At 44.9% G+C, this 71,813-nt stretch overlaps 2 protein-coding genes across 2 annotated transcripts; both read left to right on the top strand.

Annotated features, from left to right (window-relative positions):
• The first annotated feature begins 18,800 nt into the window (after window positions 1–18,800).
• On the top strand, window positions 18,801–35,710 carry RBM34 (RNA binding motif protein 34). Its single transcript, XM_080936659.1, has 11 exons — window positions 18,801–18,934; window positions 19,013–19,184; window positions 19,830–19,963; window positions 23,891–24,125; window positions 25,994–26,053; window positions 27,307–27,350; window positions 31,606–31,689; window positions 31,793–31,856; window positions 33,548–33,587; window positions 34,063–34,181; window positions 35,296–35,710. Exons 1-11 carry the CDS (start codon window positions 18,885–18,887, stop codon window positions 35,578–35,580), a joined length of 1,287 nt encoding a protein of 428 aa, XP_080792785.1. The 5' UTR covers window positions 18,801–18,884; the 3' UTR covers window positions 35,581–35,710.
• A 2,355-nt stretch (window positions 35,711–38,065) lies between these two features.
• Window positions 38,066–47,744, top strand: LOC308436051 (mitochondrial import receptor subunit TOM20 homolog). The gene is made up of 5 exons (XM_080936835.1): window positions 38,066–38,390; window positions 41,611–41,657; window positions 42,917–42,998; window positions 45,360–45,502; window positions 47,251–47,744. Exons 1-5 carry the CDS (start codon window positions 38,270–38,272, stop codon window positions 47,293–47,295), a joined length of 438 nt encoding a protein of 145 aa, XP_080792961.1. The 5' UTR covers window positions 38,066–38,269; the 3' UTR covers window positions 47,296–47,744.
• The last annotated feature ends 24,069 nt before the right edge of the window (window positions 47,745–71,813 follow it).

The following is a 71,813-nucleotide window of genomic DNA, read 5'->3' as shown; positions in this document are numbered from 1 at the left end:
CTAGTGTGTCTGAAGACAGCTACTGTGTACACATAGAAATAAAAATTAATCTTTAAAAAAAGAACAATGCTAGAATTGCCATTCCGACCACAAAATATATTACAGAGCCATAGTAACTAAAACAATATGGCACTGGTACAAATACAGACATGCAGACTAACGAAACAAAACCAAAGAAGCAAATATGAGCACATGTGACTACAGCCATGTGCTACTTGGCAAAGGCGTCAAAAATATACACTGGAGGAAAGACAGCTGTAACTTTACTTTTTCTAAAACCTACTTCTAATGATGGTTCTTAAATGCTTTAACCTCCCTTCAAGCCTGCCACCCACCAGAGGTAGTGAAAAAGAAAGGTTATTATGATACTGGGGAAGTGGGCCTGTTTAGAAAGGTTCTTTGGAACAAATCTCATCTGCGTTGTCAGGAAATTAGCAGTTCAGTTGGCAGGTCAGCCGTGGCGGCTCAGTCCACTCAAAAACACTTCATGGATAAGTCAGCAGTCTAGTTTAGTAGTGTCGGGTTAGCCAACAGGAATCAGCAGTGGTGGCACAACCTAGCAGAGACAGCCAGGCCTCAGCCTGAGTCAGCAGAAGGGATTCAGACCAGCACTGCACCACTAGCTCTACGAGCGAGCCCCTCTCAGTCTGTTGAATCTTCTTCATACTCCCACCAAACACCACATGTCCTCCTCCTCAGCATGTGAATCTGTCTCAGCTGACATCAGTCTGCTAATCAGTTGAGTTCACAGAAGCGGCAAGAAGCCACAGCACACCACCAGAAGTTTTTGAGTACATTTCTCTCTATGGAGTCCTGATAAATGGAGCTCAACTATGCAATGTAAGGCAGACCAATACATGTGTGCTGTCAGCAAACAACCTTTATTATGAGTCCTTTCAAGTGTTTGCCTTAGCAGAATATCTTTTCACCTGTGTCTGCTTCCGCCAAACATTCCTTCACGTCTGCTTTACCAAAACATCCTTTCACTGTGTCCACTTCCGTAAAACACTCCTTTACCTGTTTGCCCCAGCAAAACACCATTCAACTCACACCTGACTTTCCAGAGAACCCTTAAATTGACACGTCAGACAGCATCTTTAACAAATGGTACAAGGGAAACTGGATGTCCACACATGGAAGAATAAAATCAGATCTGTCTTGATTACCTTGTATAAAACCTAACTCCAAATGGGCCAAAGACTTCAATGTCAAACCTAAAACTGCCAGAAGAAACCATGGACAGTACCCTACAGGATACAGGAAATGACTTTTTAAACAGGACACCATTTGTCCAAGAATTTCGGCCAGCAATGAGCTATTGGAACCTCATAAAACTACAAAATGTCTGCACAGCTGTAGGATGATGTCATTATGCAGAAAGGCAAGTCCAATATAAGGCGAAACCTATGATTGGATGAGAAGGAAGGGTGGGCAGGGAAAGTCTAGGAAGGAGGAAGTGAGGAGAAGGGGAAGGAGGAGAATCAAGATGGAGACAAACCAGGATGATCCAGATGCAGGTGGTCTAGGTCAATTTTATCTTGTCTAGGTGGCCATTTTATATCTTTATTAATTGGCTGTGAGTTTATTGTGTGGATGTATTGTAGATTAAGAATTTAATGCATAAATCTGATTGATAAATCACAAGTTTCTGGAACTTTGATTTTACCGGGCTGTGGGGAATGTGAACAGAGTCCCCGGCTGGCAGAGAGACAGCAGAAAAGGGTGGTTAGAGAGTAAAGGGGCTAGCATGGCGTGGTGCCATGATGGAGTGGCCTGTGGAAAGCATTGCATGTGCCAGGTATGGTAACAACCCACCAAGGACACAGTATGTGAAAGTGACTGGCAGAGAGACAGTGGCTCTGTGTGGATTCACAGGTAGCCGCTGATCTTTTTAATATTTACTGCAACACACACACAGCTAAGCAATCTACCAGATGAAGAAGAAGCCCAGAGAACAGGGGAGAATCTTTGCCAGCTAGAGACTGAGAATTAATCTCTAGAATATCTAAAGAATTCAAAAAACAAAAGTTATACAAACAAAAAATGGCCCACCCTCCCCCCAAAAAAATGGGCTTGGGATCTGAACAGGGTTCTCAAAAGAAGATATAAGAGTGGCTAAGAGGACTGGAGAGATGGCTCAATGGTTAAGAGCACCAACTGCTCTTCCAAAGGTCCTGAGTTCAAATCCCAGCAATCACATGGTGGCTCACAACCATCTGTAATGTGATCTGATGCTCTCTTCTGGTGTGTCTGAAGACAGCTACAGTATACTCACATAAAAATAAATAAATCTTTAAAAAAAGAAAAAAAGAGTGGCTGAGAAATCGGTTTCAACATTCGTTGTTACTAGCAACTAGGGAAACGCTGACAGAAACATCTCTGATGGTTCATCTTCCTCAGGTCAAAATGGCAAATACCAATAAAACTGTGGCAACGGTGCTGCAGAGGTTACTCTGAAAGCCAAAGCCTCATTCACCGTTAGTGGGATTGCAAAACTGTCCAGATGCTCTGGAAATCGGTGTGGAGAACCCTCAAAAGGTTTAAAATGAGTGCACCACATGACCCAGCTATACCTTCTCTAGGCTCATGCACAAAGCACTCCATCCAAATCCTTCCTGCTCAGCCATTGCACCTCACTACCGGGTTGCAGTCTACCATATCCAGACAGCTTTCCTGAGCTCAGGGGAAAATGAAGGACTCTTATTTTCTTAGTGGGTACTTCATCATCTCTGCCTGATCTGGGGAGCCTGACCCCCAACCCTCTACTTAAGGAATGCCACAAAATCTTTGGCAAAATTACAGGTCCAACTTCCTGGAAGGCCCCTCCATGCAAGTGAGCTATCCCCAGAAACCTAAACCTCAGCCAATGAAATTTGAAACTAAGAAGAACCTCTTCCCAGTCTCCAAAATTCATATATATATATATAGCCCTTGATTGACCCCAAATAAAGTCTGTGCACACATGCTGTTTTTAATATCTATCTGAGAGAGCTGTGTCGGTAAATGTCACCTACAGCAAGGGCTGTTACACTGGAATCTACAGAGGAGACCTCCCCGGGGCATTCGCTGGAGGACCAGGATTCTGCTGACCCATCCTTGCCTGCCCAGTGTACATCAGGCCTGGACATCCCAAGGGAAGAAGCAGAAGATGGAGTCACACTCAACTATGCTCATTCCTGATCTAGTCTCTGTGGTTTTGGACCCCAGCACAAGGGACTGTGGTGCATGCTTTATATATCAAAACAGACCTGGCCTCCAGGTTCTCTCAGCATCCCTCAGTCCCTCCCTAGCATACCATGTCCCCAACCTTGAATTTTGGCTGTCCTTCCCCAGAGGCTCTTCCCATTATAATCCAGACATTTTGGTCTGTTACTCTTGCTTTCTTCTTCTTCTCTCTGCGTGCACCCTATTCTCTCTTTCTCTTTTCCCCTCCCAGTCCCCTCTCTCCCCATGTTGACTTCCCTGGCCTCCTTCCTTGGGGACAGTGAACTCACCCACCCAAGAGCAGCTTCCCAATAAACATGCCTTTAATATACTCTAGTCTGGCTTGAGTTGGCTCAGTCCACCAGCGGAGAAGTAAACTGTCAGTCACAAAAGCTAAGAAATGAGAACAGCTGCAGTGTCCTTCGGTTGACAATAGCTTGTGAAAAGGTGGCTTGTGTACTTTACAAGACACTACTGACAGGGCTGCAGAGAAAAATGCAGTCACAAACTTTGCAAGTAAATGGGTGGAATTAGAAAAGACCATATCGAGGGAGGAAACCCTGACCCAGAAAACCAAGCATCTCATGTTCGCTCTTGTCTGAGCTCCGGAGGCAAGTCTGCAGGGGTGCCATATCCTGGGGTGCCTGCAGAAACCGGAAATGGGATAGGGAACCATGGCACAGAGCAGTTTAGAGGGGACTAAGAGGGTACGCATGATTTAAAGAGAGGGATGGGAAGCGTAGATGTCTAACTAAGGACGGGTGAGGGAGACAAACACGGAAGGGTCAGGGTTCAAAGTTATATAGAAGGAATCGTACTCTCAGCTCTCTGCCTAAAACAAACACCTACAACACACATAAGTCCACTTATGTATATGGCTTTTTAAAAATATTTTCTTTATTTACATTTCAAATCTTATGTTCTTTTCTGGTTTCCCCTCTGGAATCCCCCATCCCATCCTCCCTCCCCCTACCTCTATGAGGGTGCTCCCCAACTCACCTACCCACTCCCTTCCACCTCTCTGCCCTAGCATTCCCCTACACTGGGGCATCGAGCTTTCACAGGACCAAGGGCCTCTCCTCCCAGTAAGGCCATCCTCTGTTACGTATGTGGCTGGAGCCATGGGTCCATCCATGTGTACTCTTCGGTTGGTGGTTCAGTCCCTGGGAGCTCAGGGGGAAGGAGGTGTCTGGTTGGTTGATGTTGTTGTTCTTCCTATAGGGTTGCAACCCCCCTCAGCTCCTTCAGTCCTTCCTCTAATGTATATGGTTTAAATGAAATCTCCTCATCTGTGCTAACACCATGCCAAAGACAATCTAACAAAACCTAGCACCAGCTGTGAGCAGGCCTCTTTGGAGTTGTTGGTCAGAATTGACCAAGAGACTCCCCAAACAGTCTCTTGGACAACGAAGACCTATTTCTACTGCCTTTGGTTGCTCCCTGTGGTGGAGGGTAAGCTCCTACTGCTGTAGACACCAGACACTTCAGAGACAGGGCCCAGAGGCCTCTGAGCTGGAACTGGGGACTGCCTTCCATGATATCAGAAGTTACCAAGATTTCAAAGGAGAGAAGCAACCAATACTCCTACCCAGCTATGGTGCTGAGGAGCCACGGCGACCTGGATGGCATTAACTCTGAGGGTGCAGCAGTGGCGCGCAAATCTTGGTGGTAACCAACAGCTCTTTAATTGGATGTGAGACCCCCCAACGAGAGAGAAACTCTGCCCGGTACTGACACATAGGCAGCTACTCAGTGCAAATGAGTCATGGATCTTGGGGGAGAATCTACAACCACTACTTTACTAAACCAACCTCTGCCCTTGACTGACAGGATTATACTTCTCACCCATATTCCTTCACTGTCTGCCTTAATTCTGATCCCTCCTTTTCTCTCTTTATGATTTTCACTAAATTATATTAATGTATTAAGATATTTAATTATTCTTGTGCTTTTGCCCTCCTCTCTCTCTTGCTCTTCCCCCTTGCCCCTCCTCTTTTCCTTCCCCCCCCCCATGTGCTCATGGCTGGCCTCTACTCCTCGACTTCTCTACTCCTCTCTTCTCTCTCTCTCTCTCTGCCTCCACCACCCTCTTAACTCTCCCCATGACCTGAATAAACTCTATTCTGTACTAAAAAAAAAAAGATACTTAATTATTAAAAACCATCTCCTACTTTATCAATGCTTAATTATTTTAAATATTAATTCATTTATTATTGTATTAATTTATTTTATGTGTATGAGTGTTTTGGCTGCATGTTTGTCTGTACGGTTCACATGTGCCTGGTGCCTTTGGACGTCAGAAGAGAGTGTCAGATACCCTGAGAATAGAGTTACAGATGGTTGTGAGCTGCCATGTGGGTGCTGGGAATCAAATCCTGGTCCTCTGAAAGAGCAGCAAGTGCTCCTAACCATTGAGCCATCTCTCCAGCCCTCTCTATACACATTTATTTTTCACACTCCTTTTTCTTTTTCCTTAAATATTAATTTTGTTATTATAGCACTTATAAATTCGCATTGCCTCTCCCAACTTTTGATCTTGGTGGTATCATGTTTGCTGCTGATTTTAGTGAGGTTTTACTCTATTTTTCCAGTGCTGAGATTTACTGTTGTTACTGTTCCTTGACACACTCCAGCACAATACTTGACCCTGAACTACCCCCTCTGCTGGTCGGGAAAAAAAATCTGATCTTATTGAGTTTACAAGTGTAACCTGCAAAAAAAAAAAAAAAAAAAAAAAAAAATCTTGGCAAAGCCACTGTGGAGGCCGAACAAACTTCATCCAAGTGTTGGCTACACCTATCTCCAATCTGGGAGAGTGATTTTTGTGCCTTGTTTACAGTCAGCAGCTGCTGGAACAAGAGCAACAGAACCAGGAGGATGAGCCGAGGGATCAAGCTGAGTGTGCCTGTTGCAAGACACGGCTGAGCAGACTGCACAGCTGTGCAGGAAGACCTGCGCTTTCTACGGTTCTGGTCCCTATTTCTCTCAGCACGTTGTCTGCTCCACCCCGTAGCATGCTTTCATCGGGGTCCTCAGAGTGAGTAGTTCACAGGTACAGGAACCCTGGTCAGGAACAGTAGAGGGACCCCCAGTGGTACTGCTATTCCAGGCCCTCTGCTGGGTCCCAGCACACACTGGTACTACTGGCTGCCGGCCCTATTCTTGCGCTGTCAATCACCTTCATGGAAACATCTTTTGCAAAACCTCTGTCACTTTCTTCAGACACACCAGAAGAGGGCACCAGATCCCATTACAGATGGTTGTGAGCCACCATGTGGTTGCTGGGACTTGAACTCAGGACCTCTGGAAGAGCAGTCAGTGCTCTTAACCTCTGAGCCATCTCTCCAGCCTGCAACTTTTTTCTTATTGTTGATAGTGGCTTTTTCACTGTTTTGGTGGTCTTGCGTTTTCCACAAGTGTTATAATACTGTCTGCAGATAAAAATGCTTTAACTAGGAGGGGGAATGGGATAGGTGATTTTCAGAGGGAAAACCGGGAAGGGGACAACATTTGAAATGTAAATTAAAAAAAAAAACAATAAAAATTATTTACCTTTTCTATTCTTATGCCTCTATATCAGGGAGAATGAGCTAAAACCTCTAATATAACACTGTGAGAGAACAGGGCCACATGCCAACCTCTCTAATTCACGGGTAGTCACAGGGCTTAAAATTATCACCTTTCTTCATTCAGACCACAGCTCTTTGCTATGTATATAAAGATGGCCCCACTCAACAGGTGGAGAAACAGAGGTAGGGTTTCTGCGACATCTCCTGGTGAAAGGTCTTTGTGCGTGTGTCCCGAGGGAATGAAAATGTGCACAGAAGGTGTGAGTCGCCACCTTGTGGAAGGAAGAATACAGTGCAGCTCAGCTGTGTCTCCGGCCTTAGTTACCTTGGTTATTCCAAAGCTGTCAGCCAGGGTGGATGCAAACACATTTCCTCTCGCTACACCACAGTGGAAAGCATCTGGGGAAACAGGAACCCACCGTTAGTCAAGAAGAAAAGGCACACGCGCTCTGCAGCGAGAGCCATGCTCATCCCTCACCTTGGCAAAAGTTCAAGGGTCTTTTGGGCCCATGACATGGTTACAGAACCCCAGGGCACTGATGTCATTGGAGAACTTGGGCTAGTGTCTTCTGTCTGTCTTAGTTTGGGTTACCGTTCCTGCAATAGAACATCACGACCAAAAAAAAAAAAAAAAAGGAGAATAAAGGGTTCATTTGGCTTACTCTTCCTGTTCACTGTTCACGACCAAACAAAGTCAGGACAGGAGCTCAAAACAGGACAGGGACTTGGAAGCAGGAGCTGATGCAGAGGCCATGGAGGGATGTTACTGGCTTGTTTCCCCGGGCTTGCTCAGCCTGCTTTCTTATAGAACCCAGGTCCACCAGCCCAGGGATGGCTCCACCCATAGTGGTCCCTCCCTACCATCAATCACTAATTGAGAAAACGCTCTAAAGTCCTGCTCACAGCTGGATCTTCTGGAAGTGTTTCCCCAGTTGAAGTTTCCTCCTTTCAAATGACTCTAGCGGTCCTGAGCTGACATAAAACCAGCAGCGCATGGTCCACTGAAACACTGGTCTCCAAATGCCCTGCTAAAATTTCTCTCTCTAGTTCTGTCAGACATCATGGTGGAATGAACTCATCCAATTCCCATGTGTTACAATCATCTAGTAGGAACTTCTTCGTTCATTGTGATGGCACACTAAAAAGAAATGCTCTGCTTGGCAAGGTGGTGTTCACCTTTGGTCCCTGCATTCCAGGAGGAGGGCAGGGGCAGGCAGATACTTCGAGTTGGAGGCTAGCCCTGGTTTTACATAAAGAGCTCCGTCTTCAAAACAGAAACACAAACAGAAACAAACTCCCCCTATTCCAGAACATCCTTTTCAGTAAGGGAGACCACAGATGGATTTGTGGTTATAGATGCAGAGCAGACATCACAAAGAGCACTGTGTGCCGAGAGTAAGGTCAAACTTCATCACAGCAAGAGAATGCTCATGACAGATTTAGAAACCTAGCAACAGGGTACTGCAGACAGTACCAGAGAGTATCCCCAGAAGTCAGTTTTATCCTACTTTAACTGGAAGCATTAATATAAAAAGGTTAAACCCACAAAACTTGTAGTTTTAGATGCAACATTTTTGAAAGCCACATTAATATAATTTATAATTGTGTAAGTAGAAATTAACTAGTTGGTCTGGAGAGATGGCTCAGTGGTTGAGAGCACTGACTGTTCTTCCAGAGGTCCTGAGTTCAATTCCCAGCAACCACATGGTGACTCACAGTCATCTGTAGTAGGATCTAATGCCCTCTTCTGATGTGTCTGAAGATAGATACAGTGTCCTCAGATACACAGAATAATAAACAATTCCCTTTAAAAAAAAAGAAAACTGTCACTCTTTGCCTAGAAACATAACTATATACACACACCACACTATTTCTCTTTATAAAGACACCCAAATGAGTGTCATCATTTTTTCCTATTCTTTTACCTTTTTATTTATTCTTCTCAAACAATTCTAACTGTACCCTCCCCTCCTCCCAGTCCCCTCCCTGCCTTCTCTCTCTCTGAGATCTATTTTCCTTCAGAAATGAGCAGGAGTTGTTATCTTTTAAATACTCGGATTCAAGGATGGGGGGGAGGACCGGGAAAAAGGATAGCATTTATTTATTTGTTTATATTTAATTATTTATTTTTTATTTGATACACACACATATCTCACAGAACTATACTGAGCACAGCACAGCTCTGTGCCACACATAAAGAAGGTCCCTGTCCTTTAGTCAAAAAATTAAAACATGCACACAAATTCAGTCTTACACAATACAGTCTTACGTTATGGGGAATAAAGTTTACTTTGGTAGACAGTGTTGAACAAAATTAAATTTCACACACCATCCACACCAAAGCCACATTTGTATAAGCACAAAAGCAACAACAAACAAGGTTAATGAAAGCTTATTTATTGCTGTTTCTCTGAAACAGTTCCAAGAAAAAAGCTTTATAACTGTTTTGTCAAACTGTTTTAAAAGCAAGTGCTTGGACCCTCAAGCTGGCTTAGTAGGTAAGGGCAATGCTGGGGCTCTCACTCCCATACATTGTCCTATGGTCTACACACACACAAACACTAAATGAGTGTTTTGAAAAATAAAAGTAGCAAATAACAGCAAGCACTCTTTTTAAGCGTGTCTTTTAATAAGATACACTAGGAGAGTAACTGTATCCAGCTCAGCTGCAGTGAAACTTTATAGACTCACCTTTTTTTTTTTTTCATAACTCCACAGTCGGTTCTTTCCTGGTCTTCCTACTTGGGCTCTCTCATTCCTCTCACTGTATCTCGGGCGGATGTTTGAAGCTTGGTGTGGATCTCCCCCACATCCATGTCCCCACAACTCCAGAATCCTGAGTGGTTGGTGACTGGCAGGAAGTGAGTGAAGGGAAGGCCAGCAGAACCCAGTGCCCTGCTTGAGACAGCAGGAAAAGGAAACCTGCCAATGAGGTCACTTTAGAGACCCAAGTTTATTTCCATAACTCCAGTTTCTTTCTTGATTAGATGGTCCATGGAAAACTTGTTTTTCTATCCAGGTTCAAGCTCTTCTCGTGTTATCGATAGATCACTGGATTTTCTTTCGGGAGACTTTAAGCCAAAAATCACCCCAAAGATGAAGACAAATGATTTGTGAACACTTACAGATGAAAATGCTATGAAATTACATATTTATTGTATAAAGTTCAGACAGTGGGAGAGAAGCAAACGTGAAAACAGATAAATTTTACCATGCCTGAAGATAGCTATCGCTCCATTTTGTTCGTAGCAAAAGAGCTTTCCCTGTGTGCACAGAGATTCTGACTCATGCCCAACTTGGACTTAAGAAGTTGAACTTGGGTCGCAGAAGCAAGTCCTTTCTCTCCCATTACACATGGATTCTGTGATGATAAATGTCAGCTTTGCCATTTTTATTATTCTGATCATATCAGATAAAATTTCAAATGCTCTAAAATTAATATCGTAATTATTTTTATGGCTTTTGGGAGAGCCTCGAGTTCTTTGGAAGAGTCTAAAAATACTCAGATCGTATCTTTCTGTTCTCTGCAGAACATCTCAGAAAGTCAGAGCTGTTCCAGAAGTCTCCTAAGGGCAAACAGAACTCCAGCAGTGGCGATGGTCTCTGAGTCAGTTTTCAGCCCCACGTGGCAGGGATCGAAGTGTGCGAGCGAGCGCGTCTCCCCTGTTCATGTTGCAGTCGTGGTTCGGTTGTTGATGTCAGACTATATTTCAGTGAGTGTAGAATGGTTGAAGCCAGCAGGTACATGTCACTGAAAAAGACCGTCGTTGACATCGCGGTGTGTTAGTCATTGCTTTTCGGGTAACTCCTAGCAGCCAGGAAATTGTAGCAGATCACAGAGCTTTGAGGTTTGAAGCTAAGCGCTTACTCGACGATTCCTCGGGCGATTAGCTTTGTCTTTGAAGCTTTTGTTTCTTCGCTCCAGAACTGTAGAACCTATACTGTTTAATAATTATGATTATTTTTCTATAATAACTTGTCAGAGAAGGAGAGAATGTGAGAGGGGAGGGAGTTGGCGAAAACATCTATTCAACCACGCAAGTTCCCGTGGTTTTGGGGTGATAAGGTGACACCTGTTTGGTCAAACTTCTGAAGAACTTACTGCTAAGCTGCAAGACACAAGCTGTCCAAGAGATTTTTACTCATTGGAATTCGTTTACCAGGTTGAAAGAATTGGAAGTACAATTGTGTTTTGAGGGGTGGGGTTGGATAGCTGAGGGGCAGGAAAGAAAGGCTTCATTTTCATTAAAGTTACGTTTACTTCCTTTGGACTTTACGCCGTATGCATTTAATACCCATTCAAAACTTTCTAGAAAATTCGAAAGCTTCACAGAACGCTCATATTGTGGCATTTCAATGCTAGATGCAGTCAAAGAGGCTGAGTGTTTTGTTTTCCTGGGGTTACATATTAAAAAGCCTTATTCCCCATTCGTTGTTATAATTCTGTTTTTAAATGCTGTAGTTTCTAGTCTATGTTTTAAATAGAATCAAAATAGTTTAAATAAATTGGGCCTGTTATAGTTCATTCTTTTTTAATGTGCATTCAGCTTATTTAGCAATTTTTATGGTTTTGTGTGTGTGTGATAGTGGGGGCTGGAGGGAGCAAGCAGCCCCTTTTATAGTGAGTCAGGCACACCTGGCTATTGCCAGGTAACTGTGGGGCGGAGCTTAGACAAAATGCTAACAATTACAATACTCTCACCATTTATTAGGCACATTCTGAAGCTGGTTCAACTTCTCAGAAATTGGTGGTTGCCGTTCTCCATGAAATTAGCTTCTGTTTGTTTTGATCAGGGCGTGACTGTGTATCTCTCACTGGCCTTGAATTGAGCTCACAATCCCGTCAATCTCTTAAACGACCTTACCCCCCCCCACCCCCAATGCTCGGCTTCTAGGTTTATGCCAATATACAACTAGCTTTTAAAACAGCAGAGATGGGCTGGAAGAGGTGGCTCAGAGACTGCCTGTCAACTCTAGTCCCAGGTGATCCAGTGCCTCCTGTGGCTTCCACAGTCATCTGCTCCAAGTGTACATACCACACATGGACACACACACACACAGAGACACACACACACAGACACACACACACACACACACAGACACACACAATCAAAGTAAATCTTGGTACTGAAGAGATGCTTCCAAGGTTAAGAGCACTGGCTGCTCTTGCAGAAAACCTGTGTTCAGTTCCCAGTGAAAAGCTTACAGCTTGCAACTATCTGTAATTCCGGTTCCAGAGACCTCATACTGTCTTCTGGCCTCAGAAGGTACCAGGTACACAGGCAGTGTATTTATGAACTGGCAAACAAAACACTCATACACGTAAGATAAAAATAAAAAATTTTTAAATCAACAAAAGGGGCTAGAGAGGTGTCTCCATGGCTAAGAGCAGTTATTGCTCTTTCAGAAGACCCAGAGCCAGTTCTCAGGATCTGGGTTTAGTTCCCAGCATTCACATGTCTAATTCACAGCCATGAACCCAACTCCAGTTCCATAGACTCGGACACCTTCTGATCTTCTTGGATACCTTGCATGTAGCTGGTTTACATACAGACAAAACACTCATACACATAAAATAAATTAATATAATAATAATTTATATATATATATAAATATATCTAAACCACCAATGCGCATAAAAGTACAAATTAAAAGATATATAAATATATAAATGTGGATTGAGAAAATCTTACAGAAAAGAAAGCCTTTTCTCTATTGTATAGCTTGCTTTTTCATAGATTACCACTAGATGGCAGTCATGCCTTCCTAAATCAAATATAAATAAATATATATAAATATCCTACTAGATATTTGGGGACACCAGTAGCTCAAAGAACTTGAGGTCAAAATGATTAAGATTACTGGCTGAGAATAATGAGTGTGAATTATCAAGCCAGCTGAATGAAAAAGATAAATTGAAAGGAGGACATGACCGTTCTAAGGGGTTGAGGTGAAGGTTTATCACAGAAAGAAGCGAGAAAACTGACAAAGCCAGAAGCATCTGGAAGAGTCCTGAATACATGAGGGGAGAGGGAATGGGGTGCAGCGGCCAAGAGGGCAAAAAAGCCACATAACCAGAATGACGGGGTTATGTAGGGAAGAACAGCAGGGGAGAAGGGCAACCTAGCTCCTAGGCTGGAGAAGTTTAGGCTTGGGGATGGGGTATGCTAGCCAGGAGGACCCTGAAACAGGTAGGGACTGAGGGACGCTGGGAGAACCCACCAGACAGCATCAGCTTTGATATGTTAATAGACATCTCAGCTTTGTGTCCTGGGTTTGAGACTTAACACCAGTTCAGAGAGACCTGTACTGAACCAGGGGCGTTCAGAATAGTAAAAAGCAATTGGCATGATTGTATATTTGGGCTCTGGTGTTTTACCTCTCTGTCTTAGTTAATAGCAGTAATAAAGTTTTAAACATGGAAACAGAGAATTGACCATATTTTTATAACTACAGGTTCTCTGGGAGATAAAATGGTTGGCATTCTGGCACATCTTCGTGAGCATCACGTGCTTAAAACATGAGATTTTTTTTCATGGTTGTAAATTTCTACATTGACTAGCTGTGACCAGTTCCTTTCCCAGGTGGAAAAATTGTTCTCAACTGTCAGTAGATGTTTAAAAGTTGTTTAGATAGCAACACACTATTAAAAAATGAAAGACAACTTCAGTGTGATGCCAGATAATAGTAGAGGACACATTTTCCCAGATGAACATTACCCCAAAACTAAGCCTTTAACTGTGACCTTAGTTGTTGCTTTTGTGTTCATTCCATTCCTGCCCAAGGTCTTCTTCTTCCTTTGCTTGGAGCAAAAGAAATGCAAATTCTATCTGAGTAAGCTCCTACACACAGCTACTTTTTCCATTTAGTTAAAGGTCTGTAAGGAGCTGGGAGTGTTGCCTGGTGTTGGACAGTTTACCTAGCGGGCACAAGGATGGGAATTCAATCTCTGACCAAATAAAAGAAATCACCCTGAAGATGTAAAGATGGCTCAGTGGTTAAGGGCACTGGCTGCTCTTTCAGGGGACGTGGATTCAATTCCCAGCATCCACAGGGCAGCTCAACCATTGTCTTTAACTCCAGCTCCAAAAGTTCTGACACTTTGCCTTCACACAGATACACACGCAGGAAAAACACCAATGCACATACAATAAGTGCACACACACACTTTTAAAAGGGAGTGGCAAGTGGGTTTACCTGCTGAGCCATATTGATGGTGCCATGTAGTCATTCTTTAATGGGACTCAGTCATTAGGCAAGTGTGAGCTGAATAATTTGGGTTACTTAACTTTCATTTATCTGTTGCATCTAATGGATTTGTCTCCTTTGATTGGGCTATAAAGACCATTGAATGCTCACAAATATTCACTGAAGGAAAGAATACTATAGTCTATTTAATGATACTCTTTGTGAAAAAGTCTTTATGAAAAATATAGATAAAATTATGTTGAGAAATATTGCTCTCAAGAGGCAGACAGAAATATCTGAGTTCATGCTAGCCTGATGTACATTTTGAGCCCAAACCAGCTTTGAATACACAGTTCCACCCTTTCCCAAAAACCACAAATGCAAACAAATGAAAGAAACAAAAACAAGACAACATAAGAATGAATGAAAGACAGAAACTGCTATACCCAAGTTACAGGGACCCCAAAGGCCCCCGAGGAGCCAACTCTGATACAAACACACAAGGGTCTTCACTATGAGCCTGAGAGCAAGGACTCTCACCCTCAGGGTTGCAGGGGTAACAGGTGAGAGCCTTGAGTCTAGGGGTGCAGCCTATGTATTGTGGTTGCAGCAAGCTTGGGGAATTTCCATACAGGTCAGCGAGTTAATATTTTAAAAATGGAATTTCTGGTGTAATCTGTGTGTGTGTGGAACCACCTGGCAAACAGGATAGCTGGGTTATTTATCTTCTGCAAGACGTCTTAAGTTATCTCTATGTACCTTGACCCTGCTGTTGTAGCTTGACCAGCTGTTGCTTGGGGGTGGGGGGTTCCCACAGAATGTTTGTTCAAGTGGACTTTGTGGGTTTTTTTTTTTCCTGGAATTGGAGTGTAGCCCCTGGTGAGGAGCTTCTTCTCAAAAACAGAGTTGGTTGGGCTTTACAAAACCACACACACACACATACACACACACAGATGCACACATACAATCATGGTTCTTGTGTTGATGCTCATGGACATATCTTCTCCCTCCCTTTCTTTTTTTCTTCTATCCACACTTCTTTCCCCTCTCTCCTTTTTCTCCTCCCTTAGTCAACCTAAACCCACCCACATTCCAGAAACAGTGTTTCCCATCCCCCACTCCACCTTCAGTAAAGCCCCATGTGATACATGGATACATGCCACTGAGGCAACGTGTTTTCACCATCACTATTGTGTCTTTCCACTATGTGCATGCTTTGCACCTCACTATAAAGCCCACACTATCTTGGTCTGATCTCTCTCTCTTCTTACATCACAGCTCAGTGGCATCCCCCAACCCTCCACCTAAATCTCTTTTGTAAGGTCTGTTGTGTACTGTGATTTTGTGACATCCCCTCAGACCCCCATGATACCCTTTGCCAAAAAAAAAAAAAAAAAAAAAAGTACACCTTTCTTCTTTCTCCTTTTGCCTTTTCCTCCCCTCCCCTCCCTTTCTTTCTCTTTAAAAACAGTGCTGTGGACCTTGTCATCTTTGCAGGAAACTCCATTTCCCAAACTGTGGTAGTTAGGCAAAAGCCGGCATCTCTTGGGAACCTGTGAACATCTCCTCCCCAACTTTCCTTAGCTCAGGATCTCCCCTCCCCCAGCTTCTTGTCTCTTATTCTGCTGTACTCTCTCTTGGCCTTCTTCCGGTCTCTCTCTTTCTCCCTCTTGATCCTTTCTTTGGAAGGACCAGCCTGCCTTCATCTGAGGCTTAAAAGCTATCTTATAGTAAAGACAAACAAGTTCATTCCTGTTTATGATTAAACCCTTGTTTTTTGAGGACTGGGCTATGCCTTATCTGTGACAATTACAAACGGTTCTGTACTGCCTGTCCCAGGAATGGCAATCACGTCTTTGTTTCGAAGGCTATATGACCACCGATGTGAAGTGGAAACTTCTGGTTTCTTTGGAAAGTCGGTTATATCAAATGATGTTTTTTCCCCCCTGGGGCACACAGGTGAGAGGATGTTTTGCTAAAACAGACACACAAAAGGGCACATTGATGTGTATAGAAAAAAGAAAAGATGATGTCTGGGGTCTCCAGCACCAGTGTTAGTTAAAAGATGAAGAAAGTAGGGTGGATATGCTCCATGGAGGTGCTTCGAGGCCTGGGGGCAAGGGGGATGCCTCTGGGGGACCCATGTTGGGAATCTCTTCCCCCTGAGGAACCAGCCACATAATGATATAGCATAGAATAGTTTATTCAGGTCATGGGGGGGGGACTTAAGAGGGAAATAGAGGCAGAGAGAGAGAGAGAGAGAGAGAGAAGAGAAGAGAGGAGTAGAGAAGTAGAGGCAGGCCATGAGGGGGGAGGTAAGGGGCAGGAGAGGGAGAGTGGGAGAGCAAAGAGCAGCACAAGAGAGAGGAGGAGACTAGCAGCCCCTTTTATAGTGTCAGGTAACTGGGGCAAAGCATACTGGGCTGTTGCCAGGTAACTGAGAGATGGGTTTACAGAATCCCAACATACATGATGTTTAAAAGAAATATAAATATAACTCAACAAACAGTGGACAAGGCTGGGTAGTATTAGTACACCCTACCATTCTTAACTGGTCATTGTTTACTGTGACTTCATAGAGAGAAATGCACCACTGGTTAAATAACCTGAATTATTCGGCTCACACTTGCCTAATGACTAAGAATGACTAAATGCACTGGTGTTTTGGCTACTTCTCAGGCTCGAACCGAGCCGACTGATAGAGTAAAATAAAAATTTCTGGATGCGTCCGCTGATTCAGACTCATGTAGAGTTTTGCTTAGACAGACTCACAAGGTTTTTTGTTTGTTTGTTTTTTCCTGAGGCAAGACCCATGGGAGGAGTTTAAGTAGGGTTCAATGGACAGTGTGTGTGGGGGGAGGGGGGCCTGCATAGCTTTGCAATGCTTCTTTGAAGCGAAGATTCCTACCTCTGCAACCACACTGTAACCCCAACTGTTGCAGGATACATGCTGCCCCGCTTGTACCTCAGGACTTATCCATGCATTTATGATCTGGTTATAAAGACAACTGAGGATTTTTATGTCTTCAACCAGCTAGCACCTCCAAACAATCAGCCATAGATGGCCATTTCGACTATTTTACTAGGTCCTCTCCTTAACCTAGGGCTGACTGGAGGTGCTAGTGTGAAGGGCCTCAGAAACATCACAAGGATTTGAGATGGCCCATTACTGAAAGGGAAGAATGATTCCATGACAGACTTCAAATTGGCAGGTAAGGAGACTAGGCCTAAACACTGGGCAAGTCCAAGCAAGTCAATTACTAATAGAAAAAACCCCAGGCTCCAGCCTTCACATCCAGGTAACGGAGTGTCCCAGCCACCTGGCCTGAAGCAGGATGGCAGCAGTTTCTAGACTTCCTCAGCAAGTTTCCAGACTTCCCCAGCAAGTTTCTAGCCCTCACACCCCGGTATCGGAATGTCCACAGAGGTGGACCCAACAGATTAACACAGAGGTCACCTACCCAGGAATTCCCTAATGTGCTTTAAAATCAGGCCTGCTGTCCCACGCAACCGTCTCGCCAGCAAGAACGACGCGGCACATGAAATAGGATTCTTCTGCGGTATAGCTTTAATGCTCTCGAGAGGCAGAGTGTAAGCTTGCAACACGTGAAGACGAAGACCCCGAACTATCTAGCCCATCCCCTTATAAAGGGATCAGTCCTCGCCTTGGACGTGGAGCCCCCTGATTGGTTGAAACTCATCAGGCCCTATGACGCCCCAGGAGAGGCAGAGCTCAAGGAGTGGAAAGTTACCCAGCACGTGCGCACATGACTTGTTTACTGCAAACTACAGCCGGATGTCAGCGCCATCTTGTAATGGAGAATGTGCAGGCAGCGCCCCACAGCCTGCAAGCTCACTTGGGTGTCTCTCTATCTTGGTATTGAGGAGAGCCCACCATGTTGGACTTCTGTAGAATAAAACACTCCTTGTGCTTATACTATTTGAGTCTGGGGTATCATTCTTTGGCAAATCATGGACCCTTACAAGGGAAGCAAGGAAGCAGGAGCCCTAAAGGGGAGGCTAGATGTAAAGGTTTGCATGCAGGAGAATAGTTTGAGACAGGGTCTCACTGCAGGCAAGAGAGGCTACGACCACATATCCCAGAATAGCCTCAAAATCATGGCCAACCTCTACCTAGGCCCTAGAGAATAGGGATTACAAATATGAGCCACCATTAAAAAATGTAATTATCAACAATTTACTGAAAGAATGGTAGGACGGCTTCAAAGACAGAATAGTACATAGATGTGACTAGTTAGAGTTGTGGTCCCAACAACTTGTTTTCTGCTGACTTTGAAACGTCAAACTTTAGGAAAAGGTGTACAGACCTTTCCCCCTCAGAGCACCTTTTACCCTCCATACCGACTTCCAGACTGGTAACACACACGCCTGAAGCACCATTTCTTGGAAACCGCCATCCTCAATGAGCTGTGGTCGACAGTCCACCCTAAGCCGGGGGGGGGGGGGGGGTGTGTGTGTGTGTGTGTTGTTTCCTTTGAGACAAGGTAGCTATCCTGGAGCTGTGTAGTTTAGCCTGTCTTGGAACTCGAGGCAATCAGGCTACTCCGAGCTCCAAATACTGGGATTAAAGACCTGAGCCACCATGCTAGGATTTAGCTGACCATCGTGCTTACTTTAGGCCTAAACTAGTCGTCAGACTTAGTACACTCCCTAGCTTAGGTTTCCCTGACAGGCCAGAAGACCTGGATGAGGGAGGAGCCTTCAGTTTCACAGCATGGTTCCTGCCCAGCCTCGGGAAGCATGGAGAGGAAGGGGCGTGGTCCTGAGCGGAAAAGCCCGGCCCTAGAATAGAAGAACCGGAACCCAGAGGAAGCCGGAACCTGGAAGCAGTGGAAATGTAAAACTAGCCGGATCCCGGAAGTGCAGACTCAGGACTTCCGTCCCGGAAGCTCAGTTTTAAGCATGGCTTTGGGAGGGGAGGGACGCAAGAGAAGGAAGGGCCAGGAGCGGAGGTGAGTGACGGGCGGTTTGGTGTGGAAGGGGTGTTGGTGAGTGGCGCGGCGTGATTGAGAGTGTACCTGTGTTTGCAGACAGAGCCCCAAAGACGGCGTGGGGAATGCGGCGGCCGAATACCTGGTGGGACAGGTCGCCGACAGCTTGCGGGGCGGCTCGCATCCTCCTGGAGGAGGGACTGGGCGGTTGGCCGCTCTCTTCAGCACCGCGGAACCATCGGCTCCCCCTGTGTTTGTGCCTGTGCCACAGGTGAGTCGCCGGGCTGCGCCCCGGGTATCCCTTTAGAGATAGATTTAGAGGGTAACTCGCCTGACAGCAGTAGCTCTCTGGCCCTAGAGCTGGGCTTGCAGCACTTCACCCTCAGCCGATTTGATTAATAGGGTCTCCTGTAGAACATGTATGCTTCAGATTTCTGTTATGTACCCGAGGATGATCTTAAACTTCTGGTCCTCCTCCAGCCTCTCGAGTGCTGACATTGCAGAGTTGCTCCACCATATCCTACTTTACTTTTTATTTTGAGACAGGGTCTCACTAGTTGCCAAAACTTAGCATACACGGTAGCTCAGATTCAATGTTCTTGCCTCAGCCTTCCAGTGAATAGCTGTTGCTACAGGCTTAGTGTGAGCAAATCCATCCAGTCGGCTCCCATGACCAATATCAAGAATACTCTGCTTTTCTCTGTAACCAGTGAAGTATCCATGTAGAAAGGCATTGGGTATTGTTCAGGGACTTGGAGATGGGGACTTTGCTATGTAGCTCTGCTTGGCCTGGCGCAGTTCCTCCTGCCTCCGTATCCTGAATGCTGGAATTGCAGGCATATGCCACGACACACTGTTTTAGAGTCAGATTTTTTAAAAATTTGAGGTTTCAAATATGACTTCAAACTTTTGAAAGGAAACATCTAAAAAAAGAAAACCTGATGATGAAGAAGAAAGCGTGCCCCATATCAAAAAGCCAGTTTTGCAAGAGCCTGCAAGAAAAGTGAAGGTGAAGAAACTCTCTGATGCGGACAAGAAACTGGCAAGCAGGTTGGTGGAATTCTCCTTCTTGCTGTATTAAATACCTCAGGCAAGTTTTGTAAAAAAAATTAATGTTCATCTTAATTTTTTCTCATTGCATATTCTGAAATTAAAAAATACATTATATAAACTCATGCGGGGTTAAAAATATAAGAAAGCCATTTATCCTCCCAGTGAACAGATACTGGTAGATCAGCTTTTTAGGTCTTTGCATTTAATGAGGGAAATTTCTTTTACAGAATATATGAGTTAGTATCCAAACAGACCCACTACTTTTCTAATTGGTGTTCCTCATTCATTCTTGGGGGGGGGGGGGGGGTTCTTGCATCCCAGGTGCGCCTTGAACTCACTGTGCAACCTAAGCTGTATTTCATCTTCCACAAACCCTTGGCTCTTAATTTCTTTTCACTTTTCACTTCTTCAAAGCTGTTTTCTTTTCCCGTTTCTTATCGTCTCCTCTTTCAGAAAACCTTCAGTAGTCATCACACTTGTGTCTGCATGTGTAGCAGTGTTCTGTTACTGTGACCTGTGGAAGGAAGCCAGGCACCAGCTCCTAGGAGCCCACTCTCAGAGTCAGGCTGGGGTCATCCGGCTGCATGACAGATGCCTTTACCTGCTGAGCCACTGCACTAATTCCCCACCCACCCTCACACATGTCCTGAGGACTGCATGCTGCTCACGCTCGGTGACTGCTTGATCTTTCTGTTAACTTGCACACCTTTCCTGAGCTTGCTCTCAGGTAACGACTTCTCAGTTTTTGTCAGTTACCTCACAGCTGTTCTTTGTGGGCACTGCCATGTGTTTCTGCCCTGATCGCTAGACCTGCTCAGCCTTTTTGACTGACCATATCCACACCTGTGCATTCCTTGTTCACTTTAAGATAATGCTGCACAAGTCTCTGTACCTCACTGGGTGGAGTGTTTGTCTGGCACCCAGAAGGCCCTTGTCTAACCCATGCATGGTAACATAGCCTGCAGTCCCAGCACTTGGAAGGTGGCAGCACTAGGATCAGACATTCATAGTTATCCTACATTATATAGTGAGTTTGAGGCCAGTCTAGTTGCATGAGACCCTTCCTTAAAAACCAAAGAGCAAAATAAAAATGTTTCAGACTGAAGTCCTTCTGCATTAATGGTCCTTCACTTCTAGAGAGTTGCCTAAGCCAGTGACTTGCTCACAAGCTATCCTGTGCTCTCCCCCTTCTCACATGGCTGCTCAGTTGCTAAGTCCTAAAGCTCTTTCTTTTTTTTTTTTTAAATGAAAATACAGTCTAATTGTATTTCTCTAAGCCAGTCTGTTATTCCTGAATTTAAGAGCCTCCTGCCTTAGCTTCTCACATGCAATCACTATTCTTTAATTCTCTTTAGTCTGCCTTCTTTCTGTCTCCATCCTTGTTCTAGCCTGCTTTTTCTTGTTTTGTCATGACAGTATCTTCCCTGTTCAGGATTTTACATCTTGTTCCTTTCCTATTTTCTCCATTGCATGATTGACTTGGGCCTGTCTGTCTGTCTGTGTGCCTGCCCGCCCTCTTTCCTCCCTCCTTGCTTTCCCTCTCCCTCCTTTTTTCCCCTTTCTTTCTGTGGTGCTGGACATTGAACAAACAAAAATGCATGCTAGGAAGTACAGCCTGACTGTGTGGTCCAGGTTGGTTCCAGTGCCCAAGTGATTTTTGTAGGTAGTCAGTCTTTTGGTTTCCTGTCTTCCAAAGGAAGCAGTTCAATGCTTTTACATAACTAGTCATTCTCAACTGGGTCCCACCATACTCTTTTCCTTGCAAGCTACATTAGATATTGAAGTGAACAGATCATTATACTTGGGTTCTTAGTGGAGGAGCAATAGTAGTATTTATTACAGACTATAATACACGCTGCTTTCTTCTTTGAGAAGCCTTTCTTTTTTTTTTTTTCTATATGAAGCTTAATTTATTCAGTTCATAGTGCCATCACATAGCCCTACTTTTAGGAGTTAAAATGTCTTTTGTTACATGACAGTGATAACAGGCAGCAGTTGTTATTTTAATAATGTTATATTAATATCATACCTTTGCATTTTTACACTTTTATGACAAATAAAACACAAAACCTAAAGAACTACCACCTAGAACTGATCATAACATTAATTTGCCTACCTTTTGATACTGTGGAAGCATTCCATGTGATTGAAAGGAAAACATTTGGGGGGGGCTTCCTCATACCTAAAGAGCCTGTAAAATAGTAAGTCGGTAGAGAAAAGTTGAATTGACTCACTTAGTACTACCTTACTCCCAGTACCTAGCACTGCTTAGTACTACCTAGTTCTCCTAGAACTCATCCCCTCTTCACTCATTTGTAGAGCTTGATTTCCATTATAGAAATGCTACCAACCCTAGCGTATGTCTTGCCTATGTCAGTCACCACTGCAGTACCTGCTCCTCCAACAGAAAAGCCATGTGCAGCGAAAACAGTGTGGCTCTCTGTCTGCCCTCCCCCAACTGTGTGTTCCTTAAACTTTGGTCTTGAATGTCACGAACATGGTGATTCCCATGGGATCCTTGGATCTTATTTTAAAGACTCCCTTGAGGTGGGATCTTACATCTGTGCATGTGTACCTTCTGTTTTGCAAGAGGTGGTGTCAATTATTACATATTGTTGCACTGACTTATAGGTAGATCAATAGATTTAGATGCCCTTATGCTATGAGTTTGATATTATTTCATTAGCTGCATAGTGTTTTCTGACCTTGCACAGATTAGTTATTCTTTAAAAGCACATGCTAACAGTTGAGAAGCCTTTCTTGGTCTTCATGGTTCTGTACAGGTATCCTAGCCGTTGTCTTGTGATCACTGTCCCCCTCTGTGGTGCACTGTTGAAAGGCTTTCAGGAGTACAGGGGGAACCCAGCTCCTGCTGCCCCTTCTTTTCTCTCATCTTAAGACCCCTGTCTAGTTCACTTGTCAGTGTGACATCACACCTGAATGTCCTTGTGCACCAGTACCATCTGTTGTATTTACCTTTTCAGAGCTTACTGAAGGGACTGTCACCACAAGACACGTTAAGAACAAGTTCCCAGCACAAAGGAGGTTTATTTGCCTCCGAGGAATAAAGGACATGAAATAGAGGGTGAGGGAGAAGGGGGAAGGGAGCAAGTGGAGAGGGATATTTGGCCCTGAGGAGTAGGGGGTAGATGTAGGTAGGGAAGGCAGTGACCATAGAGTACTGCCTCTAGATACAAAGAGGAGACACAAGTGGCTAAAGGCAAATGGCAGTTTATAAAGGGAAAAGGGGAAACCCTGTGTTAGGGTTAGGTGTTTAATTTTGATTGGGATTGTTAGTTAGGGCAACCAACGGGGGCTTTTGGTTACTGGACCTTGGTAGTCAGCTTCAGGAGGAGGAAGTGGGCAAATAAGGGAACAGACATTGGTGATTAGCTTTAGGAATGGAATGTACTTGTTTTTAGCAAAGTGAGGGGGAGGCCTGTCAGAGCCATATTTGCTATGCTTGGTGAGCCCTCACTCATTTAGTTAGCAGTCCTTCAACTAGACAGAACTCTCCTAAGGAAGGACTCTCATTTTCTCACTTGACAGATCCTGATTTTAGACTGTTTGATGGGCATAGAAACCTCTCTAGGTTTTACAGAGTGTTTAGTGTTTAGTGTGCAGGGCCTGGGGCAGAGAATGATGATAAACTGGTCACCAGCACAGTGTAAAGTAGGCTCGAAGAGCTGTGTGGCTTTCCTTTGGAACTCTGCCACCGTTGTTGCCGCCGCCACCTGGCTTTTATTATGCCATCAAATGTTCCTTCAACTCTTGAGTATAGAATGTTTTCTAAAGGTACCAGCCAGCAGAAGCCAGCAGAAGGTGTTTGTGGTGAGGAGTCAGGACTGGCTTTGTCAAATGCTGGGCTTTTTGTTTGTTTTGTTTTTGACTCCTCCTTTCTTTGGTTGTTCCTTAAAAAACTAGGGAAAGTGCACTAGCAAATGCTGATTTAGAAGAGATTGATCAGAGCCAAGGGCAGGGAAAAAGAAGGTCTCAGCCTCGGAGTAAAGTGGCGGATGGAGAAGAACTGGATGTTGCCCTCAGCCTCAATAAGCATGGGGGCCAAAGAACGAAAATCCCACTCAACCCCGAAGAGGAGCGGTTAAAAAACGAGAGGACTGTGTTTGTTGGCAATTTGCCTGTGACATGTAATAAGAAGGTGAGTGGGAGGGAATACTGTCAACCTAAAGAAGCTCTTGATGAGGGTTATGTTAATGAGCTCGTAGTCCATATCTAACTCAGTGCTGTAGCTGCAGTCACAGGCTTAATCCGGGCTGTGTGGTTGTGTATGTGTGTTGTGTGTGTGTGTGGTGCTGTGTCTTGGCTCCCAGCCCTAATTCAGGCTTCTGAAGGTCATGCTTGAAACGGCAGTGGCCTGTTTCTGATTTTTCTTTTTTAAGCTCTTTAGCTTTCTTCCTGTTAATGAGCTTTCACAGTTACACCAGGAAGAGAAATAGGCTTGGACAAACTTATAATCAAGGAAAAACATTACTTCTAGGTCAGGCCCAAGGATGAGGCCATAGGTGTGCACTATGATAAAGCAGGGCCTTGTGAAACTGTTGCTTTGACCTTAACAGTTCATACAATGAACCACTGCTTTGAACTTGCTATTGACATCCTCTGTAGCTCCCCTTTTGTATGACATTTTATCTGTGAGGTAATTTTATAAAGAACTTTTGTCTGAGAGGGTATAAAAAGACAGAAAAACTAAAGTGTGGCTGTTGGGGCTCTGTTCTATCCACCGAATGTATAAATGTATATGTCTGTATGTACAGACATATGTATGTAGGTGTATGTATGTATATATGTATGCATATGCACTTGTGAAACTGATGGCACAGATGGTCAGCCCAGCTAGGGTGTATGTGTGTACATGTACATGTGTGCTCTCTTGATTTTCTTTCTTTCTACTTTCTTTACCTTTTTCCATGAAATTGCCAAAAGTCATCAGCTTCTGGTCTCCAGAACAGCAAACGAGGGTTAAAGGCCAAAGGTCATCAGCCTTTGTTCTTTGCCTACACTGTGTCCCACCTCAATGCCTGACCCATCTCATTCCTCCACACCATGCTGAGAACCACACGGGTTCCTGGTGAAGAGGGAAGATAAAGAGTGCTCCCGGCTGCCTGCTTTTGCTCCAGCTCCTTTGTGTTTTTGAGACTTTACTCTGCTCTTTAACTCATGGTGATTCTTCTGCCTTCACCTCCTAAGTACCAGGGTGAGAAACCATGCCCAGGTGCTTTTTGTCAGTTTGGTGGCTGACATCTCCCTGTGACTCTCCTTACAGACCCCAGTCTATCCTGGACACCTCAGTCATCCTGGCTCAGCTGCCTGTGTTCAGTTTGTTTTGGTTATTGATTCTCCTTTTAGGTCATAAGAACTCATAGAGGACAGAAATGTGATGTTTTGTTGTTCTATAAAAATATTCTTGCAGCAAATAGCTTTTGAATTAGAATTAGTTGTAGAAGTTACTGTTTTACATGTAAATCCATGTAAATTCTTCACATCTTGAGATAGTCAAAATAACTAACTAGAATTTTCCACATACTGTTAGTCTGAATCAGACAGCTGGAGAATTTCTCTGTGGAACAGCATCCTTAAAAGGCACTATGGTTTAAGCCATTGTGAAAAGATCAGAGAATATGTGCAAGATACAAGTCTAACTAACCTCCGCAGAAGTGCCCCACAGGTTAAAAACATTGAAACAGAACCACCATGCAGGTCATGCATGGGTGCTAATGTGAACCTGAATAGTATTTTTCTTCTTCCCAAGTTTCTGTAAAATCTTTTGTCTCTTCAGTTGAACAGTTGCATGTTTTTTTTTTCCTCTGACATATTCTTTGGTTTTTAGACACTGGATGTAAACACTTCATCCTCTTGACTCTGCCTTCTGTTTTTTGTGCTGGGATAACAGGTGTATTCTAACTTGCAGGTGGTTCTGGAATGTTTAAAATAAATTCACATAATTTTTTTTGTGACACAGATGTTCAGGGTATTAGCTAACATGCCTGTGTATATTCTTTATTTTAGAAGCTGAAGTCATTTTTTAAAGAGTATGGACAAGTAGAATCCGTACGATTTCGTTCTGTGGTAAGTCCTCTCCCACTGAATACTGCATAATGTCACTCTACCGTGTCAGTCAGTTAGACCTGCCGGCCCCTTGGTGCCAGTGTCCACTGCTGAGGCAGCACACATGAGTTCACATAGCATGGTGACATCTGTTACTAAGGCTGGCCCTGGGGTTTGCTGGGCAGGCAGGTGACTGTGTTGTCAGTGTAGGCTGGGCCTCACCATGCCACAGGCAGCCTGACTAGTGCTGTGGGCAGGAGAGGAGTGAGCCTGTGCAGCGGCCCTGCTTGGGCACTGTGGGGGTGCCTGGGGTCTGATCTTACTCAAAAGCAGTTATGCTAATGTTCAGAGGATAAAATACCAGGAAGGTGTCTGTTTCTGTCTTGTTTGTTTTGAGACAGAATCTCACTGTGTCCTGGAACTCACTAAATAGACCAACCTGGTCTAGAATTCACAGACCCATTGCTTCTGCTCCTGCTTCCTGGGTGCTGGCACTAAAGGTGTATGTGATATATGCCATCACATCGCAGCCTGGTTTTTCCTTCTTTGTTTTCTTTTCTTTTTCTTTCTTTCTTTCTTTCTTTCTTTCTTTCTTTCTTTCTTCCTTCCTTCCTTCCTTCCTTCCTTCCTTCCTTTCTTTCTTTCTTTCTTTTTTTTAAGATTTATTTACTATATATAAGTACATTGTAGCTGTCTTCAGACACCAAAAGAGGGTATTAGATCTCCTTACAGATGGTTGTCAGCCACCATATTTCTGGGAATTGAACTCAGGACCTCTGGAAGAGCAGCCAGTGCTCTTATTAACCGACCATCTCTCCAGCCCAATTCCTTGTATCGTAATTCTCATGTTCCCATCCCCGTTACTGTTTTGAGGTTGGGTTTCCTGTAGCCTTGAACTCAAACTCATTTGTAGCTGAGGGGGACTTTACATTTCTCATCCTCCTGTCTCAAGTGCGGGGGGATTATAGGATTATAGGTGTGTGCCACCACTCCTGGCTCTCAGAGTCCTTTTCACAAGCATTAGCATAGCTGTTTGTGAGTTGATTGCCCTACAGTGTTTTTGAATTACACAAGTTACGTGTGGTTAGAATATTTTGGCTCCTAAAATGTAGCTTATGTGGCTGGGAGTGTGGCCGAGATAGACCCTGTTGGCATGTGCAGGGCCCTGAGATCAGTCTCCAGCACTGAGGAAGGGGGAAGAATGAATGAAAAAGCTCACCAACTGGAAAATACTTCAAATTCAAATGCTTAATATTCCCTTTTCTTCTTAAAAGATGCCAGCAGAGGGGACACTATCCAAGAAGTTGGCTGCAATAAAGTAAGCTCATAATAAGATTCTTTTCTCTTTACTTTAGACCATCCTAGTGTTCTGTAAGCTCTACCCTATTTAGTTAATTATACCTGCAGATGGCTAATTAATGGATTTTCAGGTTTTGTTCAGTCGTGTCATCATAAAGAGCACTGGGAAATACTGAGGCTACTTTGCTGCTTTCTCACAGAGTTGTTCACACATTTGATTAAGAGTGTAGGCTTTATTTTATAAAAGTTATGATTTTTGGACAAGGGCAGCCTGGCAGGTGACAGTGGTGTTTGTAGCTCAAGTTGATGGAGCATCTACCTGTGCAGCAGGCCTGTTTAAAGGTTTTTATCTATCTATCTATCTATCTATCTATCTATCTATCTATCTATCTATCTATCATTTCATGTATATGAATGAGTACACCATTGCTGTCTTCAGACACACCAGAAGAAGGCATCAGATCTCATTACAGATTGTTGTGAGCCACCATGTGGTTGCTGGGAATTGAACTCAGGACCTCTGGAAGGGCAGTCAGTGTTCTTAACCACTGAGCCATCTCTTTAGCCCCCCTGTTTCTCTGCCTTTATCTGAGGGGCCACTATCATTCACTTTAGATTGCTTTTGGCTATTGAGTTATTTGGGTTTTTTTTTCTTTCTTTGTATATGAGGAATTTTGCCATGGGAAACTACCTTAAGGTGTTTTGTAGTCTTTGAAAGTATAATTTACCTTAAGTAAAATTGCAAACTTGAGATGCAGCTTTAGTAGTCTCTTTTGCTACTTTGGGGGTTGAACTCTGGACTTTTGTATATACTAGGTGACTGCTCTGCTCTGCCAGTGAACTACACTCAGGCTCTCACCTCCCCACCTCTCCATCCCCAACAGCCCCCTCCCTTTTATTTATTTATTTTTTTTGAGACAGGGTCTTATGTAGCCCTGGCTGGCTGGCCTGGAACACACGGAGATCTGCCTGTGCCTTCCAAGGGCTGAGGTTGAAGTTGCACTCTACTACGCCCAGCCAGCCCTTGGATTTTGAGAGTCTTGCTATGTATTAAGTTTTGTCAAATTCCTGATTCCTATGTTTTGTTTCCTGAGTGCGTCCAGGCTCTTTCCTCCAAGACTCCTGCTCACTGATGGCTTCTGCCAAAGTTTCGATGCTGTAAATTAGCTGAGAGACAGGAGAGATGCTCTTTCTGGCTTCTGTGTTTTAGGTAAGGAGAGCACTGGGTGTCATTAGTGGTTCAGGATAACGCACCGAGGCTGATGCAAAGCCAGCTCTCCATCGAAGCAGACCCACCTGCTTGCCACTGGCATTCATGTGACAGAGAGTTTTTTTAGACACAGTAACAGAGCCACATTCTGTCCCCGTGTTCTTGGGAGTTGTTGACACCTTTGGGTTTGTCAGCAGCTGCGTGTTGTGGGGAGAGTTAGTGCTGGACTCTGCCAGACAGAATTTCTACCACGGGCTACCTTGTTACCTTTTAATCATCAACAGTCTCCAAACCTCAGTCTCTTCATTCACAAATCAGAACCCATGTTAGGTGTGAGGTTAGATGATGCGTGTGAAATGTTTGGTTCAGTGCTTGGCATCTAATAAATCATAGCTTTCTTCTCAATAGAAAATGGCCAGATAGTACATAGGAAATCATAGAGACTATGGCAGCATGTATAGGTCCAAGCTAGAAGGGCTCTCACTCAGTACCGAGAGTGAAAGTAGACATGACCCCCATGCCTAATCCAGAAGCTGTCTACAAGTATCAACTGCTCACAAGGAAAAATTAGTTTTCTCTAATGGGGTCTCACTGGGTATAAAAGGCCCTCTGCTCAGGAGTAGCTAACATACTCTGTTTTTGAAGGTTTTGGGTTTTTTTTTTTTTGTCTGTGTGTGTCATAGTGTTTTGTTTGGGCTTTTTTTTAACCATGTTGGTCTTTTGCTTATATATTAAAGTTTCTGATTTTGCGTTTTTATAGGAATGTTTGTATTTATGTGTGTATACACACAAATTTCTCAAGCTTATTTTTTCCTTGTGGTTGTTTTTTTTTGTTTTTTTTTTTTTTTTAATTTGCCTATTTTCTAAAGAGAAAGAAGGATGTGGGAGAAGATGAGGGAGGGGAAACTGATCGGAATATATTGTATGAAAAAAAATTTTTTTTCAGTCTTTTGAGATAGGGTTTCTATGTGTCATAGCTCTGGCTGCCCTGAAACTCACTTTGTACCCAGGCTGGGCTCCAACTCACAGAGACCCATCTGCTTCTGCTTTTTAGTGCTGGGATTAAAGGTGTGCACCACCACACCTGGCTTGTGTGCTGTGTGCCGTGTGCACTGTGTGGTGCCCGGTGTCCTCACTGGTTCTCTTGCAGTGCTGCTCATCTGTGTGCAGATCAACATCTTTGCCCAAGGACCACTCTGTTTTCTTCATGACTTATTTACTTTTTATGTATATGATTGTTTTATTTGTATGTATAGTGTGTTTGTTGTTTGAGGAGGCCAGAAAAGGATGTTACATCCCTGGAACTAGAGTTAACAGATGAGTGTAAATTGCCCTGAGGATGCTGGGAACTGACCCAGGTCTATTTACCATTGCTATTACTATTTTCTGCTGAATCACATTCATATTATATTACCCCTGAGCAGTGCCATTGGCCATAATTATTAGAGGTGATAAGCTTGCCTGTGGGGGTGGCTGTTTGTCTTGCAAGCATAAGGACCTAAGCTTGATTTCCTGGAAGGCTTGCTTTAAAAAAAAAAAAAAAAAAAAAAAAAAGCCAGGCATAGTGCTTGGCATGCTTGCAGTACTAGTGCTGGAGAGGTGGGACACCCAGTGGCCAGCCAGTCCAGCCTGCATGGTGAGACCTAGGCCAATGAGAAGCCCATCTCAGAATCTTGGGTAGTGCCTGCAGGATGCCCCAGCAAGGAAAATTGTCTTCTGTTAATCTCGATTACCTTGGTTCAATCCCTGGAACCCAAATGGTAGAAGGAAAGGATTACTTCCCATGAGTTGACCTCTGCTTACACACGAGTGTGCATGCTACTCTTACAACTAAACAAGTGTCTATACACAGAAATGGTAGACAGCACTTGAGGGATGAGAGATGAGATTGAGCTCTGGTCTCCACACACACCTGCATTTATATGTAGACACATTCACACACAAGTGTGCCTTGCTAAGAAAGAACATAATTGTGGTCCTGACAAAGGGGCCATGTCTGAATCAGATCAAACTTTTGGGTCTAATAGTCAGTGTACAAAAGTGCATGTCAAACTGCTTTTCCACAGCCTTTAAACCTTAAAAGTATACACAAAAACAGTAGACCAGCAAAGCCCAGGCATGGGAAATATGTAGGTCAGATGACTCGACAGAGACAGGAGGAAAACGAACAAATACCAGTGTGATGTATAGGAGTGGGTAGGCTATATTGTAAGAGAAAAGCTGTGCAGGAGGGAGCAAGGATGGTGATGGCCATCAGTGGGAAGGGTGGGCTCCTGCGTGGGTAACAGCTGCCAGAGCTTAGGCTCTTGTGCACTGAACTCTTTGTGGATGTGCGCTTTTTTTATATGTATCTTGCAGTGAAAAGAATTTTGCTAGATGCAGAGTTGAAGTCAGGATGGCATTTCTAATCCTTCTGTTGTTCTGGGTTGACACACGTGGGAGTCCTGCTCTAACCACTCCCTCACAGTGATGATGCCAGAGTGTGTGGGAATTCTGTTCTCTTTGTTGTCTTTATATGTCTGTGTTCTTTTCAAATTACTGGATCTTTACTTAAATGTGGAGCATTCACTCGCAAATCCTGCCCTTACTGATGGAAGAAAACAAAACTAGAGTTTTTTTCCTTGAGTTTGAGATTAGCAACTTTAAAAAAAAATACTTTGTTATTTTAAAATTTATTTTTATTTTATATACATTGATGTTTTTAAAAAATATTTATTGATTTTATGTATATGAGTGCTCTATCTGCATGTATACTTACATGTCAGAAGAGAGCATCAGATCCCATTACAGTTGTGAGATACTATGAGGTTGCTGGGAATTGAACTCAGGACCTCTGGAAGAACAGTGTATCCTCTTAATAGCTGAGCCATCTCCCCAGCCCCTACATCGGTGTTTTGACTATATGTGTGCCTAACTGTGAGGATGTTGGTCCTCCTGGAATAAGAGTAACAGACGTGAGCTACCATGTGGTACTGGGAATTTAACCCAGCACTCTGGGAGAGCAGTCAATGCTCTTAACTGAGAACTTTTACATGATCTTCTTTCTCTTATGTTTTCTCTGTAGACGTAAATTTCATCCTGACCAGAAAAGCATCAACGCATATGTAGTGTTCAAGGATGAGAGCGCTGCCGCAAAAGCACTGCAAAGGTAATCGTGTGTTGTCCTCTGTCCTGTAGGGAGTCAGTACAGCAGAGGTTTCCATAACTAAGTGCTCAGTTTCAACAGCCATGTTCCTTGTTTTTATAACTAGAAATGGGGCCCAGATTGCAGAAGGATTTCGTATTCGAGTTGATTTGGCATCTGAAACCGCCTCTGTAAGTAGAATGTGATTTGATTAAAGATAATACAGCCAGATATGGTAGCTCATGCCTGCAATCCATACATCAGGAGGGTGAGACAGAAGAAGCACCAGGAAGTACAGGCCCACTTGGACGACTTGTGAGACAATTTCCCGAAGAAAATAAGCCAACAACAAAAAGATATTAACAAGAGCCTGTGGAAAGGTGGAACCAAGGGTGTGAACAGGAGAAAGAACCTTTGTTCTTTAGGGCCACAGTGTTGGTGCCATCACAAACAGGTCACTTTCTATTTGATGATGACCTTACCTTCCCCATAATATTAGAGAAAGTAACAGGTCATCAGGTCTAGTACCTTCTTTCAATAGACGGAAGTCAGGGAAGCTGTTACTCAGGTTGTGCTGGTAGCTCATACCTGTGTCAGTGCTGGGGAAACAGGCAGGAGAATCACACATTTCTGACACTAAGCTGTACAGTGAGAACCTGTCTAGAAACGTTATTGTCTAGAGTAAAGAGCACAGTCTAAAGACTCTCTCTGTATTCAGTAGGAACATACAAAGGTACAAGTTGTGTCTCTGTTTATGGTAAACGCTGTCATAAGCACGGGATGCTTTATCCATTCAGGAATGGGGCACCTGGGGACAGGCCAACAAGAAAGAACAAGGAGGGTTTCCAGGAGAATAGACTTCCTATGAAAGGTTTACCTGGGCAGCAAGATATTTTCATAGGCAATATCTGAGGTGTACACACTGAGGACAGAAGCCTGACTTCTTTGGGGAATGGCAAAAGCTTAGTATGGCTAATGGTGTATGGGGCACAGCATGCTCTTGGGTAGATAGCCAGCAGGCAAACCACAAAGCCTGCTTTGCCTAACTTTATACAGTCTGGACTTTGTCCAGGAGCAGATTCACTGCTTCAGCAATGTGACCAGATTGCACATGATAGCTGTGTCTTCAGACAACAAAGGATTGTGGACTCAGTCTGTAGACGTGTGCTTCTCTGGGGGTCAGGGTTACTCAGTCGAAAGAGAACAGCAGTCAGAGCAGAACCTACCACAGAGGGTCAATAGGCTGTGTGCTTGGGCCATACCCACCTGCCACTTGTGTCTGTCAATAAAGTTAGCTGCACACAACCACACATTTGTTTCTGTTTCGTAAGTAGTTCTAACAGCAGGATGAGAAGTTGCAATGAGACCGTGTGGCCCTTAAACCAAGTTTCAGTGACTCTGGACCTTCCTGATGCTGTGACCCTTTAATACAGTTCCTCATGTTGCAGTGACCCACAACCATAGTTATTTTCCTTGCTACTTCATAACTGCAGTTTTTCTACTGTTATGAATGACAGTGTAAATATGTTTTCCAATGGTCTCCCAAAACCCCTGTGAAAGGGTCATACACACATACACACACCCTACTACCCACAGGCTAAGAACCCCTACCTTAGAGCCTCAAGTGTTTGCTGATTAGCTCTTTACAGGCAACACGTTCCAGTAGCAGGCCTTCCCTAAGAACACCCCGTGAGTGCCACCATGAATGAAGGCTCTCCTCTGCTCTCTTACTATGCAGAGGGAAGACAAGAAACAGACGTGGGCAGGTATATGGTCAAGTCTGGAGGTGGATGGCTCCAGGCTGGGGAGGGAGCAGAGGCAGCATAGCGGTATAGGATATTTCTGTTTTTAATACACTAACTGGTTTTTATTCTTGTTTCAGAGGGACAAGAGATCAGTATTTGTGGGAAACCTTCCTTACAGTAAGTTTGTTTAAACAAACCAAAATATAACTATTGTTACAACATTAGCAGCCTCAGAGGAAATTTAGAAAGCTGGGGTTGTTGCTCAATAGCAGAGCTCCTCTCTGGTATTTTTGAGGCTTTAAGTTCAGTGCCCTTAGCACCAGAACCCACATAAACAAAGCAAGTAGTCTAATAGTTAGGTTATAACTAGTTTTAAGAAGCATGTCATACGCTGGAGGGTTTTGGTGCACATCTTTAATCCCAGCACTTGGGAGGCAGAAGCAGGCAAATCTCTGAGTTTGAGGCCAGCCTGGTCTACAGAGTGAGTTTAGCACAGCCAGGGCTACACAGGAACCCTGACGTGGGGGAAGAAAGCAGCAGCACATTGTCCTGATGCTGTATCCATGGGGCTTTGCTTAGCTCAGCATTTTCAAACCTCTCCAGCTTAAGGGGAATCCATGTTCACCTCAGTTGTGCTTGGGTTTGTTTGTAGAAGTTGAAGAGTCTGCTTTGGAGGAACACTTTCTGGACTGTGGGAACATTGTGGCAGTGAGGATTGTGAGAAACCCACTTACAGGAGTCGGCAGAGGGTTTGGCTACGTGCTCTTCGAGGTATGGGAGACTAATGTGAGGATGCTCTTTGAAATGCTGGGGTGAGGTTGTCACTGCTGTGCCATCTTTGTGTTAGTGATGCCACTTAAATCCCCAATTTCTGACTTAGGGAAACTAAACCCATAGCCACACATGACTGTGGCTAAAGCTCCTCGTTTGTACTAAGTAATGCTGACAGTACTAAGTAATAGTCTAGGTGTCTGGGATTAGAGGAACTAAAACGTTGGAATTTTACCATCAGTGAGATGGAGCAGACACCGGACTGTTCACTCAGTGACTGTTAATCAGGTTCCCTAACACTCTTGAACAGTAAAGAACATAACTTAATAGCACTTTGGTTTATTTTTATTTTTAACATGGATGTGTATGGTCTGTGTGTGGATATGTGCATGTGAATGTACACACCCCTACCAGAGATGTGGGATTCCCCCTTGAGCTGGACTTACACGTGGTTGTGAGCCACCAAGCTTGGGTGCCTGGAACTCCAATTCTCTGTAAGAGCAGAATGTACTCTTTATTGAGTGAGACATCTGTCTAGACATTTGCCTCTTGATAAGTATTGCCAGGCAGGTTTTAAGACTCTTACACGAGGAAGGTTTGTGTTGCTCTCTTATACTGACCTTGTTATTGTGTCTAGATGGTATTCACCTCTTTGAGAAGCTTGAAGAGTAAGATCAATCTCCTTAACATTCTAAATAGCATTAATGGTTCTGTGTTGGAATAGAATAGGATTTTGGACTCAAGAAGAACCCTCTAGTCTCTAGGCCCTGCATCTCAGTGACTGTAGAAGAGTTTCCTGCTTTCCACTTACAACAGGAATTTTACAGAAAGTTGGGTTTTGAGCTGTTTTCCATTCTAAAGAAATGTCATATGACGAAAGCGAGCATGTGGTTGTGATTGTGAGCATCTGCTTGAGTGCCACCTGTAACCGTGAGTGGAACAGGAGCAACTGGGCTCAAGCGAGGCTGCCTAAACCCTTGGGATCTGAGCTCAGGGCAGACTAGAAGGATTTGTGTGTGAAGCTTGCAGACTGACACAGACCACTGAATTCTGACTATACTAGTCTCCTCACATCTGAGTGTCTGGTGGAAGTTAATGTTTCTTCTTATTACAGAACACAGATGCTGTTCACCTTGCTTTGAAGTTAAATAATTCTGAGCTAATGGGAAGAAAACTGAGAGTCATGCGCTCTGTTAATAAAGAAAAACTAAAACAACAGAATTCAAACCCAAGCTTGAAGAAAGATGTCAGTAAATCTAAGCAAAGACTTAATTTTACTTCCAAAGAAGGAAAATTCCATTCAAAAAATGCATTTATTGGAGAAAAGGCAGTTCTCATGAAAAAGAAGAAAGGACAAAAGAAAAAAGTTCAAACAAAGAAACCAAGAAAGCATCAGTAACAACAGACTGCCTCCTTCCTTTCTGTCATAAGACTTTGCAATGAGTGTCTGGGTTTTTTTATGGATTATGAGGAAAATGTGGAGGCTTCCACAGTGTCTGTCATTCTTTTTTTTTTTTTTTTTTCTTAATTTGTGCTATATGTAAGGCTTCCTTGAAGCATTGTTCTTTTAGAAATGTGTTTAAAGAACAGTAATAAACATTAATGCTTTGTATTTAGGTCTGGCGTTCAAATGATTACTGTGGGAATGCTGATTCCAGGTGTAGTCATGGTCCCTAAGAAAAACTTGGGAGCTGTTTATAACACACACATTCTTACCTCTCATTTTACGCTCTCTTGCAGTTGTAGTGGAGATCTACATTTCTGTCTTATTCCATACATTTGATAATTGCTAACCAATAAGACCGCTAAGAGAAGTGTGACTGACTTCTAATACATAGCCAGAGACTACAGTGGTTATTGTCTTTGTCTACAAAGGAAAACGTGATGTTTAAGTTAGAATGAAACAGCTGTCCCAGAAAGTTTAAAGACAACACCTAATGAATTATGTTAATTAAATTGCAAACTTTAAAGTTGAATGACAGGACAACATGCCGCACATTCCCTAAGTTCCAGACACTGATCTTGCTAAGCTGGGGCTGGATCCAGGATGAAGTGGGGGAAGGGGGAAGCCAAGGCTGATTCAGGAAGGCAGAGCTCAGGAAGTACATACACTCTCACTTAAGTACGCCAGACGGTAGGACGAGTTTTCACTCATTTACTTGTAGAAAACCGAATGAGATGTTTAAAACATGGCTCTAGAGGCTGGAGAGATGGCTTCTTGGTTAAGAGCATGCATTGCTCTTCAGAGTACTTAAGTGCAATTCCCAGCACCCTTGTCAATCAGTTCACAACTGTAACTTGAGCTCCAGGGTCCAGCTCCTCTGGCCTCCCCAGGTTCCTGCTCTCATGAACATAACCTACACACACATATATACATGTAGTTAGAAACAGCTCTTGTGAATGAGCAGATTAAAGCATAGGTTATATACATGCATACACGTAACTTTATTATTAAATATGTGTATGATGTGAATGCAGGTACATGTGGAAGTCAGAATACTCTGGAGTTCTCTTCTTCCACAGCATGCACTTTTACTCACTGAGCCATCTCACTGGCCACAGATATTTTGGAATTTGTTAACTGTGTAGTTGTTGAAATTTCTACTTTAGAATGTGTGTGCTACTATGTGTAAATCATCTTTTTTTAAATGTATCTTGTAGAAGAATTTCCAGATGCTTTGTGCAATGTTTTGCTACCTGAAAAGGTAATTTGTTGTATTTGATTAAATATATTTGATATATAGCCACAAGACTATATATAAGTGGTTAACAGTGGATAGAAGTTGGCTTTGTTATGATAAAAGTACTGGCTAAGTGCAGAATGTTTTTCCCTTCACATAGCTTCAAGAAATCTTTACAGGGCTGGAGAGATGGCTCAGTGGTTAAGAGCACTCACTGGCTGCCCTTCCAGAGATCTTGGGTTCAATTCCCAGCAACCACATGATGGCTCACAGCCATCTGTAATGTGGTCTAATGCGCTCTCCTGGCACACAAATATTTATGCAGATACAGCACTTATACTGCATTAGTAAACTTTGAAAAGGAATTCTTGCATCAGCTCCTTATCTGGTCACTGTACCTAATTCCCAGAGACTGCAGCATAACCTGTCATTGTCCCAGGCTTCCATTTCCTCAGTGAAGGGAGCAGTGCTGTACCAGAGTGCCTTTCCTTCAAATGCCAGCCACAAGTGCATGATGAGTGGATCTCACCATTAGTAAAGAGCTTGTTGGGAATCTTGCTCAGATTCTGGGGAAGGGAGAGAACGACGACGAGGCTGCAGTTTAATGATGACACAATTCAGAGCCACCCCTTGGGTTTTTGCCCTTCTACAGCCTTCACAGGTTAAACATTTTTTGAACGAATTAGCCACATTTTTCTTCGCAATTTATGACAAGCCTACATCATAAAATGAATTTGAAGTCAATCGCTTTGTCTAAGCTCAGTCACAACCCAATTTACAAAGCAAATACTGCCAGGTCAGGTGGTTCAGGCCTTCCTTTAATAGCACTGCTCAGAGGATTAGGCAGGAGGATTGCAGGTTTGAGGCCAGGGCAGACTACACAGCAAGTTCCAAACCCTACTATGCTACAAGGGGAGAGCCCATCTCAAAACTAACAGCCAAACACATGCACTTCAAGTCACAGGTTTCCTAAAGGACACAGTGAGATGAGATGCTGTTCTCAGAGGGTTCCCACCTTCGTCTTTTATAAGCAAGGACGGTGGATAAGAGGCTTCTGACTCAGCGCGCCACGAACACGTGCTGCCCCCAATCCCCAGGTCGTGGCAGGGAGGCGCGGGATGACGCACAAACTCCTCCGCAGTGCACGCCCCGCCCCCAGCATGGCGCCTCCGCCGCGCAGACCCGGGACATCTGCGCGTGCGCACCAGGCGCTCCCGGGCAGGCACTACCGCGGACGCCCGGCCGCGGACGCTCCGGGGTCCTCGTACACCGGAAGTTCTCGCACTCGGCCTTTTCCGACTGGACTGCAGACTGGCGGCAGCGAGCGGCCGGTGTGCTCCGATCGGTCGGAGCTAACCGCTGCCAGGCGGGCTGCCGCGGCCCGGCACACGCCCCAGTGGAGCGAAAATGGTGGGCCGGAACAGCGCCATCGCCGCGGGCGTGTGCGGTGCCCTCTTCATCGGGTACTGCATCTACTTCGACCGCAAAAGGCGGAGTGACCCCAACTTCAAGAACAGGCTTCGAGAACGTGAGTGGGCCCGTGCGTCTCCTCAGGCCTGCGCGGCCCCGAGTGCTCCCCGGAGTCGCGCTCTGGGGCCAGGGTCCCGCCTTTGCCCGCGGGCCTCCATCTTGGAGGCGACCTGGCTCCATCTTGCTGGCGGTGGAATGCATGCTGCTTAGGGGGAGGGGTAGCACTTTTTGCCTCCCACCGCTCTGTAATTTTTTTTCTTTTGTTTTGAGACGAGTCTTTAGCTCAGGAGATGGTAGTAATCCTCCAGCCTCAGCGTTCCACCTCGCCCAGCTCCATTCACCCCAACTAAACTTGAGGTGTGTGTGTGTGTGCATGGAGTTAGGGTCCTCCTGTGTAGCTCAGTCTTGCCTGGTAGGCTGTAGCCCACGCTGACCTCTACCTCGTGGCAGGCCTTCCCAAGCCCCCACCTGCGCTTCAGCCTAGTGCTGTGAAAACGGACGCGAGCCTTTTTCTACAATGTTCACCGTTGAAAACATTTATTCTTTATGTTGTGTTTAGGCAAGGGCTTGCTGTAATTGGTAGGTCGACTTCAAACTCTTGGTGCCTCCCAATGCTAGCTTTACAGACGGGCGCCTAAACCCGCAGACTCAGTACGGTGTCGTCCTTGCATTCTTAAACCCTCTTGGCAGCTTTGCTCTGGTGCTTCCAAGATATGAGTGAATGCTAGACAAAGTGCGGGGGAGTCCAAAGGGCTGCGCTCCTCACGTGGCTCAGTCTTATTTCATACCTGCGACATGTTCTAAGAGGTTTACGGGAGGGAAATCTTGGCACGCCTTTAGCCAGTGATTGCCCACGAATTCCACCGGACTCTTTTCTTCATTTTCAGTATATAGTCTGAAAGCACATTCGTTGGGATAATAAGCTGGCTTTTTCATTCCTTGGGGGGAGGATTAGCCAGTAACTACATTCTCTAGTATTTCTAAATCTAAAAGTTAATCATATTAACTTTTCGTAGTTAATATATGGTCGAAGGCTAATAAATTAGACATCTTTGCTACCTACTATAGGAATTCGAGGTCTTTCTGAGCCTGCAGACCCCACGTAGCCATATCATTTTCATCTTATGGGGAGATACAGAGAATTTGTTTTGTCTGTTGGCTAGGTATAGTAATGCAAAAGAAAATGCTGTTTGGATTTATAAAGACTGTGTTTTTTTTGGGACCAGATTGCTTATTGACCAAGCATTCACTAAGTCTTCTTAGTTGTAAGGTAGTACAGGCTGCCTTCTGCTGGTTTGTTGGGATAAGTGCTTGCCATCCCGAAGACTCCATAAATCACGGCTAGGAAGTGACTCGGGTCCACAAATCTCAGTGTGTTGTGGCTGTGGCTCTGCACATTTGGAGATAGCTAAGCAGGCTGATTCCTTTGGGAAGCCTTGTTGGAAATCTTGACTAAGTGGTTTTTGGTTGAGGAAATCATAAATTGTCGTTTCAGGATAATTATGGTTGTTTTGTTTTGAGACAGGGCCTCTGTAGACCTGTTTGGCCTCGAACTCAGTTATACCTGCTTCTGCCCTGCAAGTGGTGGGATTAGTTTGGTCATCATGTTCCTGCTAGGGTTCTTTTCAAAATTATTTTTCCAGCATTTCCTTTTTGCCCTTCTGTGGTTGAATCCATGGCTTTCTGCAGGCTAGGCCTCCCACCTCTGCTCCTACCTATTACTTTCTGTGCTCTTTCCTCTTGGCTTTAGTCAGAACCTTTTGGTTTCAGTGAATTACTAACTGCAGAGAGACAAGGCAGAATTGAAGCCACATTTTAGGAATCCTTGGTACTGTTGCTGACGGTGGTAATTAATGAATGCTAGAAGTTTTGTTTTGGCAAATTTTGCTAGCTTGTAGCAGTAAATTCAGTCTAAACTATGTAGTTGGGTGATTCTTAGTTTGAGTAATTTGAATTTAAGTTATTTGATGTACATGTACATTTGCAATAAAAGGGTAGTTTTCTAAGTGGTTTTTTAATGGGAAGGGGCTTAAGTTTAGACTTTGAAATTAGGTTAGATATCTTAATTCAGACTTTTGATTTCTGTAAGTGGTGATAATTACATCTCCATTGGTGTTAAGGCTTGGTCTGGGGTACTTACTGTACCCACTGCAGGTGTGTTTCATTTATACTGCACACTGAAAGACTTTAGGAATTCATTAAACAGCTGATTTATCTTACATAATGGCTTGGATTTGGAGTGGTTCTGACCATAGGCTTTGTATGCTTTTGTTGTGTTTTGATACAAGATATCTACTCCTTGGTGTTGAACTCAAGAGAGTCCCCATGCCTCTGTCTCATGTGTTGGGATTAAAAGCATTCAGCTGTTAGCATTTGTGCCTTTATTACAGAGGTAGCCTTATGAACCTGAAGACAGAACTCTCATCTGCTAAAAATGGAACCCAGTAAGGATCTCCTACACTGTGCTCTGCATTAATTAGATGGCTGTGGAAATTGGGTTCATTGCCCTTTATTATTTTCTCGGTTCTGGTTTAGCACATTCTATTTTTCATTGCGTATTACTGAGTTTGGCTTTGTGAGGTGGTTTTCACCTGAATGTTGTGTCTTTAGTGATATGGATAAAAGGAAGGCAGGTAGCTTGAGTTTAATCACTTACATTTTAAGTATTGGCCAACAGATCCTTCAGTCATGAGTTGACTTTGGTTCATAGACTACTTTAAGGTTTTTAGAGATAAGTAGATAGATGTCTTGCTTAGTTAATGGCTTTTGCTTTTCTTGGCAAGACTGATCTTTGCGTTAACCAACCAGCCTGTAGATCTCTTACCCTTCTCTTGGTCAAATGTGTGAATGCTCCTGGGACTAGATGCCTGGCTGTAACCCTGCACTTGGGAGCTGGAGCCGCAGGATACAGCAGTCAGGGGCCTCAGTGCTGTTGCCGCTGTAAGCCAGCCTGAGTCAATTTTTACAGAACCGCTTGGCTTAAGAGGGGATGGCTTTTTATAGTAAAGCTGGAATCTGTATATATTTCAGTGATAATGACTTAATTCTTTTATTTGGAAAGCAAGCTTTGTTCTGTACAGCTGTGGGGGCAGTCTCTGTCTTGTGAATTGCTGGACCTGGGGAGGCAGAAGAGAAAGCTGTCTAGGAACATCAGGTCACTCACCAGGGTGGCAGGGATTCTGGGGTCAGGAGAGTTTGGTAGAATTAATGATGGTTGCAGCATTAGATGTCTTGCTCCTTATGATGATAGCTAAATTTTTATTTTATCTTTCTTGTAGGAAGAAAGAAACAGAAGCTTGCTAAGGAGAGAGCTGGTCTTTCCAAGGTAATAGAAACAGTCTTGTTTTTGCTTGTAGACTGCATGTTCTCCAGACCACCTTTTTCCTTTGGTGGTGACAGCAAATGTGTCAGCTGGACAAGTAGCAAGATGAGGGTCTCCAGAGATGGGTGCCAGGAGTTCTTAGCTACTTGAAAATGGTTTAAAAATACAGCATTTGATTGGATTTTCCTCCCTTCCTTCCTTCCTTCCTCCCTCCCTCCCTCCTTCCCTTCCTTCCGACAGCAACCTTTAAAGGTCCGTGCCTTTAATTCTAGTTTGAAAAACTCTGTCAGAGGTATCCTGGGCAACATGTCTGGAACTGTCTTCAGTAGCGCACACACACACACACAAACTGTTTATTCCCAAGTATCTTCTTTAATATTTTTAAACCTATGGATCAGAATTATCAGATTCTGACAATTTTTTTAAATTGTGACTTGTGTAATATAAATTTTCATTTTTTTTATAAATCCTGTGTTTATAATTTTCAGTGATTAGGTTTTATTTACTAGATTAACAATACTGTATTGTGTATAAGTAATTAAGCAAATGCTAGTTATTGTACATGTGTATGTCCAGACTTCCTTTCTAATGTGGGATATAAGATGGTAACTTAAGATCTGTGGATCTGGTTTGTGTGTGGTAGGCAAGCAATGTACCTCTGAGCTGTACCCATGCCAGCCTATAAGATGCCCTCAACAAGAGGACTAGTGATCTAGCTTAAGAGTGCTTTTCTAGTATGCAAGGAGCCCTAAACTCACCAACAAAAAAAGTTGTACATCTGTGTGAATATACGTACACACATGTAGCATGCAGAGAAATCCTCTGGGCGCATGTGAAGATGTGTGTGAAGTACTATTAAAAGAATGGATGGGGCTGGAGAGATGGTTAGAGTGCTGTCTGCTCTTCCAGAGGTCCTGAGTTCAGATCCCAGCAACCACATGGTGGCTTATAGTCATCTGTAATGGGGTCTGGTGCCCTCTTCTGGTGTGTCTGAAGAAGACAAGATTGTATCCACATTAAATAAATAAAATCTTTTTTAAAAATTAGTCTATAATGGCAACAATAGCATTGTATAAATGGTAGAGATGTGTAGGTAATGCAAAGGCTTGTATAGATGTATAGACTAGATAATTGTGTGTCTTAACTTTCTTTAGGTTTTCTTGATTTAGGGTTTTTGTCCTTAGAATAAACTCATTTTATTTTTAGTGTTTTTTGGTATGTTGATCTATCCTCAGCTTGGTTTCTGTATGTTCCATTTCCAGCTACCTGATTTAAAAGATGCTGAAGCTGTTCAGAAATTCTTTCTTGAAGAGATACAGCTTGGTGAAGAGTTATTAGCACAAGGTAATAGTCATTTCAGGATTCAGAAACAGGTAGAATTATTCTGTTGATAAAAATCAAGACAGGATTCTTCTAAGCACTTTGAGGTGGGTTTTGGATACTTGAGACTGAGGCTGGCTGCAGACACAGTGCGGTTGCTGTTGTCAGGCTGTGTGACTGAACTGAGTTCCAGAGTTACGTAAGAAACCGTTGAGTGGAATCGGGAGAGGACTTCATTTTTACAGAGGAGATGACTCAAGTTACTCAGGGTGTTTGGGTGTCGCCATTAGTGCAGAATAAATAGTAACAGGAATATGACCTGAGTCTGCCAACACTCACCTAGTCCGGGTTTTTCCAGGGTTGTAGGAGAAAGTGGCTAATCAGCCTAAAAGTTAATTTAGCTAACCAGAGTCACAGGGTGTATTATGATTCTCTAAGGAACAGAATTCATAGAATGAAAATATTTATGTCTGTCTGTGTAAAGGATTGCAGTGGCTTATGGGCTGACTAGCCAACAGTGGCTGTCTTCTAACCGAAAGAAAGGTCAAGGATCTGCCAACTTTTCAGTTCACAAACTGGTTCTGGATCCCAGGAGGTCCTAGAGAACTGTGGCACCTCCAGTTTTCAGTCAGTATTGAAACCCTAAAGAAGTATGTTCTAACTTCATCACATGGGGCCTCAGAATGCGTGAGCTTGTCAGTGAGTGGGGGAAACAGGGAAAGCACAACTCTTCTTGTTGTGGGTGGGTGGGTAGCCTCCAGAAGGTACGGCCTGGATTTGAGGGCTCTCACCTAAAATAGTCCAACCAAGGAAAGTACCTCATAGATGAACTCAGCTTCATGGGTTTTAGTTACTTTCAAATGTAATCATGTTGACCACCAATCTTAGCCACCACACCAAGTATTGCTAGCTCTTTCCAGATCTGAGAAGTTCCGTGGTCCAGAATTTAGATAATTACTTTGGGCTTCGTTTAGTCAATTACTTGTATTGAGAGTGATTTTGTTTTAGAATTGAGCAGCATTTTATTCCATACAATAAGATAGTCCCATTGTTGCTAACATTAATAAAATTAAAACTGTCTCTGGGCAGTGGTGGTACATGCCTTTAAACTCAGCATTTGAGGCAGAGGCAGGTGGATCTCTGAGTTCAAGGTCAGCCTGGACTACAAATCAAGTTTTAGGACAGCCAGGGCTACAGAGAGAAATCCTGTCTCAAAAAGGAAAAAAAATTGTCGTGTTATTTTTTTCTCACTAGATTCAGATTGAGTTGAAATGAACTTCATGTATAATGTATATTTATGTTCTATTTGTTTTATAAAGAAAGCTTATGGTCAACTTTACTCTTTTAAAAATTAATTTTGTGGCCTGGAAAGATGGTTCAGTGGTTAAAGCATTGGCTGCTCTTAAGGACCAGGGTCAATTTTCAGCACCCACATGGTGACTCACAAATGTCTGTAACTTGAGTTATAGGGCATTCAACATCCTCACACAGACATGAATGCAAGCAAAACACCAAAGCACATAAAATTTAAAATTTTTTAAAAAATGTGTGTGGGATATGTATACAAATTAACTTAAGCGAGTGGAGGTTAGAGGAAATCTTTCCCACTCTCGGATTGAAATAAGGTACCAGAGCTTGCTCAGCCAGTACCTTTACTTGCTGGGCCACCTCACTGGCCCCAGCTTACTTCTTACTATGTTTGTTTCCTAAGAGGAAGTTGCTAAGTTTGTTCAGTTGGTTTACCAAAAGTCAGGGGTAACTACTTGTAGTCAAGTAACTAGCAAAGTTTTTTAGCTTCCAAGCTTTTCCTAGATTAAGAAAGCTTGAGTAGGAAAACTAATCAGAAAGTGTCAAGTGCAGGAAATAGACACCAGTTAGGAATAGTTAGGAAGCTCCAAGATGCACTACAGAGAGCCAGCCATTTTGTGTTCTCAGAACCAGCTGGTGGTTCAGCAGAAAAGATGTTTGCCGGTGCAGGTTCAGTAGAAACCTGGTCTCTTCTGCATCAGTTTCTGGCCCTCAGCAGGCTCTTCTGTGTGCATCATATCTTCTCAGTACCTCAGGAAAGGGACTGGGCATGTATGTCGCAGTAAGGGCTGTCCCAGATGACAGTCATGGGGTATCTGTTCATATAAGTGGGGTAACATTCCCACAGTGATGGCAGAGATTTGGCTCTTTCTGAGCACATTTGACAGGCCATGAAAGCCGTAGGTGCTGGTGCCTCAGTCTTTCCATAGCTGTCAGTTGGTGAGATGTGCTCATTTCCATGGCTGCAAGGCAATTCTTTACCAGGTTTTCCTTGCTAGTGATTTGGGGCTAGGACTAGTTAGTTGTTGACAAAATCTTGCTGGCTTCAGATAACAGGCAGTTGTGTGTGTCTGGCAGGTGACTACGAGAAGGGTGTGGACCACCTGACAAATGCAATTGCTGTGTGTGGACAGCCTCAGCAGCTCCTGCAAGTGTTACAGCAGACTCTTCCACCACCAGTGTTCCAGATGCTTCTGACCAAGCTTCCAACCATTAGTCAGGTAAGGAGATGAATTTTTCAGAGTAACACACTCCATGCTTAGGAGCAATTTTCCAAGCATGTAACATTGGATACACTGTTTAGTGAGCTAGACTAAGGTCCATGCTCGTATCAGGTATGAGCCATCTTTGCATTTTGTAAAGTCCCTGAATTTGGCCTGCTCGCCTACTTAGGTGATCTAGCAGGGGATGCAGAAGTCAAGACTGCATAGTCTGGACCATCCTGTGTCAGCCTTGGTACTGTGCCACTTCGTCCTGCTATGATCTTTGAATTCTGCACTGTTGGACTGTATCACCGAGGTGCATGTTTTGAATGATTAATATAGTTGAGCATGACAGCCCACACCCTAGTCCCATCACTCCAGGAGCTGAGGAAGGTGGGTCACGAAGCCAGGGCTGCTTAGTGAGATCTTGTCTCTAAACATTAGGTACAAATTGGCTAAACATTCACTACAGTGAATTCTTTCTGAGGAGTCCAAAATGAATCCCCGAATGGCTACTGCATGTACTGCTTTTCAGTTTGATGTGGTTAAGAATTAGCAAAGTGATGGTGGTAAGTGCTCATTAAACTTTTTAGTAAGTTACTGGTTTCCTTCCTTCCTTCCTTCCTTCATCTATCCATCCATCCATGGTATTTTGTCTTGTGTTAGGCAAAGGCTTTATCGCTGAGTCACATTCCTAGCTCCTTCGTACTGGTTTTAACTCAGCTAGATTGCAAGAGGCATGAGGAAAATTAAATTCCCCCCAAAGATTTGAGAAAGATTTAGAAAACCAAGAACTTGAGCAAATCTTTTAAAGTTAGATTAAAATGGTTCCATTTTGTTCATGCCTCAGTTGATGTTAATGTGCTGTTGAAGGGATGGCTGACTCTGTACTGTGTTACTATAATCAAACTTCTGGGAATGCAGAAGAGAATTACTTGGCAGCTGTGGCTATATATGACTCGGAGTCACCTGGCTGTGTGACAGAGTCGAGAAGAGAGCCAGCCATGTGCATAATGGGCAGTGAAGAGCTGGGAGTCAGTTCAGAAACTGTTCCAGTTGGAGAGTGGTCCTGTCCTAGTTAGGGTCTTACTGCTGTGAACAGACACCATGACTAAGGCAACTTAGATATCACTTAATTGGGGCTGACTCAGATGTTATCAAGGTGAGAGCATGGAAGAATCCAGGCAGACATGGGCTGGCTTCTAGTCTACACCTACAGTGACAACAAGGCTACACCTTCTAGTACTGCTACTCTGTGGGCCAAGCATATACAAACCATCACTGGTACCTTCCCATAGGTCTTGAAAGGTCCCAAATCCCCTTACTGCCACCCTGGTACCTGCTGAGCTTCCACTACAGGGAGGCTTTGTTGAGAACAAAGCCTGTGAGTTATGCACTGATTGGGCATATGTTAGTTTTGGCTGCAGTATTCCCTCTGTGATGGTTGTAGGCTGGAAAGGGAAATTGTAAAGCACAGACGGCTTGCTAAGGGCCCCAGTAGGTGAGCAGCATTGTGTCATGTGCTTACTCATTTAGATTTTGGTATGGAACTAAAGCTTGTATCACTACCGCCTCCCTCACCACCACCAATCCCGTCCCCTCTCCCTGTGTTCAGCATCTCTAGTGTATGTGTGTCCATGCCCAGCTGATCTGTCTTCTGAGGTAGTAGTAGGAAGTATAGGATCTGTGTCAAAATGGGAGAATTTAGCAAGAATTGGTTCTTCAAATTAAGACACTTCTCAAAATTAATTTTCTTTTTCTTTCAGAGAATTGTAAGTGCTCAGAGCTTGGCTGAAGATGATGTGGAATGAGCCAGACACCGACATGATGAATCTCAGTAAAATAATTTAACAGTTAGCTTGGAAGCTGATCAGCTCTGGGGAGATAAGGGCAAATTGTACTTGTCATGAACTGTCCCACACTGATGTCTGCCAAAGGGAATGTGAACTTTGGTAGATCCATTGTCTGTTCTATTTATTTTTCCAGTGAAAAGTATTTTGATAGAGCTTTTCATTTTATAAATACACTGAGTTAACCAAAATATCATGGATTTCGTTTGTTCTTAAGACATGCAATTCAAGTGTAAATACAGTAGAGTATTGCTTAGGTAGAAACTCCCGGTGATTTTGAAAGATTGGAAAAGACTATGAGGAATCGTTGGATAATGCACATTTTAAAGATCAGAACATTTTATTGTACGTTGTAAAATTGGGTAGAAACTTGTGTTTGTGAAAACTGAGCATTAAAACCTTAGAGAGACCGTGTCTTGTTTACTTTTGAACATGTGCGGTGTGTTGTCTATTAACAATTCTGTCCCCTTAAAAGCTTTCGTCTACGTCATGGTTCCGTGTGCTCTGGGCACGTATTCCTAATCTTAGACCTGTGTGCACCTTCACCTGGAGGGCTACGTAGACTGAGGATCAGTCTGCTCATCTCTGGGGTGCCCTTCTCAGCATGGGTTCCGTGGCTCTGAGTTCAGGTCCATCTCCAGCTGATGACTACTTCAGAATAACCAGGCTTTGCACTTGTTTATATTCTGAATTGCATGTTTGCCTGACTTAGTATTTCTTAATTAAAACCTGTAAGCATCGTAATGTCTTTGTCAGTTGCTACTGATGTGAAGTGATTGTTCCCGTTGTGTAATTATTCAGAAGCTTGTTCTTAAGGAAGCTGTGGTGATCTGCTTGTGCCAGTATTGATTCCCTTTTGCTTTTAACAGAATCTCTTCAGTCCTCTTGTGGATTGATTAATTTATCTTGTGACAATGGAATGTCATCTTGACTGGAGACGGCTGCAGCAAGTGGGACCCCTTCTCAGATGGTGGCAGCACTGGCCACTGGGCCTGCTTCAAAATCAAGTGTGAAGTCCTTGTGATCTGCTAGTGTCTGTCCACCAAGCAGCTCACTTGCATCTGTGCTCAAGACCTGCTTTGGCTTTCGCCTTTCCTGGGGCTTTAGTTAGTTAGCTTCTGCCTCTGGTTGGTGTTTGGATAACAGCTTTGGACAACTTGAGCCTTTCTCTAGTGTTTTCTGGTGGAATGCCAGACCTGGCACACGTTTGAGAGCTTACATGGGTCCTTCTGAGTCCTTACTAAACATTGCTTTCTTGGTAGGTATGCACGTTTTGGGGAATAGTGCTACAAACATGCTGGTTGCGTTTTGCTGGTAGGTTCTCTAGTCCCAAGCATCATAATGGTGACTTAGTAAGTGACAGCACTAAGTCAGCCCAGGTGTGGAGAAGACCAAAGGGCACTAGATGCCCTGGCCCCCCAGGGATTGGAGAGGTGGAGTGCTGTTTTATTTTGAGGCTGATTAACGTGAGCCAAGTCTTTTTACACACAGGGCAGATGTGAGGCTTTGGCCTTGTCACTTGTGAACACTAGCCATTTGATTAAAGACAACGACTTCCCTTCACAAAAACAAACACCACACCATCTCACCCGGAGTTAAATAGATGGGAGCAGAAAGCGCTGGTGCTGGTCAGTAACACTCAAGCTAAAAGCTCTCTGAGTTGCCATGGGAAGTCTGGACAGGGACTGCATGTCGCAGCATGTTGGCATGCTCCCTTAGGGAAGGTGTATTTTTGGGTGCCACTGTCATAGCTGAAAACATTTTAGCCAGCTGCCAGAAAGTTGTAAACACCCCCAGTAGTGTAATGTGCACACTGAGGCCGGGTCCAGATGTTCCTTTATCTCCAGCAGGTTGTGTATCTATACCACTGTGTTTGACCTTGAATCAGCTGTGAACCAGAGTGCTGCTGTTGCTGAGGAAGTGATGTAGTCTGGTGCATGATGGGACAGCGTAACATCTGTCATGACAAATGAAGTATTGCCTGTACCTCAGCTGTATTTAAGGGTTTGGAGAACATCTGGCTTAGTGTGTATCTGCAGACTGAGTGCTGCTTTCAGTGACCACCTAGAAATCACCACGTTTTAGGTTAACACAAGTCTCCTACCTCACCCCTTCGGTAAGCAAAAGCCTGTTTACTGCCTGACTTCCAGCATTTCAGATTCCAAGTCGTAAGTCCATTAACTGAGAGACTAGCAGTGTCTGGTGTGGTTGGTGTGTGGGATCTCTAGATGTGACTGCTTAGTGGGTGACGTGGGGACCACCAGTAAGGGAAGTGAGAAACTTGACTGATTCAGTAGCACTTTTGAAATGTTCAAGATTTTAAATTTGTTACAATCCAACTTGATGGGTTTATCCACAGTTACACTAAGCAATTTTGGGAGTAAGGTAATTTTACCCTAATACAAGACAGGTTACCTCCTCCCCCGTGTGTGTAAAACAATTAAAAAGCTACAGTTGAAGGCTTTGTGGAATTGACCGATTAAAGTGCTTACTACCTGCCCACGGGGTGAAGTTTCGTGCAAAGACTGCCAGAGACAAGGCCCTGGTGGGCTTCACTGAGGTGTAAGAAGTTTGGTGAAGGATTGACCTCTAGAAGTCCTAGGTTTACATTTACCACCAGGCTGACTAGGACCAGCACAGTCTGCTGTGAGGCTCTCCACATCTCATTCCTAAAGGCCCTGTCTTTGTTAATCAGCTCAGTCTCCACTGTGACTGTCTCTGGGCTTTTTTTTTTTTTTTTTTTTTTTTTTTTGAGACGGTTTTCTGTGCTGTTTCTGGCTGTCCTGGAACTCACCTGCCTCTGCCCCACCCCAAGTGCTGGGTTTAAAGGTGTGCACCACCACTGACAGGCTCATGGCTTGCTGCAGTCTCCCAAGAGCTGGGATTTCTGGAGTGTATCTGCATGCCTATTGTTAAGACCCAGCTTTTGGATTAAGGAATGTCAGCACTAAATTAGTACTTGGCCCTGGTAGACCATCTCCCTATGGCTGCTTATCACTTGCTGATAAGGAAGAGGCAGAGGCAGGATTGTGAATTAGAGGCCAGTCTTGGGTACACAGTTCTAAGCCGGCTTTGAACCCGTGGAGTCTGGAAGGGTTGGGGTTTGAGTCAGGTAGGATTAATTGCTTACAGTTCCAGGGAGGGGGCTAGGAGGTTTTTGGTTTATACTTTCACGCATTTTAGGCTGGCCTTGAACTTTTGATCTTGTCTTAATCGATGGAATGCTGGATTTACAGGGTCTGCTATGCCTAGCTACTTTATTTAGGACACAGTCTTACTAGGTATGTGTCCTTAGCTGGCCCAGAACTCAGATGCAGCCACCCCTGTCCTCCAGCTCCCACAGTACCGAACAGGAGCTCAATAGTTCCCACCTTCATCCTTCAGTAGTGTCAGTATCAGGATTGGATCCTGTCAAGATGGTGGATCTTGAGCTTGATGGTTTTGTTTGGTTTCTGAGTCAGCCGTTGGGCCTGAGTAGGTTGAAGACACTAACTCCAAAGTGCTGGGATCACAGGCATTTGCCTCCAGGTTTGCCTTTAAAGTTTTTGTTTGCCTTTCTGACTTGAATTTCCTAAGAAGCTGTTAGAACATTTTAGCTTGGTGTTAGAGTTTCCAGCACTTTCTAAAGTAACACTGCTTCCATGTTACACTGTGTTTATATAAAGCAGTGTTCTCTAAATCAGCTGTGAAATTGAAATATCAGCTAGCTCTAAATAATGCTGAAGGCGCTCTGCAGCTTACTGAATCAAATGCTTACCCAGAATTGTGATGTAAAACCACACCCATTTCTTTCATATACACCTTGGCATTAAAAAATAAACACCCTTGCAATTTATTACTGATAATTTGTCTTTCTATTTCGTAGACTCAGTACCTGGGGTCATGTGAATATTTCTTGGGTTGGCCAGTGGGGAAAAGTCCCAATTTAAAAGGCCATGTAAAAGTGACTCCCACAGGCAGACTTGCTCATCTGTTTCCTGTCTGCCACTTGCTTTGCTGCAGTCCTGAGTCCACTGAGAGCTGGAATTCAGTCTTTGACACCTACTTCCTCACCTCCAGTTAAACTTACAGTCATTCACAGACCTTGAGCTGTTTTTAAAACATTGAAAGTCTGCAGAGTACAAATTTTTCATAGGCCAGGATAGTTCCTTTGGTCATTTTTAGTGGGTATGGTGGTGGATGCAGCCGTAACCTCTGGCTGTGACTAAGGCAGGAGGATTATCCCAAGTTGGAGGCCAGCCTGGGCTATACCTTGAGACTTCATCCCAGCAACATAAGGAAGGCTCACTTTAGACCACTGCAGCACAGAAGAGATTGGCCACCAGTCTGCTGGGAGCATGAGGGAAGTGCTGCTCTAAGGCTCTGCACTCCTCACCTCATGCTAGAAGCTGGAAGGCAGAAGACATGTGGGCGTGAGGTTTAGTTGTGTCACCTCCCAGTGTGTCCTTGCATGAGATTCTCACTGGGTTGGCCAATGCTAAGTGAAGCCTATTGCTCCATATTGTGGGTGGCTGACATCTAACCCAGTGAAGGTCAGACTCCCTGAGCAAGGCTGTGCTGTCTAAAGGACACTGCAGATCTGCACGAGCATGGGTTCCGCAGGGCTTGCCTCTGAACCTGGTGATTACAGTGTCCTGATGACTGCTGTTTAGCTGAAAGACCTTGTAGATGGACTAGGGCAAGCTTAACCTCTACCACCATCTCAAGTCCTCCCTGTCTGCAAGTTCTTTGTGTACCACCTAGTGTCAAGTATAGGTACTGCAGGGTGTTGGCCTTCACACCATCTCTAGGGGGCTCCACAGTAGACTTCCATATTAGGTGGATCATTTGCTTTTTTTATTCACTGAGCCAGTATTTAAGAGGAGCTTTGTGTATTCACAGGGCATTTCAGCAGATACCCAGACAATTGGCCTGTTCCCTGCATACAGGTGGAGACAAGATAAAGCTAATCCCAGTTGAGCATAAACAGGGCCAGGACAGAAGTATGCTGAGGGGCTAAGGGACTGAGGGCTAAGGGACAATCCCCCAGGATTGGGGACTGAAGGGTGGGCTGCTTCTATTGCTGCATCGTTTTGCTGTGTTCCAGGCTATGCACAAACCGTGGAAGGCGGGTGGCTCCTGTCTCACTGGGCACTCTCCCACCTTGGGACTTGCTGGAGGGCAGGCAGGATACTGGGGCAGTAACCAGACCCTGCTGCACCCAACAGGAGGACTGCCCCTCTACCCCTCTCTGAGAATGGCCAGGAGGAAGAGGGGAGCTTTGGCACTGCTGGTTTGTGAGTGAGAGGGTTGGGATGGGTAGGGAGGGCAGGTCTCAAGGTTTTCTTCCTCAGCCCTGCAGTTACCCAGGCAGGCTGCTGAGTGAAGGCTGGGCGGGAATGGCCCAGGAAGTATTCAGTGATGTTTGAAGTAACAGCCTCATACCCACATACAAGTAACGTTGTCCAGCAGCTCTGGGTCCTCTGAAGGGCTGAGCTGGGATGGAAGTGTGGGATCACAGAGAGTGGGGGTAGCGTTGGGAGTATGGCTAACCCCAGCATCCACATCACACCACGCATCAGTCACTGGGCAGATCCACTCCTTTTCCTGGTAGTACTTTGATTGTGCAAGGAGAGACAGTGCTGTCTGTCACAGGCATCAGAAGTCAGAGAAGAGCAGCCAAGGCAGGGGATGCAAGGGACAGGCTTGAGGACCTCTGTGCTGGTGGGCTACTCTTTTGTCTATCCCCCGTCATGCTGGCCTTCCCCACAGTAAGCTAAAGTCATTGAAAGAGCTTGGTACCTGCCTCTTGGACTCAGTTTCCCCACCCACAGAAATGGAGCTTCCTATATTTCCTTACTCATTTATTTTTGACACAGGGTGTTCTGTAGCTGCAGGTCTTGAACTTTCTTTGTGGAAGAGGATGGCCCTCTTTTGGTTTCCTCTTGCCTTTCCTTACTGCTAGGATTTTGGGTATGCATAACCACTCCCGGCTCACTAAGCCAAGCCTTGTGTAACCTAGGCAAAGACTGCACTACTGAGCTACATCCAGCCTGAGTGCTGTTCTCTTGCTGTCCACGGTGGATGGCCCCTGGTCCACTGCAGATGAAACCTCAGAGTTTGGGGCCAAGCCATCTTTTCTGAATCCAACACGGTACGTATGCAACGTCAGAGGGAGGAAGGGCTTCAGGGAACTCCTCTCTGTAAGACTGGAGCTTATGTGTTTCCTGATGCAGTTCTAACCAACTCAGCTGGGCTGAGCAGGTGACATCCTGCAGTTGCTGACAAGGAGATCCTGGATAAAACCGACAGTCCACACCCAGCCTTCCCCGCCGGGACATCATGTATCTGCAGATTCCTAACCACATCTCAGCTTCTGACAGCTTTATTTAGTACATGTATGCTTATGTGCACTTAGAGGCCAGAAGAGGGCGACAGATTCCCCTGTAACTGGAGTTACAGGCACTTGTGGAACAGAGGTACACCTAACTAGTGAGCCACCTCTAGAGTTCTTCCCTTTTCCTCCCCATATTTGGGATAGTATCTTAAGTAGTTTATGTTGCCCTCAAACTTGCTGTATAGCTTAGGATGACTTTGAACTCTTGATTCTACTCCATCTTCTGTCCAAATGTTGGGAATACAAATGGATGTAACTACAAACTGCCTCCTTTCCTCCTTCCTTCTCTTCCTCTTTTCCTCTCTCCCTCCATCCTTCCCTTTTTTCTTTCTGGACCTTACATATTTTCTCAGCCTGGCCTCAAGACTCTTGCTCTTCTAAATCAACCTCCCAAGTACTGGAATTAAAGTATGGATACCATGCTTGGCTGCATCTTCAATTTTACTTTGGGACATTAGCTCCCCTTCTAGAAGGAACTAGATTTGACAAGATACTGCTGGCTTTACTTGTATTGGCTGTTCCCTCCATGTGTGTGAAAGAAGGAAAAGAACAGATGAGGTATAGTTACCCAAATTTTACATAGCCTCACGAAGACATGAAATGAAACATGGAATCACCATCACTCTCACTACCTAACCAAATTATACCACATGCACACACACACATGTACACACATACACATGTTCATACACATGCATGCATACACCCACACACAAGCACACCCACATATGTGTAAACACAAGCACACACATGCGAACACATGCACACACAAGTACACATATACACACACATGCATGCAGACATATACATGTGTACACATATGTGCACGCACACACATGTATACATGCACACACACACCACCCCATGGTACTGGGGATTGAATCCAGGAAAAAATATATTTCCTTATATCCTAGGAAAATACTCTTAGACTGAACTACATCCCCAAGATTAAAATCATTTGCTACCATGCCTGGCTACTTTTATTTACTTACTTGCTTGAGACAAGATCTTGCCCTGTAGACCAGGCTAGCCTTGAGCTTATATGATAGCCTCACTTTCAAGCTTCTCATATGCACAGGAGTTAGGTATGATAAAGTGAACATGGCGGCACTTGACTTTACTCCCAGCAGAGGCAGGCAATCGATTTCTGTGAGTTAGAGGACAGTTTGATGTACTGTTCCAGGTCATCCAGGGCTACATAGTCTTGTCTCAAAACAATAAAAGTAAAAAAGCTAGATGTGGTGGTTATTTTGAGTCTAATAAAGAATAGAATCTCTGCTGCTGCATAGATATATCTATTGCTAATGGAGACCTACTGTGGTGTCAAACTACCTGAGAGATTCCTGGTGGTCCTCTGACCTGTTAGCTGAGAGCAGTTGCTTCTGGTTAGTTCCCGGCCTCCAGCTCCTCAGAAGCGGCCCACAATCAGGCAGGACTGTCCGCTTCTTTGTTAAACCTTGAGCACCCGGGAAGGAGAGAAATTGAAGCTTAGTCACTCATGTCTGTAGTCAGTCTAGCCTGGGCAATATGAGATCTTGTCTCTAAATAAATAAATAATGAATAAACAATTAAATACATGAGGGAAGAGAAAGAAAGAGCTGGTGACCTGGATTAGTGAATAAAGGTGCTTGCTGCCAAACTGGACAATCAAGTTCAAACCCCAGAACCTACTTTGGTGCAAGGGAGAGCTAACCCCCAGAGGTGTCCTCTGACCCCCAACCCCACACACATACACTCACATACACACACTCACACACACCCACACAATATATTCAGACACACACATACACTCACAAACACCTACCTCCCCCCACATATACTGACACATACACATTCACACCCACACCTTTACACACACACATTCTCACACATACACTCATACACATAAACATTCACATACATTCATACACATGCATACACTCAGACACATATACACATTCACACATACACTGACATGCACACATACACATTCAAACCCACACATTCACACACACATACACATTCTCACATGCATACACTCAGACACATACACATTCTCATACATATACATTCTCACACACATACACACATGCATACACTCAGACACATATATACATTCTCATACATTCACACCCACACATACACTCACACAATACACATTCACACAATATACACTCACACATGCATACACTCAAACACATATATACTGACACACACACATTCACACCCATACACTCACACACATGCATACATTCACACACATATATACATTCACACACACATACACTCATACATATTCTCACATACACATTCACACATACACAGTCTCATACACATTCACACACATACACATTCACACACATACACATTCACACACATACACATTCACACACACACTCACACACATACACAGTCTCATATACATTCACACACATGCATACATTCACACACATATATACATTCACACACACATACACTCATACATATTCTCATATACACATTCACACATACACTCGCACACATACACAGTCTCATACACATTCACACACATACACATTCACACATACACTCACACACATACACAGTCTCATATACATTCACACACATACACATTCACACATACACACACATACACATTCTCATACACATTCACACACAGACACATACACACACATATACATTCTCACATATACACACACACAAGCATGGAGGTCAAAAGACAGCTTTCTGGAATCACTTCTCTCCTACTCTGGATCCTAGGCATGAAACTTAGGACATCAGTTTTAGCAGCTGCTTGCTGCCTTTACCCACTGAGCCATTTCATGGCCCCCCATTTACAGACCTCTAAGTTCCTGGGTGAGAAGTTCAGGACAGACACATGTTTAATGTTTTATTAACATATATTAATTGTACACAATGACAGGGTATGTTATGACATCAAACTTATCCCCCATCACCCTTTCTTGTCCCCTTCTGACTCCTGGTCCCATCCTTCTCCCCAGCCAGCCCCTTCTATGACCATGTGTGTGTCCCAGTATGTCATCAGGGGGCAATTTACAGGAGCACGAAAACCTCACTAGTGACTTCAGCCCCCCTCCCCCAGCAGCTGTTAGCATCTGAGAATCCCCCTTCCATGGTAGGGGTTTGGCCAGCCTCGTTCACAGATGAATTCAGTGAAAACCATTGGTGTAACCAGCAGGGGTGGTACAGGCAGATACAAACTATAAAATGCTTTTCAGATTAAATCTGATATCCCAGAGAACAATGATTGATTTGTAAGGAATGTTTGAGAAGGTGGCTAACAATGTCAATATTTGCTGAGCCTTTTCCTGCTGCTATGTGTGGGGCATTGTAATTCCTAAGCCTGCAGCCTCTTTAGAAAGTTCCCGATAATTTCGGAAGTAGGCCGTGGACTTGGGCTACTAGGCGTGCTGCATTGGGCCAGATAGATCTTATACCTTAGAACTGGAGAAATCTTTAGGGCAATCTGCCTAGTGCATCGTCTATTAGCAAGGTCCCATTCTGTGTCTCTGACTGGTCTGGAACTCACTTTGTAGATCAGGCTGACCTTGAACACTTGGAGATCTACCAGCCTCTCCCTGACAGCTGACGTGAAAGGCATGCTACTACACCTGGCTTGCCTAGTGTTTTGAAGTTTTTAACAGAGGAACTCATTCTTGGCAGCTGGGTTCAGACCAGTATCTCAGCCACTTCAGAGGCTGAGGCAGAAGGATTTTCAAGTTCAAAGGCCAACCTGGGAAATTTAGTGAGACCCCATCTCAAGGGCTGAGGCAGGCTGTGCAAAATGTCTGTCTCTTTAGCATGAGGATCTGAGTTCAACCCCTCATCCTCCCAAAAGCCAGAAAGGTGAGTGTCTGGGGCTGATGGGCCACACCATGTAGTTATCCTGTAGCTCCAGGTCAGGGGGAGACCTTGTTAAATGAACAAAGTGCAGAACAGACTGAGGTAGTCTTCTGGCCTGCACATGCAAGCTCACAAACATGCATTTGCACCTGTGAACATGAGTGCACATACAAACACACCACACATGCACACACACATGCATACCACACACACATATGCACAACACACACACACACACACACACACACACGAGATGTAGCTCAGTGGTAGAACACTTGCTCAGCATGCACAAGCCCCTAACTGAGCTCCAGAGTGAAAAAAATCAAACCCTAACAGAGAAGAGGTCACAGGGAAAAGTGCCAGGGGTGAGTGCTGGGAGACAGGGAATAGATGTGCACAGCAGCACTTGCCTCTCTGCCTCAGTCCTTGGCTAACATGTACAGCTTTAGACCCTAGCAGAGCCTGGCTGGCACAGAATTTGACAGTTTTGCTTTGTAGAAAAGAGATTCGAATGGCCTTCCTTCTACAGGACATGTATCCACTTCCTGTCCAGCCAACAGTGACCCAGGTCTTCGATACATGACTTGATGACTTTGACTTTGTAGGCATGACAGGAGTGTGTCTAACTGATGGGACTCTAGGAACCCACTCCAAACATGGTTATGCTACCCACTGTTCAAAAAAAAAAAAAAGACGTGTGAGGTGAGCAGAGGTGTATGGGAAAGAAACTATCCTATTGCTGTGAGGAGAAAGGGTTTATCTAGTGTTCAGATCCCAGTAACAGCCCATCGTTAGTAAGGAATCAAGGTTAGAACTTCAAACAGCTAGTCATATATCATCCATAGTCAAGAACAGAGAGAAATAAATATATATTCTTGCTTTCTTGTTTGTACTCTGCTGGGTTTTTCCATTAGTATACAGTTTAGGACCCTCTGCGTAGGAATGATGCCACCCACAGTGGGCTAAGTCTTCCTACATCAGACTACTAAAGACAATCTCCCACAAACTGGCCAACCCAACATACACAGTCCCTCGGTGAGACTCTTTCCAGATGATCCTAGGTTGTGTCAAGTTGACAAAGCTGGCTACCACCAGGAATGAGACCTGAAGTCCTACCCAAGTGGGTCACATATTTAGGCCTTAGAGCTGACTTTGGATCTCCTGGATCTTGACCTGTTTTCTGTTTCTTCAGGCAAGGCCACCTCCTCAGAGATACAGTGACAAGAGTGTCAGGAGTGAACCTTTAGGCATCCCCTCCCTCACCACTCCTGCCCCAGCTACATAGGACTGCTGAGTTCTAAGTTCCCCTTTCGGGTACACTATGTGTGTATTGTGTGCATGCAGGTATGTCTTTGTGTATATGAAGGCCAGAGATCCATGCTGGGTGTCTTCTGTCCTTCATCTTATTTTTGTGGAATATCACCAAACCTGGAGCTCAGTGTTCGGTTACACCAACACCCCAGGAGCCCCTCTTGTCCTCTGCCTCCTCAGCACTGGGATTATAGCTGACGTAAAAGCATGTCATGCTCCCCGCCCCCACTCCCTTAAGATGGGTCCTGGGGACCTGAACTCAAGTCCTCATGTTTGTGCAGTAAGGAATTCACCCACTGAGCTGTCTTCCCATCCTCTCCCTTTCACTTTGAGACGGTTTGATATGTAGTTCAGGCTGGCCTTGAACTTGTGACCAACATCTTCCTGCCTATGGGACCAGAGAGATGGCTCAGCACTTGAAAGGGCTGGCTGTTCTTCTGGAGGACCTGGATCCATTTCCAGCACCTATACATGACAGCTCACAATTGTCTGTCACTCCAGTTTCAGGGGATCTGAAGCCTCCTCCCTATCATCATGAGCAACAGGCGTGGCCATGGTGCACAGGTATACACTTGCGAAGACGGAAATACTCAAAAAAATCCATAACGTAAAAATAAAACAAAATATCCTTCTTTGTACTTGGACCATAGCTGTATGTCCCATGCCCAGCCAAGACGGTGGCTTTTGTACTGATTCTTCCAGAGATTGTCTGTGTGTGTGGCCATGTGCCGGCAAGCGCTTGGTGAGTTCCATTGCCTGGATTCATGGGACTGATTAGACACTGCGAGGAGGGACTTTGCACACATCTCTGGTGATATTGCTAGGGACTGGCATTTACCGAACAGCTCAAAGCTCTAGGCTGGTCCTCAGTTCTGAGGGGTGCTCCTGAGTCCCTAGGTAAAGCCCCACCAGCCCTTTTCTCTCTTGGTAGCTCAGGCTGCCAGACGTCCTGCACTGGCTCACTTGAGCCGCTTGATGGCAGTGTGAGAATTGAGAAAAGAGGCGCTGGTCTTGCGGATCTTAGCAGCTCCGACTTCCACCTCTGCAGCCACTGGAGCCAAACAGAAAGGTCTCAGCTCAGCCTCCTGCTGTGCACTGCCCCTGAGCCAGATCCAAGCCTCCAATCGATCACCTCTCCCCCTCCTCCCGTCCCAAGCTCCCAGCAATTCCTCCTGGTTCTATTTCAGATCTTTGTGTTTTAATTTTAATCTAAGTTTGAGACTTGATCTAACTGTGTAGACCAGGCTGACCTTGAACTCTCCGATGTCTGCCTGCCTCTGCCTCCCGAGCGAGTGAGCAAGCTGGGGATGGAAGACTGTGCTGCCTCCGGCTGTTTGCTTTTAAAGCTTTGTGTCTATGAGTTTCGGAGTCTCTGGGAAGAGGAGCGGGGAAAACATGGGAGCTGGTGGCTTCAGCAGGAGTGGCTAGGGTGAGATGCAAAGCCCTGCAGTGTTTATTTTGAGATAGCCCTGGGGCTGAAGGTTAGCTAGGAACTGGCACTAAGTAGGCCTTAGTCACTAAGGGGACCAAGGTTCCTCGTGGGGAGGACCTGGGTAGATGTAAGATGCTGGATACCTGCATCTTAATGGTGCTTATGTGAATGCAGTTCTTCATAAGGCCTGTTTCTGTGGGAGTGGAGCAGTTATTAAAAACATTAAGATGGATCTTTTAGAGCAAAATGGGAAGTGCCTGAAATCCTTGGAGCAGGGAGGTTGTTTTCTGAAGGGAGAGGAAAGGCAGGGGCGAGGGTGGGAGGATCAGGGAAGGGTCACTACAGGAGTGTGCAGGGGGTGGGGTGGGGGGGAGGGCTGCTGCTCCTTTACTGGGGAATCTGAGGCTGGGTTGCATCTTAAAGGCTGTCTGTCCTCCTCTCCCAGCTGTGGTGTCAAAACCCTGTTGGAAGGGTCAAGGGTGAGCACAGGGCATCTTCACAAGCCCCTTTCTTCCCTCCCCTTCTCTGCTGTGGCCTCTGGCTTTTAAACTGGCCTACCCACCTGCCTGCTTTCTCCCTCCATTCCTCTTTTCCTCCCTCCTTCACTCCCTCCCTCCTTCCCTCTCTTCCTTCTTCCCATCCTCCATTCCTTTTGTTTCTTTTCTGAGATAGGGTTTCATGTAGCCTGATCTCTCTTCCTCCACCTCCTGAAGGCTAGGATGTTAAGCATCTACCATCACACTTGGCTAGTTTCTCTCTCCCATAGGTAGATGGGATGGCCAGGCTGCCAGGAGGCTGAGGCAAGTGAAAGATGCATGTGGAAGACCAAGGGAATCCGCAAGTTGCCCACATCTTTCTCCCAAGACATAGGCCAACAGCGTTGCCCTTTTAGCTAAGGAGATTGGAAGGAGACGGGCTGTGGTTCGTGAGGAGTTTGCTGTGGGAAAAATATTTCTCCGAACAATGACCGGGAAATACTGTCCTGACCAAGGTTTGCTGCATGCACGTAATCTTCAACAGGGCCCAGTTCTCAGGCTCGGAGCAGTCCACCCCACACAGGCCTCTATCTCCCTTGGTTTGCACTGCCATGCCCTCCTGTAGGATAGCCTTGACCTTGGGCAGGACCTGGGCTGGCTGGACCAGCCTGTAAGGAGGTAGGAGGCCACTCTCTGCTGACTCAGACCTGGCCTAGGGCAAGTCCATGCCTTCAGCCAGTGAGTAGCACCCGTGTTTCATCTTCAAAGGGCCTTCCCAGGATTAACCAGTCACTCAGAAGAGCCACAGTACGGGTTACTGTTGTCTTCATTAGGCTGAGGCTGAGGGAAGGAGGGAGTAGGCTCTCACTCCAAGCAGAGCAGCATCAGCAATGTGGTGATAGATGTCCCACGGCATGGGGAGAAACAGGATGAGACAAGATCCCCAGGATGGCGCTGGAGCTAATCACTGGCTGAGAATGAGAGACCTGGTGAAAGTCTTGGGGTTGAGGAGTACCGGGGAGTCATGGTTCCATGCAAAGCACATTCTTCTTGGGACTGGGGAGATGGCTCAGCAGGTAGCATGTTTGCTATGCTAACTTGAGGGCCTGAGTTCACATCTTCCACATCCATATGAAAAGCTGGGCTTGGTGGGTCACAGGCCTGTGACCCCAGAGCTGGGGCTGGGATATGGAAGCAGGAAGAGCTTTAGAGCTCCCTGGCCAGTTAGTTTAGCCAAAGCAGTGATGTCTAGGTTCAGTGAGAAACTATCTAAAAAGAGAAAGTGTCAAGCAATAGAGAAGGACCCTGGAGTCAGTGTCTGGCTTCCACCTACACACTCACACACACAGATGAACTCACACACATATACATGCATATACACACACATACACTCGCACTCTCTCACACATACACATAGATAAACTCACATATGTGTATACACATACTAGCCCACAAGCATATGCACACAGATGAACTCACATACATGCACACACACATACACATGTATACTTACACACACATCCACATGTATACTTGCACACACACAAGCACACATACACAGATGTACTCTCACACACACATGCATGTGCACACACAGATGAACTCACTTTCACACACAGAGGAAGGAGTAGAGGAGAGGCTGGTAGGGGAACTGACCCAAGGGGGCCACCATGTGTTCTCACTATTGCAGCCCAACCTTACCCTGCCCTTTTGAGCCTTCCAGGCATCTGCAGCATGAGTCTTGCAACAGTTTCTGGTGTGTGTGTGTGAGAGAGACTCTTTTGGTTCAGGGAGGAACTTTCAAACCTTTGAGAATGGATTTTATGTATCCCAGGCTGACTTTGAAGTTGCTCTGTAGATGGGGATGGTTTTGAACTCTTGATCCTTCTGCCTTCACCTCCCAAGTGCTGGGATTACAGGTGTATACCATCACATTCAGTTGAGTGTGAGGAAAATGGGAGTCTTAGAGCATCTTGGAAGCTAGATAGGACAAACCTTTCCATGAAGCCTCTCCACAGATGCTTTTTATAACCTTGGCATCAACATGTGCTTGGCAATGCCGGCTCAGTGTATCTGGAAAATATTCTCTGCCGTTTGAAAACACACACACACACACACACACACACACACACACACACACACACACCAGTGACAAACAGAAGTTGTGGAGGGTACAAAATGTCTTCATGGAGTGCGTCCTGCCCCCATTCCTACTCCAGTTCTTTTTTTTTTTTTTTTTCTGCTGCCAATTTTAGAAGGTCAGGAGTCGTTCGTTGTTGTTGTTAGGCTTTGCCAGTGATAACGTAACTCTAAGAGAATAGTCATGTCATAGGCTGTGGCCTGAAAGCCTCTGGAGGGCTGTTCTGGTGGGAGGCATGCCTTCATCTGTGAACTGAGCCTGGGGATTTTCCGGTATGTGTTGGACTTTGTGCTCTAGAGTGGGTCTTCCTCTCGGGAGCTCAGGCGAAGGGAATCTCCAAAGTGCTCCCCTAACAGGAAAGAGGTTTGATGCACCAAAGCTGTCATGTGTTCCATATGACTCAGAAACAGAGTAGGTGTCATTGAGGGAAACCTGCAGCAAGATCTCCTAGATAAGGCTGGACCTGCTCTTTCACAAACTTCCTAACTTGGAAGACGTGAAAGCCAGGAAGGACAGTAGCCAGGTCGGTGGTCTGCTTTGAGACTCTAGCAGGATAAACATTTGATTGACTTGGAACACTGGAGGCAGGTAGGGCCCTGTGATTTCCTCTAGCAGTTTCAATGACAGTCAAAGTGAAGGACACAGCCGATTGACATTTCAAATGCTCAAAAAGTTGATCCATAAAAATCCAAATCCTAGCAAGGTGACTGTACTATAGTCACCCGTTGGTATGGAGGACAGCCCTGCCATCTGCTGTCTTTCTCTCTCCTCTGTTTTGTTTATTGTTATTCTCTATGGCTGGCCATTCCGAGAGGGTGGGGGACACTCTGTGAACCTGAGTAATCTTTGTCAGCAGAACCAGAACTGGGATGGCTGCTCCAAATGCTGTGTGTATTTGTAGATTGTTGTGTTGGATCCAGGATTAAAGGCAGCTCTAGTAGGTTCAGTCCCAGACTCTGCCCTGAGTTGCTGAGCTGCCTGTACCATAAGACAGCGTGATGGTTTCTATATGCTTGGCTCAAGGAGTGGCACTATTAGGACGTGTGGCCTTGTTGGAGTAGGTGTGTCACTGTAGGCATGGGCTTAAGACCCTCGCCCTAGCTTCTGGGAAGTCAGTATTCTGCTAGGAGCCTCCAGATGAAGATGTAGAACCCTCAGCTCTTCCTGCACCATGCCTGCCTGGATGCTGTCATATTCTAGTCTTGATGACAATGGACTGAACCTCTGAACCTGTAAGCCAGCCCCAATTAAATGTTGTCCTTATAAGAGTTGCATTGGTCATGGTATCTGTTCACAGCAGTAAAACCCTAACTAAGACCTCTGTGATTTAGGTGTTTTTTCTGTCCAAAGGGGCACACATTCCCCACACCTAGTATATGAGAGGATCAGCTCCCTGACCACCTGACACTGTGCCTTGGAGGAAAATGTGAAGATGTCTTCTCTGTCTAGGAGCCAGACTCTGCAGGCATGGCTGGTTCAGCCCAAGGAGGCATATGGTGTCAGTTTAAAAAATAAAACATGCATTGGGTATATCTATATATCTATATCTATATATGTATATGACTGTAATCCTAGTATTCTAGAGGTGGCTGAGGCAGAAGATCAAGAATTTGAGGCCAGGCTGGGAGAGGTGTCACAGTCTATAAGATACCATTGTGCAAGCATGAGGACCTGAGTTCAGTCCCCAGCACTTATGCAAAAACTGGGTACTGTGTGATCCCAACATGGAGGCTGAGGAGGAAGCAGAGACAGGAAGATACCTTGAGTAGATGGCCATTCTAGCTGAACTGATGAGCTTCAGGTTACAAACCCAAAACCATGGAGAGTGATAGAGAAAGGCACTGGGCACCAACTTCTGGCTCCACATGCATGTGTATGAATATGCTTACATGCCCACATGAATATACCCATATATTTCACATATATTCATATAAAATGACTACAAAAAGGGTACCAAGTATATGCCCCACTGTATATGTATGCTCTATCATGTATGCTCCATCATATATGCTTCGTCATCTATACTCCATCATATATGTATGTTCCATCATATATGCATGCTCTATCATGTATGCTCCATCATATATGCTTCGTCATCTATACTCCATCATATATGTATGTTCCATCATATATGCATGCTCTATCATATATGTTCCATCATCTATGTATGCTCCATCATCTATACTCCGTCATATATGTATGCTCCATCATATATGCTTTGTCATATATACTCTATCATATATGTATGTTCCATCATATATCCATGCTCCATCATATATGTTCCATCATCTTTGTATGCTCCATTATCTATACTCCATCATATATGTATGCTCCATCATATATGTATGCTCCAACATATATGCATACTCCATCATATATGTATGTTCCATCATATATGCTTTGTCATATATACTCTATCATATATGTATGTTCCATCATATATGCATGCTCCATCATATATGTTCCATCATCTTTGTATGCTCCATTATCTATACTCCATCATATACATATGCTCCATCTGTACTCTATTATATATGCTCCACCATCTACACCTCATCATATATGTATGCTCCATCATCTATGTATACTCCACCATCTATGCATGCTCCATCATCTATACTCCATCATCTATACTCCACCATCTATGTATGCTCCACCATCTATGCATGCTCTATCATATATGCTCCATCATCTATGTATGCTCCATCATCTATACTCCATAATATATGCATGCTCCATCATATATGTATGTTCCATCATATATGCATGATCCACCATCTATGCATGCTGCATCATCTATACTCCATCATCTATACTCCACCATCTATGTATGCTCCATCATCCATACTCCATCATCTATACTCCACCATCTATGTATGCTCCATCATCTATACTCCATCATATATGCATGCTCCATCATATATGTATGTTCCATCATATATGCATGCTCCACCATCTATGCATGCTCCATCATCTATACTCCATCATCTATACTCCACCATCTATGTATGCTCCATCATCTATGTATGCTCCATCATATATGTATGCTCCATTATCTATACTTCACCATCTATGCAAGCTCCATCATCTTTGTATGCTCCATCATCTATACTCCATCATATATGTATGCTCCATCATATATGCATGCTCTGTCATATATGTATGTTCTATCATATATGCATTGCTCTACCATCTATGTATGCTCCATCATATATGTGTGCTCCATCATCTGTGTATGCTCCACCATCTATGTATGCTTCATCAAACAGACTTTTGGAGACAAGTTCTTTCCAAGTAGCTGGTAGCAGTGGGCAGGCAATGGACAGGGTCGGCTTATTCTGTAAATGACTTTTGCTTATAACAATTCCCACTGTGGTGCATGGGTGACAAAGAGAGCTAGAGTTTCGAGCTCCCTTGGATGGTGTTGCCCCTCAGAGTCTTAGCTCAGCACAGTTGACTATGATATGCTGGGAACAGTGGGCAAACTATACATGTGAAACGCATGGTGGCAGGCAGGGCAACCCTTGTGCTTCTCTGCCTGTGTTCATCCTGCTTCTGGGTCTGGTTTAGTTGTTCACTGGCCGATTTTTAAATTAAAAATAAATTCACTATGTGCATTGTGCAGTGTCACAGGAGAGCATTTCTATACACATACAAATTGTATGTTGAGCATGTTTCCCACATAAGCCTATTGTTCCCGTCAACCGTCTTGCCTCAGCTTCCACACCATGTATGCATACATGATTTTGTGTTTCTCTATACACCTAGAAGCTGTGTGTAAGCCAAAACATGCATTTGCTTAATATGGTTATCTCCAGTTGCGTCCATTTTCTGGCAGATGATGTAACTTTTCCTGTTCCGTATGAACTGAATGTAAATAGTGGCTTGGAAGAATTCCATCATGTGTATAAGCCACGGTTTCGTTTTGTTTTGTATCTGTTCTTCTGCTGCTGGACACCGAGGTGGGTCCTAGAACTTTCCCACCGTGACTAGTGCACAACAAACGTTGGGGATGCTGACTTGAAGTGCTTCTGCAGATCATTTGAGGGTGTCAAAGAGCTGGATCAAGTGATAATCTATTTTAGCTTTTTGGAAGATCCTCTATGCTGGTTTCCATACTGAGCAAGGGGCACTTGCTATGCAGCCCAGGCTGGTCTTAAACCCATGGCTATCATTCTGCCTCAGTTTCCTGATCTCTGGTGCATGCATCACACTTGGCTTGATTAACCCAACTCAACAATCTAAAACAGACACCCAGGGAAACCCATAGTTCTAACCGGCCTCAAAAATATTTCCTCATGGGGTTGGAAAGATGGCTCAGAGATTAAGAACACTGACTGCTCTTCCAGGGTTCCTGAGTTCAATTCCCAGCAACCATATGGTGGCTCACAACCACTTATAATGGGATCTAATGCCCTCTTTTGGTATGTCTGGAGACAGACGGTGCACTCATACAAATAAACAAACAAATAAATATTTTTTAAAAATTTCTTCCTGCTGAGTGTGATGGTCCACATCTAGGACCCCAGCACTCTGGAGGCTGAGGCAGTAGGCTAGTGGGGACATTTGAGGCCACCATGGACCGTAGCCAGAGTTAAAGACCTGCCTGGGTTATATATAGCAAGACCCTGTTTCAAAACATTTTTTTTTTTTTTAAAGGCTGGGGTGGGGTTGGATAAGCAGAGACAGACACTGCTGTCCGAGTCCGCCAGTTCTGTCAGATTGCTAAGCCAGCTTTCCAGCAGATGGCTCGGGCAGAGTGGGTGCTGGGGGACGGACATTTATTTCCATTCGGCATGTACAGTCTGCCTGAGACCTCTCTGTCCTCTGGGCACAGCTTCTGACAATTTGGAGAGACTCAGGAAATGAACTCAGATTTTTAAAATTCCCCTCCTCTTCCCTTTTCAAGCCAGGGATGCATTCCCGAAAGAGACAAAACAAAAGACAGGTGACTGCCTTCAGATGGAGAAGGCCATTCTAGAGGTGGGCTCAGGATGCCCCTCCTGGGTGGATGTGTAGGAGAGGCATAGGTCATAGGAAGAGGCAGTGGGGGCCCTGAGACAGCTGTAGGTACCAAACACTCAGAGAGTGACAGATACGCACCCTCATGTGTGTGAGAGCCCAGTCCACCTGCAGGTAGGCAGACACATTTGTCGGCATGTGGATGACTATTTGGGGCCTCCAGGTGTTTGTGTGTGACTAGTGACATTTTGAAGGATTGTTATTAATAACATGTCTGGCAGGACCGAGACAGAGAACATTTCCTTTAATGACAGCAGATGCTGGCCACTGCCCCTGTGCAGGACACAGTACTCAACCAGGCTCTGAGGCCAGAGTATCAGTGATTGTCTGCACCTTTGCCAGGTGGTAAGGGTGCCACAGACTCCCTCAGGAGTTTACCGTCATTCCTTTACCATCATCACCATGAAGGATGTTTTCCTGAACCATCTTCAGAAGACCCCCCAACCTCCTTTTTATTTAAGAGTAATTATAATTACTAATAATATAATTAGTAAGATACTGAGCTGATTGCCTATCCTGAAGTACAGATGAAGTACACACTGGTCTGTTTTTGTTGCCTGCTGACTTACTGTGTGTGTCCACACTACCTTCAGGGGTGACTTTTATTTTGAAGCAGGACCAAGGGGCAGGTGTGCCTTTCAGCCCTCACAGTTGCCCAAGCCTCAGTTTTCCTATGCTCTTGACTTTGGCCGTGCCAGATGACCCTGGGATGTGTGTGGTTCATGCCATGGCCACCTTCCCTTGGGGGGTCAGAGTGTGGTTGGAGTAACAAAGGAGCTACCACTGTCATTACTGCTGGCTCTGTGAGGGGCTTCTGCGTACCTGCAGGTCAGATCTGTCTGTCCCAGGCTGTCAGCCAAGACCAACCACCTTTGTTGCCAGATCCCTGCTGGAGAGCCTGGCATGCAACTGTAGGGGCTCTGGTGGGTCACTCTGCCTGAAGCTCCTCCCCCTGATTAAAAGCGAGGCTGGTTATTTGGGGATCGCTGTCCAGCTGTGGAGAGCGTGAATGCATGCACAGCCTGTGTCAGATTCCGGTGTAAGAGCCCAGCCAATGGGCTTGGTGACAGCAGAAGATGTTGCACCTCCCTGGGGGCAGGCAGTGGTGACCGTAGGGCTGGTTGGCCTGGATCAAATGCAGCAGGCGTCACGGAGCCTTGAGCACCTTTCCCCAAGTTGCTCAAAGTGTTTTCCCAGCAAACATTTGTTTCTTCACACCGTGAGAAGTAGGTGGGGAGACAAGACAGTCTTTGTCCCTGTCTTTCAGATGGGGAAATTGGAAAGGTTGCCTAGCCTGGTGGGGAGGCCAAGGGAGGGAGAAGGCACTGTCCTGCCCTAGGCTCTGGGGTGCAGAGGGCTGGGGCCGACTGTGCCCAGTCACCAGTTCCTGCAGGGAGAATGGGGTGAATGCGGACCAGTCATCAGTCCCTGAAGCATGGACAGGATGTATGGGGAAGGAGGCTAGAGGCGGGAGAAACACAGCATCTCCCTTTGCACCAGCAGGCCTCAGAAGCTCTCTCTGGGCCCGTTAGCCCTGGGTGGGGACATCGGCTACTGGTGACGTCAGGGTACCCTGTCCTCTCTGGTTTGCTTGAAGCTCCTGGGGGTTAATAGCAATGTTTTAAGGCTCTCATCCTGTCTAACGAATGATTGCAGGTGTGGGGAACAGAGTGATGAGGGGCCACGGGTGGCTTTGCTGTTACAGTGCTCACTGGAGACCCGGTATGTGAAGTTATGATACAATCATCTTGGAGACTAGCACGTGCCGTAAGGATGATACCAATGACTGGGAATGGCCTGGAGAGATGGCTCAGTGGGTGACAGACACTGCGTAAGAGGGCCTGAATCACACGCACCCACACAGAAAACTGTGGGTGGTTATGAATGGCTATAACCCTGTTGTAGTGGAAAGCTGAGGCAGAAGGACTTCTTGAGTTTGTTCGCAGGCTGCCTGCCTAGCTCTGATGTCACACCCTGTCCCAAGGGAGGAAGGTGAAGGGCAATAGAGCAGGAAACCAGGTGTCCTCCTGTGGTTTCTTCACAAATGGATGATCACAGGCACCCCAACACATGTGCATACCCCTCTCTCACACACACACCACCTCACACGAGCTACACTTGCATAAGCCTGTGCTCACATAGGTACAGCTCTGTCACAACAGAGAACATAGGGAAGGAATAACTTCACACAGAGGCTCAGAGAAGGATGAGGTGAGCCAGACCTGGGAAGCAAGCTTCCAAGGGGGGAGGGCGACAGCAAGTGCAGAAATGCTGAGAAGGAAATGGGAGTAGCTTATTGGAAGGCCAGGGAGGAGATCTGCTCTTGGGTGGCCTGAGGGTTGTGAGCAGAGTCCTGGTAAAGCAAGGAGAACCTGGCGGCTCGGACATGTAGGTTTGTGACTGTAAGAGAGGATGAAGGGATGATTGGGGGAGGGTGGTGGGGGGTCGGAGTGATGTGAGCATCGGGCTTTGCTCGTGGGCGTGGCCGTGAGGGAGAAGAGAAGGAGTGGGTTTGGAGCATTTACTTAGGCTGAAAGGCAGGCCTGTGGCTTGACATTGAAAAGAAGGAGGAGGGGAAGAATACAAGTAGAGGAAGACAAAGAAGTTCACTTTGGAGCTGGGGATGAGGCTCAGTCAGTACAATGCAAGTAAAGGAGCTGGGTCAATTCCCCACAACCCAGGCCATGAAAGCTGGGTGTGGTGATGTGTGCTTACAATGGGTGGGGGGGTTCCTGGAGCTCACTAGCTAGCCAGCCTCTCCTCGTGACTTCCAGGCCAGTGAGAGGTCCTGTCTCAAAAACAAAACAAAATAAAATAAAATAAAATAGATAGCAAGCAAACAAACAAAAATATAGATAATGCTTACAGTTCACATTCAAAACTGTATCTTAATTTTCATATATACACATGCACACTGCATGTGCACACACGCACACATACACGCACACACACAGGCATGTGCTCCCTATCATACACACAAAAACTGTGGCAATTATTTTTCTGAAAAGAATCATAGAGAAAAACTCCTGTCTGCGTGTTAACAGCCACTGACCCAAGAGGCTCTTTTTGACCACACAGTGGCATCCTGTGTTGTGTAGAGTTTCAGAAGTGGCAGGGTGATGTATACACATCTGTAATCGGAGCAATTGAGAGGCTGAGGCAGGAGACTCACAAATTTGAGGCCAGCCTGGGCTACAAGGGAGACTGTCTAAAGATGAACTGCATCAGAAAAGTCCACATAGCCCACCTCAGTGATAACCTGTACCATCTCCCTGGAGGGCCAGCTCAGAGCTCTTCCACAGCGTGCATTCCAGCTCTGCTCCTCCAGGCCACGATGTGGGGGCAGGAGATGAACCCGTGTGTTGTATGCACACGGGTAGTGATTTCCCAGGGGCTCAGTGGAAAGCTGTAGGGCTTGGTGTAGAGGTTTGCTTGCTGACAGACTTAAAATGCTGTTAGCAGGTGGCCATTGTGGATAGAGAGCCAGAGGTTCCCCTTGTTATGGCCAGTTTTTCCGCAGAGCGGATCTGTTTCAGTGTGAATGGATGGTTGGCCAGTTTTTCCGCAGAGCGGATCTGTTTTAGTGTGAATGGATGGTTTCCGTGACCATAGCCCATTTGCTTCACTCTGAACCTCATAAGGCTTGGGATGCTGCTCAGAGAAGACAGACAGACAGACAGACAGACAGACAGACAGACAGACAGACAGACAGTCTCCTAGTACCTCTTGCTATTATTTATTAGCAGTGACTCCACTCGATGCAGGAGTGAACAGAGGATGAGTGCAGTGTCACACAGTATGGGGGCAGCTCTCAGCTTCTGCCTGCAGGCTTTCCCAGGCCTCAGATGTCAGGCCTTCGGTGGCAGTGGGCCAGAGTGG

This window comes from Micromys minutus (genome assembly GCF_963924665.1).
Source record: "Micromys minutus genome assembly, chromosome: 24".
Classification (NCBI taxonomy): domain Eukaryota; kingdom Metazoa; phylum Chordata; class Mammalia; order Rodentia; family Muridae; genus Micromys; species Micromys minutus.
The sequence above is the reverse complement of the archived record's forward strand: the minus strand, read 5'-3'. Positions and strand labels throughout refer to the sequence as shown.

What these genes read in the sequence shown, in the direction of transcription:
- RBM34 (XM_080936659.1), top strand. Translation starts at nt 18,885, where the DNA reads ATGGCTTTGGGAGGGGAGGGACGCAAGAGAAGGAAGGGCCAGGAGCGG. An exon ending in GCCGCAAAAGCACTGCAAAG is followed by an intron (nt 31,690 to 31,792) that starts GTAATCGTGTGT and finishes TTTTATAACTAG; the next exon opens with AAATGGGGCCCAGATTGCAG. An exon ending in TGGCATCTGAAACCGCCTCT is followed by an intron (nt 31,857 to 33,547) that starts GTAAGTAGAATG and finishes TTCTTGTTTCAG; the next exon opens with AGGGACAAGAGATCAGTATT.
- LOC308436051 (XM_080936835.1), top strand. Translation starts at nt 38,270, where the DNA reads ATGGTGGGCCGGAACAGCGCCATCGCCGCGGGCGTGTGCGGTGCCCTC. An exon ending in CAAGAACAGGCTTCGAGAAC is followed by an intron (nt 38,391 to 41,610) that starts GTGAGTGGGCCC and finishes TCTTTCTTGTAG; the next exon opens with GAAGAAAGAAACAGAAGCTT. An exon ending in AGAGAGCTGGTCTTTCCAAG is followed by an intron (nt 41,658 to 42,916) that starts GTAATAGAAACA and finishes TTCCATTTCCAG; the next exon opens with CTACCTGATTTAAAAGATGC.